Below are 70320 nucleotides of genomic sequence, written 5' to 3' on the forward strand. Positions count from 1 at the left end.
CCCCCTTGGCCTCCCAGAGTGTTGGGATTACCGGCATGAACCACCACGCCTGGCCTCAAATAAGAATTTGCCAAACCTCTCTGTCTTTCCTTATAACTGGCTGGTGACAGACGTGAGGTGATGTTAAGCCTCAGTGCCTAATTTCCCTAGGGACACAGGACTGTCTGTTCATCCTGTGGGGCTGGGTGCACTGTCCTGGTGGCCATGTAAGACAGTGCACACTGCTGATTTACTATCTGTTCCATGGATCTGATGCAGGACAGGCGAGCCCTCAAATGGAGCTTAGCCCACAAGTCTTCTTGGCTTTGCCCAGGAAAGACTTTTCAAGGACAAGCCGGAGGTGGAAGAAAACAGCTTTATTGAAGAGGTAGGGCTACCCCTTAGGCAGAGAATAGCAGCTCAGGGCAATTCTGCAGTCATGTTTATACCCACTTTTTTTTTTTTTTTTTTTTTGAGACTGAGTCTAGCTCTGTCGCCCAGGCTAGAGTGTACTGGGAAACCCCGTCTCTACTAAAAATATAAAAATTCGCTGGGCATGGTGGCAGGCGCCTGTAGTCCCAGCTACTTGGGAGGCTGAATCAGGAGAATCACTTGAACCGGGGAGGCGGAGGTTGCAGTGAGCTGAGATTGTACCACTGCACTCCAGTCTGGCCACAGAGTGAGAGCCTGTCTCAAAAGAAGAAAAAAAAAAAAAAGGTGAGTATTGCCAGGCGCAGTGGCTCACACCTATAATCCCAGCGCTTTGGGAGGCTGAGGCAGGCAGATCACCTAAGGTTAGGAGTTCGAGACCAGCCTGACCAACATGGCGAAATCCCGTCTCGTCTAAAAAAACACAAAATTACCAGGGTGTGGTGGTGCAGGCCTGTAATCCCAGCTACTTGGGAGGCTGAGGCAGGAGAATCACTTGAACCCAGGAGATGGAGGTTGCAGTGAGCCGAGATCGCGCCATTGCACTCCAGCCTGAGCAACAAGAGCAAAACTCCATCAAAAAAAAAAAAAAAAAAAAAAAGATTTAAAGGAATTCTCCCCAAACAAATTAATCCTCATATGCGCACACTAGCTATTTGCAGGGCAGGTATTTCGCTTGTCAGTTTACCTTTAATTGTACTGCACAATGCAATCAAGCCACTTCCTGGCTCTCCCGTGGTTCTAATTTGTAGTGCTCTTAAATGCCTTTCTTTGCAAGTTTGCATGCCTGCGGAGAAAGACTGGTTCATGAAACAGCATGCTATGCTGGAGTGCAGCCAGATTTTCACAGTCATAAAAATCTAACATTGATGGGCCCCTTTCGACGTGCCAAGAGCTGAGCTGAGCACCTTGGATGAGTTAACACATGTGTCCTCCAAATAATTCCACAGGCCGGGTGGGGTGGCTCACTCCTGTAATCCCAGCACTTTGGGAGGCCGACGCGGGAGGATCACCTGAGGTCAGGGGTTCAAGACCAGCCTGGCCAACATGGTGAAACGCCATCTCTACTAAAAATACAAAAATGAGCTGGGCGTGTTGGGGGTTGCCTGTAATCCCAGCTAGTCGGGAGGCTGAGGCACAACAATCACTTGAACGTGGGAGGCGGAGGTCGCAGTGAGCTGAGATTGCGCCATTGCACTCTAGCCTGGACTACAGAGTGAAAGACCATCTCAGAAAAAAAAAAAAAAAAGGAATTCCACTAAGCGGGTGTTTTTCTTTTTGGTTTGTTTTTGGTTTTGGGGGTTTTTTTTGTTTGTTTTGTTTTGAGACACAGTCTGCCTCTGTTGCCCAGGCTGGAGTGCGCGGCGCCTCGCAGGTTCAAGCAGTTCTCCTGCCTCAGCCTCCGGAGTAACTGGGATTACAGGCATGTGCCACCACACCTGGCTAATTTTTTTTGTATTTTTAGTAGAGATGGGGCTTCGCTGTGTTGGCCAGGCTCGTCCCAAACACCTGGCCTCAAGCGATCCGCCTGCCTCAACCTGTCAAAGCGCTGAGATTACAAGCGTGAGCCACTGTGCCTGGCAAGGGTGTTGTTATTATGACCATTTTACAGGCAGAAAAACTGAGGCCAAAGCACTTAAGTAACCAGTCCGGCGTCACCCATCTGGGAAGTGGTGGAGCCAATCTTTGAATTCAGGCCATCTGGCTGCATAGATCCAAACCCCATGTACCTTCATCACTGCCTCTCACAGCAACCCATCCAAAGACAGCTGAAACAGCCATGCTCCAGCCTGAATTGTGAAGCTTTTCTGATAGCACTGAACTGATGGAATCAAGCCATTTTGTTACTGTTGCTGCTGCTGCTGTTTGGCTTATTTGTTTGGGGTTTTCAGTTTTGTTTTGTTTTGTTTGTTTTTGAGACAAAGTCTCATTCTGTCGCCCAGGCCGGAGTGCAGCGGCATAATCTCAGCTCACTGCAACCTCTGCCTCTCAGGTTCAAGCGATTCTCGTGCCTCGGCCTCCCGAGTAACTGGTATTACAGGCATATGCCACCATGCCTGGCTAATTTTTGTATTTTTAGTACAGACGGGGTTTCACCACGTTGGCCAGGCTAGTCTCAAACTCCTGGCCTCAAGCAAGCCACCTGCCCCGGCCTCCCAAAGTGCTGGGGTAACAGGCGTGAGCCACCGTGTTTGGTTTGTTTGATTGGTTGGTTCATTGGGTGGTTGGTTGTTTTGCCTGAGTGAATTAATGTCTGGCTACCATGTGCCAAGCGTCTTCACATGGTCTCATGTGATCTCATTTTATCTTCCCAATAATCCCATGACATATGGACGACTATTCCTATTTTACAGAGGTTCAGACAAGACTTACATTCATAGGCTGGGCTCAGTGGCTCACACCTGTAATCACAGCACTTTGAGAGGCCAAGGCAGGAGGATCACTTGAACCCAGGGGTTCAAGACCAGGCTGGGTGACATAGCAAGATCCAGTCTCTATTTTTATTTTTATTTATTTATTTTGAGACAGAGTCTCACTCTGTTGCCCAGGCTGGAGTGCACTGGCACAATCTCGACTCACTGCAACCTCCGCTTCCCAGGCTCAAGTGATTCTCCCACCTCCATCTTCTAAGTAGCTGGAACTACAGGGATTCGTTACCATGCCTGGCTAATTTTTGCATTTTTTTGTAGAAACGGGGTTTTGCCACGTTACCTAGGCTGGTCTCAAACTTGTGAGCTCAAGCGATCCTCCCGCCTCCCAAAGTGCTATGATGACAGGCGTGAGCCGCCTAGCCCAAGCCCATCTCTATTTTTTCTTTTTTTTCTTTTTTGAGACAGAGTTTCTCTTTTGTTGCCCAGGCTGGAGTGCAATGGCACGATCTCGGCTCACCACAACCTCTGCCTCCCAGGTTCAAGCGATTCTCCTGCCTCAGCCTCTCGAGTAGCTGGGATTACAGGCACATGCCACCATGCCCGGCTAATTTTGTATTTTCAGTAGAGACAAAGTTTCTCCATGTTGGTCAGGCTGGTCTCGAACTCTCAACCACAGGTGATCCGCCCACCTCAGCCTCCCAAAGTGTTGAGATTACAGGCGTGAGCCACCGCCCCCGGCCAAATCCTAGCTATTCAGGAGGCTGAGGCAGGAGAATTGCTTGAACCCGAGAGGCGGAGGTTGCAGTGAGCCGAGATTTTGCCATTGCACTCCAGCCTGGGCAACAAGAGCGAAAATTCCATCTCAAAAAATAAAAATAAAAATAAAATATCAGAAGACTTATAGTTACCCTAAGTCATACTGGTAGTGTTTAGACTGAACGAAACCCCTTCACTGGCAATGGGTACAGATGAAGCGTTTCAGCTCATAGACTAGGGAACGTGACTTCCAGCCCCCTTTCCACCAAGAGATTTGAAGGGAACAGGCGGAGTCCACGACAGAGCAGGGGACTCTCCCAGGGGCAGCCGATGAGGGGAAAGTCACAGGAAACAGCCTCCTGCTCCTGGTCGCATTGTCTGGTGCTGTCCTGACTTGTAGGCACCATGACTTGAGGAAAACCATCTTCCCTTCCAAAACCTGCTCTGGAGATTGGTTAGATAACCGTGGCAAAGTGCTTTGAAGACAAGTGATGTAGGAAATGTTCTGTGCGGGTGGATTCCCAGGGCACTTCAGACCAGATTAAGGTCCACGAATGTGTCTGCTCAGTTGGCTGGGATGCTTTGTGTAGAAAACGAGTCTTTCCCAAAACATTGCTCCTAGAGGGGCTGCCAAAATCCACCCAGCTCTGCTCCACACCCAAGTGTGTCTTCCTTCAGCGTGGCAGTCACATGACGAAAAGGAAACTTCTACACTCAGTTCAATCGTGGACTGGTCCATGTAATGTTGACATGCACTTAGATATCAAAGTGTGTCTTTGATGAGAAACAACTACCAAATGTTTTATTGTTGTGTGCCTGTTTTTTAAAAAGTATTTTATTTGTATAAAAAAATAAATAGAGATTAGGTGTGGTGGCTCACACCTGTAATCCCAGCACTTTGGGAGGCTGAGGCGGGTTGATCATGATGTCAGGAGTTTGAGACCAGCCTGGCCAATATGGTGAAACCCCATCTCTACGAAAAATACATAAATTAGTCAGCATAGTGGTGCACACGTGTAGTCCCAGCTACTCGGGAGGCTAAGGCAGAAGAATCGCTTGAACCCAGGGGACAGAGGTTGCAGTGAGCTAAGATCACGCCACTGCACTCCAGCCTGGGAGACAGAGGGAGACTCCGTCTCAAAGAAAGAAAGAAAGAAAGAAAAAAACAAAATTAGCCGGGCGTGGTGTTATGTACCTGTAATCCCAGTTACTTGGGAGGCTGAGGCAGGAGAATCACTTGTACCCAGGAGACAGAGGTTGCAGTGAGCCAAGACAGTGCCACTTCCCTCCAGCCTGAGCAACAAAGTGAGACTCCGTCTCAAAAATAAATAAATAAATAAAATAAAAACAGAGGTCAGGTGTAGTGGCTCACGCCTATAATCCCAGCACTTTGGGAGGCCGAGGCGTGCAGATTACCCAAGTTCAGGAGTTCCAGACCAGCCTGGTCAACATGGTGAAAACCCGTCTCTACTAAAAATACAAAAATTAGCCAGCGTGAGGGTGCACACCTGTAGTCCCAGCTACTCGGGAGACTGAGGCAAGAGAATCACTTGAACCTGGGAGGCAGAGCCTGCAGTGAGCCGAGGTCACGCCACTGCACTCCAGCCTAGGCGACAGAGTGAGACTCCATCTCAAAAATAAAAAATAAAAATAAAATAAAACAGCTTTATATGAAGGAGGCAATTTTATTCAGGGGAAAAAAAAGACTCTAGGATTATCCTGGTTAAATATAAGATTAAAGCCTGACTCAAGAAGGAGTAATGCAACCAATTTGAAATGGCATTAGGAAAGCAAGTGTTACTGGATATGATGGCTCATGTCTATAACCCCAGCACTTTGGGAGGCCGAGGCAGGAGGATCACTTGAGCTCAGGAGTTCAAGAACAGTCTGACCAACATGGTGAATTCTTGTCTCTACTGAAAATACAAAAATTAGGCCGGACACAGAGGCTGACACCTGTAATCCCAGCACTTTGGGAGCCTGAGGCGGATGGATCACCTGAGGTCGGGAGTTTAAGACCAGCCTGACCAACATGAAGAAACCCTATGTCTACTAAAAATGCAAAATTAGCCAGGAGTGGTGGCGCATGCCTGTAATCCCAGCTACTCGGGAGGTTGAGGCAGGAGAATCACTGAAACCCAGGAGATGGAGGTTGCAGTGAGCTGAGATCGTGCCATTGTACTCCAGCCTGGGCAACAAGAGCGAAACTCCATCTCAAAAAAAAAAAAAAAGCATCACAAAAATATTCTACAGGCCTGTGAGTGCTATAAGTGATCATAGCTATCAGATATCAGCCATCTGTCATGTGCCGGGAATTAGACTAAATAACTTGCATGCCTCATCACATTCAATCCCCCTACAGGATTTGTTTTAGGATCCTCATTTGATTTTATTTTGTTTTATTTTATTTTGGGGACAGACTCTCACGCTATTGCCCAGGCTAGAGTACAGTGGCACGCCATCCACTCGATCTTGGCTCACTGCAACCTCTGCCTCCTGGGTTCAAGCAATTCTAGGATCCCCATTTTAGTGAGAGAAAAACTGAAGCTCTATTAATTATCTATTGCTGCATAACAAATTCTCCCAAAACATAGCAACCTAAAGGAACAATAAACAGTTATTATCTCACGCAGTTTCTAAGGGTCAGGAATTTGGGAGTAGCTTAGCTGGGCAGTTATGGCTCAGGATTGCTCATGAAGCTGTAGTCAAGATATTGGCTGGGGCTGGGAGCAGTGACTTCTGCCTGTAATCCTAGCACTTTGGGAGGTTGAGGCAGGAGGATAGCTTGAGCCCACGAGTTTGAGCCCAGCCTGGGCAACATAGTGAGACTCTGTCTCTACAACAAATTAAAAAATCTACCTGGACCGGGCGCAGTGGCTCACACCTGTAATCCCAGCACTTTGGGAGGCTGACGCGGGCGGACCACGAGGTCAGGATATCAAGACCATCCTGGCTAACACGATGAAACCCCGTCTCTACTAAAAATACAAAAAACAAGTAGCCAGGCGTGGTGGCAGGCGCCTATATTCCCAGCTACTCAGAAGGCTGAGGCAGAAGAATGGCATGAACCCGGGACGTGGAGCTTGCAGTGAGCTGAGATCGCACCACTACACTCTAGCCTGGGTGACGGAGCGAGATTCCGCCTCAAAAAACAAAAAAACAAAAAAAAAAAAACTAGCTGGGCATAGTGGTGTGTGCCTGCAATCCTAGGCACTCGGAGGCTGAGGTGGGAGGATCACTTAAGCTTGGGAGGTTGAGGCTGCAGCAAGCTGATTGCGCCACTGCACTCCAGCCTGGATGACAGAGGAAGACCCCAATCTCTCTCTTTTTTTTTTGAAACAGAGTCTCACTCTGTCGCCCAGGCTGGAGTACAGTGGCATGATCTTGGCTCACTGCAACCTCCACCTCCCGGGTTCAAGTCGTTCACCTGCCTCAGCCTCCCAGGTAGCTGGGATTTATAGGCACACACCACCATGCCCGGCTAATTTTTGTAATTTTAGTAGAGACAGGGTTTCACCATGTTGGCCAGGCTGGTCTTGAACTCCTGGCCTCAGGCAATCCACCTGCCTCGGCCTCCCAAAGTTCTGGGATTATAGGCATGAGCCACCACACCCAGCTCTCAATCTCAAAAAGAAAAAAGATATTGACCAGGGCTGCTGTCATCTGAAGGCTTGACCAGGGCTGGAGGTCTCACTTTCAAGGTGGTTCACTCACTTGGTTGGTGTGTGGATGCCAGCTGTAGGCAGGAGGCTTCAGTTTCTCACCACATGCTCTCTACAGGGTTGCTTGTGTCTTCAAGATGTGGCAGCTGGCTTGGACCAGAGAGAATAATCCAAGAGAATAGATGGTGGATGGAAGGTGTGATGCCTGTTGATAACCCATCCTCAGATGTCACACATCCCTCAGTATCTAATTGATTACACAGGTGTAACTATTCTCACACTGCTATAAAGACATACCTGAAGGCCAGGCTCAGTGGCTTACACCTGTAATCCCAGCACTTTGGGAGGCTGAGGAAGGCAGATCACCTGAGGTCAGGAGTTCCAGACCAGCCTGGCCAACATGGTGACAACCCTGTCTCTACTAAAATGCAAAAAATAGCCAGGCGTGGTGGTGGACGCCTGTAATCCCAGCTACTGGGGAGGCTGAGGCAGGAGGATGGCTTGAACCTCAGAGGCAGAGGTTGCAGTGAGCCGAGATCATGCCATTGCACTCCAGCCTGGGCGACAAGAGCGAAACCCTGTCTCAAAAAAAAAAAAAAAAAAATAGAAGAAAAGTGTTTAGACAAGGCATGGTGGCTCATATCTGTAATCCCAGCAATTTGGAGGCTGAGGTGGGCAGATAGCTTGAGGCCAGAAGTGTGAGATCAGCCTGGGCAACATGGCAAAATCTTGTCTCTACAAAAAAAAAAAAAAAAAATTAGCCAAATGTGCTGATGGCGCTCCTGTGGTCCCAGACACCTGGGAGGCTGAGGGAGGAGAATCACTTGAGTTCCAGGAGCTCAAGGTTGCAGTTAGTCGTGATTGCGCCATTGCACTCCAGCCTAGGAAACAGAGCAAGACCCTGTCTCAAATTGAAAAAAGAAAGAAGGCCGGGCGCGGTGGCTCAAGCCTGTAATCCCAGCACTTTGGGAGGCCGAGACGGGCGGATCACGAGGTCAGGAGATCGAGACCATCCTGGCTAACACGGTGAAACCCCGTCTCTACTAAAAAATACAAAAAACTAGCCGGGCGAGGTGGCGGCGCCTGTAGTCCCAGCTACTCGGGAGGCTGAGGCAGGAGAATGGCGTGAACCCGGGAGGCGGAGCTTGCAGTGAGCTGAGATCCGGCCACTGCACTCCAGCCTGGGTGACAGAGCGAGACTCCGTCTCAAAAAAAAAAAAAAAAAAAGAAAAAAGAAAGAAATCTCTTAAACTCTTGGGCTTAGTGGAAACCAGCATCCAAGATGGCTCCAGTAATTCTCACCCCCTGATATTCATGCTCTTTTGTCGTCCCCTCCTGCATGGAATAGGGTTGACCTGTCGATATGGTTTGGGTATGTGTGCCCACCAAAATCTCATAAAGCACTGTAATCCCCAGTGCTGGAGGAGTGGCCTGGTGGGAGGTGATTAGATCATGGTGGGTGGTGGGTGGTTTCTAACGGTTTAGCACCATCCCCATAGTACTGTCTCGTGATAGGATTCTCATGAGATCTGGCTGTTTAAAACTGTGTGGCACGTCCCCTTCACCCACTCTCTTCTACCTGCTTCTGCTGTGTAAGATGTGCTTGCTTCTCCTTCACCTTCCACAATGATTATAAGTTTCCTGAGGCCTTCCCCGAAGGAGGAGCCTATACAGTCTGTAGAACTGTCAGCCAATTAAACCTCTTTTCTTTTCTTTTCTTTTTTTTCAGACAGCTCTGTCGCCCAGGCTGGAGTGCAGTGGTGTGATCTCGGCCCACTGCAACCTCCACCTCCCGCGTTCAAGAAATTCTCCTACCTCAGCCTCCCGAGTAGCTGGGATTACAGATGTGCACCACCATGCCCAGCTAATTTTTGTATTTTTAGTAGAGACGGGATTTCACCATGTTGGACAGGCTGGTCTTGAACTCCTGACCTCGTGATCTGCCCACCAGCCTTGGCCTCCCAAAGTGCTAGGATTACAGGCGTGAGCCACCGTGCCCGGTCTAAACCTCTTTTCTTTATAAATTACCCAGTCTCAGGTATGGTTTGTTTTTTGCTTGTTTTGGTGTTTGTTTGTTTGTTTGTTTGTTTTTTCTTTTTTTTGAGACAGGGTCTCACTCTTGTCGCCCAGGCTGGCTGGAGTGCAATGGTGCAATCTCGGTTCACTGCAACCTCCACCTTCTGGGTTCAAGTGATTCTCCCACCTCAGCCTCCTGAGTAGCTGTGATTACAGGCATCTGCCACCACACTTGGCTAACTTTTGCATTTTTAGTAGAGACAGGGTTTCACCATGTTTGCCAGGCTGGTCTTTTTTTTTTTTTTCTTTTTTTGAGACAGAGTCTCGCTCTCACCCAGGCTGGAGTGCAGTAGCACGATCTCGGTTCACTGCAAGCTCCACCTCCTGGGTTCACGCCATTCTCCTGCCTCAGCCTCCCGAGTAGCTGGGACCACAGGCGCCCGCCACCACGCCTGGCTAATTTTTTGTATTTTTAGTAGAGACGGGGTTTCACCGTGTTAGCCAGGATGGTCTTGATCTCCTGACCTCGTGATCCGCCCACCTCAGCTTCCCAAAGTGCTGGGATTACAGGCGTGAGTCACAGCGCCCGGCAACGAGGCTGGTCTTGAACTCTTGGCCTCAAGCCATCTGCCCACCTTGGCCTCCCAAAGTGCTAGGATTACAGGTGTGAGCCACTACGCCCGGCCTCACTCACCTAATTTCAAATTGTCTTACTCCAAAATTGGTACTCTTTCCATGACACAACACTGCCTCCCAAAATCCCTTCTACAGGACACAGCCAAATGCAGGCTACAGGCTGCTGGTCCAGCCGTATCACTGTTTCACTGCTTTGCCAAAAGCTTTATCTTCAGTTGGCTAGGAAATATTTTTTATATTGAAAGAATAGCTCAGGCTTTCTAATGGGAATTGATGAAAAGTCATTTTTACATAGATTTGTCCTAAACCAAACTTGCTGGACATCATCTCTGGCTAGAGCTTTATTCCTTTTTTTAAATTAAAAAAAGAAAAGATGACAGCATTCATAGGGGACAAAATATTTCCAGGTTACAAACCATTTTGTGAAATTCCCGTCTTCAAGAGTTGAACGGAAAAGGTTCAAATCCTCGCGTTGCAGAAGGTGATTGAAGGGCATTTGATTCCCTTGAGTCACAGGAAACCCACAATTTATTCTTTAGTAATAAAAACTGCATGTGTAATCATTGAGACCATGGAGGGTCAACTCAAATTAAAGATTTTATGGCTGGGGGTTATATTAAATCTTTTCAACAATTTATAGAAGGGATTTGAAATATGTCAAACTTATTTCTTTAGGTTTTATGCAAGAGAAAGATTTTATTGCATTGAAACACAGAAGGAGGAGAAAAATGACTCTGAGTTCACCCAGTTCTCACCCCCGCTAATGATCTATTGCTCACTTTACAATCAAAGGCTGGGTATTAAGCTGTCTGAAGTCAACCTCTTCTAATTAAAATGAAAGTCATAAAGCAAAAGTATTTCAATAATTTACAATAATCATCCCAAATGTATACAGCACATATATTGAAGAAATGTAAAGCATTTCATATTTTTTATTTCTCTCACCTGGACCAAAAACTAAAGGCTCTTGGGAGGATTAAGGGAACATTCATTAACTTAAATATTTATAGAGTAAATGAGTATGTATGTGTTTCTATGTGTGTGTTATGAAGGGGAAGATGAAACTTACACGTCTTTTATCTTTTTTTTTTTTTTTTTTGAGATGGAGTCTCACTCTGTTGCCCAGGTGGGAGTGCAGTGGCACTATCACAGCTCACTGCAACCTCTGCCTCCCAGGTTCAAGCGATTCTCCTGCCTCAGCCTCCCGAGTAGCTGGGACTACAGGCGTGCACCACCACATCTGACTAATTTTGTATTTTTAGTAGAGATGAGGTTTCACCATGTTGCACCAGGCTGGTCTCGAACTCCTGACCTCAGGTGATCTGCCTGCCTCAGCCTCCCAAAGTGCTGGGATTACAGGCATGAGCCACCACGCACGCCCTTTTTTTTTTTTTTTTTTTTTTTTTGAGACAGAGTCTCGCTTTGTCACCCAGGCTGCAGTGCAGTGGCATGATCTCCACTCACTGCGACCTCCGTCCGCCCCCTGGGTTCAAGCAAATGTCCTGCCTAGCCTCCCAGGTAGCTGGGATTACAAGTGCCCACCAAAACGCCCGGCTAATTTTTGTATTTTTAGTAGAGACAGGGGTTTCACAATATTGGCCAGGCTGGTCTCCAACTCCTGACCTCAGGTGATCCACCCACCTCAGCCTCCCAAAATCACATCTGTATTACATATGTGAGCCACCGCTCCCGGCTTAATATTATTTTTTTGAGTCAGGGTCTCGTTCTGTCACTGAGGCTACAGTGCGATGGCACGATCGTGGCTCACTGCAGCCTCAAGTTTCTAGGCTCAAGCGATCCTCTCACCTCAGCCTCCCCAGTAGCTGGGACTACAGGCATTCCACCATACCTGGCTGATTTTGTGTGTGTGTGTGTGTGTGTGTGTGTATGTGTGTGTGTGTGTGTGGAGACAGGGTCTTGCTTATTGCCCAGGCTGGTTTCAAACGCCTGGTGTCAAGTGATTCTCCCACCTCAGTCTCCCAAAGTGCTGGGATTCCATGCGTAAGCCACTGCACTGGCCCAGAACCAACACTATTGAGCATCTATGGTGTACCAGGCTTAGAGTTGTGATCAGTGGACCCAAACACCAATGATACCCTTCAGTGAAGGCATGTGTTGTAAAGAAATGTAGCACACAAACTTCCACCCAGTGCAATGAAGTAAACACCGAGGTGAGGAAGCCTGGACTCTGGACCTGGCAAGAGGCAAAACCATTACTGTGCACAGAGGGGAAATGGCATCTTTATAAATAGAAAAGAGAACTGGGCTGGGTGCAGCGGCTCACACCTGTGATCCCAGCACTTTGGGAGGCCGAGGCAGGCGGATCCCATGAGGTCAGCAGTTTGACACCAGCCTGGCCAACATGGTGAAGCCCTGTTGTTACTAAAAATACAAAAATTAGCTGGACACGATGGTACGTGCCTGTAATTCCAGCTACTCGAGAGGTTGAGGCAGGATAATCACTTGAACTGAGGAGGTGGAGGTTGCAGTGAACCGAGATCTCGCCACTGCACTACAGCCTGGGTGACAGTGCAAGACTCCATCTCAAAAAAAAAAAAAGAAAAGAAAAAGAAGAAAATAGGCCGGGCGCGGTGGCTCACGCCTGTAATCCCAGCACTTTGGAAGGCCGAGGCGGGCGGATCACAAGGTCAGGAGATCGAGACCATGGTGAAACCCCGTCTCTACTAAAAATAGAAAAAATTAGCCGGGCGCAGTGGCGGGCGCCTGTAGTCCCAGCTACTCGGGAGGCTGAGGCCGGAGAATGGCGTGAACCCGGGAGGCGGAGCTTGCAGTGAGCCGAGATTGCGCCACTGCACTCCAGCCTGGGCAACAGAGCGAGACTCCCTCTCAAAAAAAAAAAAAGAGAAAAAGAAGAAAATAAAAGAAAGGAGAACTGGAGCTGCTGAAAGCCCATGGTTCCTGCCTCCTCCCTGATATCGATTTAGGATACTCATACTTTGCCTTACTGTAATAGCTCCATTTGCAAATGAAAATTAAACTGTACATGGGGCTGGGCTCAGTGGCTCAGGCCTGTAATCCCAGCACTTTCAGAGGCCGAGGCGGGCAGGTCAGACAGGACTTGAGGTCAGGGGTTCGAGACCAACCTGACCAACATCACGAAACCCCGTCTCTACTAAAAATACAAAAATTAGTGGCGCGTGGTGGCACACACCTGTAATCCCAGCTACTCAAGAAACTGAGGCAGGAGAATCGCTTGAACCTGGGAGGCAGAGGTTGCAGTGAGCCGAGATCATGCCACTGCACTCCAGCCTGGGCGACAGAGTGAGACTCCATCTAAAAAAAGAAAAAGAAAGCTTGTGCATGGGAAAACACTTGACAAGCTGCATTCCACAGGCTGGTCTCCCCATCTGGCATAGAAGCTACCAGGGCAAAGGGACTGTGCAGAACCACCTCCAGACCCAGCACCTACCCCTGTGCCTGGCACCAGTTCTCCCAAAGTCAGGGCCAGAGACCTAAGAGTGTATGTTTCATGCCAAAAATAGGAGGAGCAAAATTTTCCCCAATTTTCCCAGGTGTGAAAAGGAACAACTTCTTTTTCGTTTCCTTGAACTTTTGAATCTTTAAATTTTTTAATACATAGAAAAAGAATGTATATAGTATATGGTGATTATAAAGCAATAGCAATAAAATAACCCCCTGGGAACATGTACGGGCGCCAAAAAAGAAAGGAATGGCTCACAGAAAGATATTTCAAAAAGATGCAGAAACCAGCTCGACAACATTCCCAGTGGCCATATCAACGGCAATTTGAGCATCAAAGTGAATCCAGATTGTAAACCAGTGTATAAAACAGGAAAGCAAATCCAGGCGTCGTGGCTCACACCTGTAATCCCAGCAGTTTGGGAGGCTGAGATGGGAGGATCGCTTGAGGTCAGGAGTTCGAGACCAGTCTGGGCAACATGACAAGACCCCATCTCTACACAAAATTAAAAAAAAAAAAACAGATGTAGGGCACGTGCCTGTAGTCCCAGCTACTTGGGAGGCTGAGGTGGGAGGATCTCTTGAGGCCAGGAGGTCAAGGCTGCAGTGAGCTATGATCGCACCACTGCATTCCAGCCTGGACAACAGAACAAGACCCTGTCTCAAAAAAAAAAAAAATGGATACCTTTTAAAATGAGGACTGGCTGGGCACAGTGGCTCATGCCTATAATCCCAGCACTTTGGGAAGCCGAGGCAAGCGGATCATGAGGTCAGTAGTTTGAGACTAGCCTGGCCAAAATGGCAAAACCCCATCTCTACTAAAAATACAAAAATTAGCCAGGCATGGTAGCGTGCACCTGTAATCTCAGCTACTCGGGAGGCTGAGGCAGGAGAAACACTTGAAACCAGAAGGCGGAGGTTGCAGTGAACTGAGATCACACCACTGCACTCCAGCCTGGGCAACACAGCAAGACCCTGTCTCAAAAAAAAAAAAAAGAAAAGAAAAAAAGATATTAATTTAATCCATCAACAATGACATGCTGAAATTAAGAACTCTTCCTTACTGTTCACTCAGCAGTTATTTATTTTTATTTATTTATTTTGAGACAGAGTCTTGTTCTGTCACCCAAGCTGGAGTACAGTGATGCCATCTTGGCTCACTGCAACCTCTGCCTCCCTGGTTCAAGTGATTCTCCTGCCTCAGCCTCCTGAGTAGCTGGCATTACAGGTGCGTGCCACCACACCCGGCTAATTTTTGTATTTTTAGTAGAGACAGTTTTCACCATGTTGGCCAGGCTGGTCTCGAACTCCGGACCTCAAGCGATCCACCAGCCTCGGCCTCCCAAAGTGCTGGGATTACAGGCCTGGGCCACGGAGGTTGGCCAAGCAGTTCTTTTCAATACAAAGACTATGTAACTATGTTACCGAAGGTTAAAGATTTGATAGTGGGTTGACGAGGAATTTTTGTCTTGTCAGCCCTTTGTGGGCCAGAATATTTTGCACCGGCACTCTCAGCATAGAGACATTTAATATCATGGCCTTATCCGAAATTCTGACTTGACTCTGTATTTTCAGACTGACCTGACTGAATTTAGCAGCAATGTTTCTAGACACCTGCACTGACTAAAGGATTCCAGCCATCATCTCTTTGGTTTCACCTAGGTCAGACGAATGATAGTGAATGGTGAATCCTTTTACAGAAACCAGACTTTCACCTGAGCTTTTTTAAGCTGGGTCACAGCTATGATAAATGGGCTCCCAAATGGACAGCCACAGTGATATCATGCCACAGTGATAAAGGAGTCAAGGCCTAGTTCCAAGGCCAGCTTGGCACTTGTATGGCCTGTCTGAACTCTCGAGATTATTGGGAGAAACAATCTGGAAACGGCCATTCCGCCCCCTCCTGGAGTCTTGCTTTCCGCGTCTCTACCGAGACTGATGGAACGGGCCTGCAGTCCCAGAATTTTGGGGAGGTGAAGGTGGGAGGATCGTTTCAACCCAGGAGTTCGAAAACACCCTGGGCAACATAGCAAAACCCGGTCTTACAAATACAAAAATTTTAAAAATTAGTCGGACGTGATGGCGTGTGCCTGTAGCGCCAGCTACTCGGGAGGCTGAGGCAGAAGGATCGTTTGGGCCCAGAAGTTGGAGGTTACAGTGAGCCGAGATCGCGCCACCGCCCTCCAGCCTGAGCGACAGAGTGAAACCCTGTCTCTAAAAGAAATAGAGGGCCGGGCGCGGTGGCTCAAGCCTGTAATCCCAGCACTTTGGGAGGCCGAGACGGGCGGATCACGAGGTCAGGAGATCGAGACCATCCTGGCTAACATGGTGAAACCCCGTCTCTACTAAAAATACAAAAAAACTAGCCGGGCGAGGTGGCGGGCGCCTGTAGTCCCAGCTACTCGGGAGGCTGAGGCAGGAGAATGGCATAAACCTGGGAGACAGAGCTTGCAGTGAGCTGAGATCCGGCCACTGTACTCCAGCCTGGGTGACAGCGCGAGACTCCGTCTCAAAAAAAAAAAAAAAAAAAAAAAAAAAGTAATAGAGGCCAACCCTGCAGAACCGCGTCTGCAGCCCGGGCTTTGTGACTTCTCTCCAACCCCCACCCAGTCACAGACGCGCCCACTTTCCGCCCTGCGCGCCGGAAGTGGCCGAGTCCCGTCGGCCCCTGCGGGCCGCTCGCCGTCGCCATGGAAACGAAAGCGGCCAGGGAGCTCTCCGCCCTAACGCGCCGGCTACGGTGGGCTCCGGCCTGCTACGCCGCGGCGGACGACGATGCTGAAGGCCAAGATCCTCTTCGTGGGGCCTCGCGAGGTGAGTCCCGGCCCGGCGCGGCAGAGGGAGCGGGGAGCAGGCCTCGGGGCCTGAGCGAGCGCAGGTCCCCACCCGTCTGGTCTGTGGCTTGCTCCAGGAGGCGGGAACCCGGGCCCACCGCGCCCATCCCGGCTGGCGCCCCTGCCCTTTCCGCGAGCTCCGTGCTTTCAGACCTTGATTCCAACCACTGCCCGGAGGAGGTAGTGGAGGCGAGCCCGGTGTTAATGAGCCCCGAAGGCCCAAGGTACTGAGTGGCGTCACTGGAACCGCAGCCTACATTTCGTGACTCTTTCTCTTGCCTCCGGGATCCACCTGATGAATACGTCTGTGGGTCTGGACTTTTGTTTGAGACAGGTTCTCGCCCTGTCGTCCAGGCTGGAGGGCAGTGGTGTGATCATAGCTCACTGCAACCTCGACTTCCCTGGGCTCAAGTAGTCCTCCTGCCTCAGCCTCCTGAGTACCTGGGACTACAGGGGTGCACCACCACGCCCGACTAGTCTCGCCCTGTCACCCAGGCTGGAGTGCAGTGGCATGATCTTGGCTCACTGCAAACTCCGCCTCCCGGTTTCAAGCGATTCTCCTGCCTCAGCCTCCTGAGTAGCTGAGATTACAGGCCCACACCATCACCCCTGGCTAAGTTTTGTATTTTTTGTAGAGATGGGTTTTCACCTTGTTGGCCAGGCTGGTCTCTAACACCTGACCTCAAGTGATCCGCCCGCCTCGGCCTCCCAAAGTGCTGGGATTAAAGGGATGAGCCACCACGCCTGGCCTTAATTTGTTAATTATTTGTAGAGACAAGATCTTGCTATGTTGCTTAGCACCTAGGCTGGTCTCCAACTCGGGCTCAAAAGGCCTCCTGCCTCAGCCTCTCAAAGTTCTGGGATTACAGGTGTGAGTCACTGCTCAAGGCCTGAGCGTTTTACTATATGATCCTGGAACCACTGGCTATTAATGTGTTTGTTGGGGGTGTGGTAGTGGGGATCACATCTACATGTAAACTTCACATCATCCACAGAAATAAAGCTCAGATGAACTAAAGCTAAATGCGTTAAAAAACAAAACAAAACAAAAACAAAAACAAAAAACTGGCCAGGCACGGTGGCTCACGCCTGTAATCCCAGCACTTTGGGAGGCCAAAGCAGGTGGATCACCTGAGGTCAGGAGTTCGAGACCAGCCTGACTAACATGGTGAAACCCCATCTGTACTAAAAATACAAAAATTAGCTGGGCATGGTGGCGCATGCCTGTAATCCCAGCTACTCGGGAGTCGGAGGCAGGAGAATCACTTGAATCCAGAGGCGGGGTTGCAGTAAGCCAAGATGGCGCCATTGCACTCCAGCCTGGGCAACAAGAGCGAAACTACATCTAAAAAAATAAATAAAACTGATAGAAGTCTTAGGCCAGGCGCAGTGGCTAACACCTGCCAGCACTTTGGGAGGCTGAGGTGGGGAGATCACTTGAGCCCAGGCATGTGAGACCAGCCTGGGCAACATAGGGAAACCCCATCTCTACAAACAATACAAAAATTAGCTGGGCATGGTGGTGCACATCTGTAGTCCCAGCTACTCAGGAGGCTGAGGCGAGAGGATCACTGGAGCCCTACAGATCAAGGCTGCAGTGAGCTGTGATCATGTTGCTGCACTCCAGCCTGGGCAACAGAGCAATACCTTGTCTCAAAAAAAAAAAAAAAAAAAAAAAAGCAATGTGTATTACTCATATAATCCAGATGGACAAACTGCTCCATGTGAGATTATAAGACAGCTGGCCATGAGTCCCCAGGCTGACTTTGATCCTCTCTGTGACCTAAAAGAACTCCTTGGCCAGGCGCAGTTTCTCATCCCTGTAAACCCAGCACTCTGGGAGGCCCAGGCGGGTGGATCACCTGAGATCAGGAGTTCGAGACCAGCCCAACTAATAAATACAAAAGTTAGCCGGGTGTGGTGGTGGGCGCCTGTAATCCCAAATACTTGGGAGGCTGAGGCAGGAGAATCATTTGAACCCAGGGGTTTCAGTGAGCCCAGATCACAGCCTGGGCAACAAGAGTGAAACTCTGTCTCAAAAAAAAAAAAAGAACTTAATCCCATGCTCCCTGGGCCCCAGACCAGGCTGTGCCCACTGCACTAGAGCAGGACAGTGCGGTCATAACCACCCCAGTGATCTCAGGGTGCTGATGACCTATACTGCACCGCACCAGCTTCCAGGCCACCTCTTGGGGTGATTTTTTCGGTTTCCTTTTCTGCCTTTCAACAAAGACCTTTATTTGCACTCATTTTCACAGAGTGGAAAAACTGTTTTGGCCAACTTTCTGACAGAATCTTCTGACATCACTGAATACAGCCCAACCCAAGGAGTGAGGTGAGCCCTGACAAATCTGTGTCCACAACAGTGCCCAACTGGCTGGGCAGGGAGGCTCATGCCTCTAATCCCAGCGCTCTCGGAGGTCAAAGTGGGAGGATCGCCTAAGCCCTGGGCAATATAGGGAGACCCCATCTCAACTAAAAATAAAACATTAGGCTGGGCGCGGTGGCTCAAGCCTGTAATCCCAGCACTTTGGCAGGCCGAGACAGGCGGATCACGAGGTCAGGAGATCGAGACCATCCTGGTTAACATGGTGAAACCCTGTCTCTACTAAAAAAATACAAAAAAACTAGCCGGGCGAGATGGTGGACTCCTGTAGTCCCAGCTACTCGGGAGGCTGAGGCAGAAGAATGGCGTGAACCCGGGAGGCGGAGCTTGCAGTGAGCTGAGATCCGGCCACTGCACTCCAGCCTGGGTGACAGAGCGAGACTCCGTCTCAAAAAAAAATAAATAAATAAATAAACAAAAACATTAGCCAGGTAAGTTGGCATGTGTCTGTAGTCTCAGCTACACAGTAGGCTGAAGCAGCAGAATTGCTTGAGGCCAGGAGTTGGAGGCTGCAGTGAGCTATGATCGTACCACTGCACTCCAGCCTGGGTGACAGAGTGAGACCCTGTCTCAAAAAAAAATTTTAATAATAAAACAATTTAAAAAGACTGCCCAGCCATCACCCACCTCCTACTTTTGTTGCTCTTGGCATTCCAAAAGTGTAATGTAGCTTCATTATTGGTGCTACTGCTGCTCTTCTTCTTCGTCCTGTCTCCCAGGCTGGAGTGCAGTGGCACAATCTCGGCTCACTGCAACCTCCACCTCCCAGGTTCAAGCGATTCTCCTGCCTCAGCGTCCCCAATAGCTGGGATTACAGGTGCCCACCATCATGCCCGGCTAATTCTTTTTTTTTTTTTTTTTTTTTGAGACGGAGTCTCGCGCTGTGTCACCCAGGCTGGAGTGCAGTGGCGCGATCTCGGCTCACTGCAAGCTCCGCCTCCCAGGTTCAGGCCATTCTCCTGCCTCAGCCTCCGAGTAGCTGGGACTACAGGCGCCCGCCACCACGCCCGGCTAGTTTTTTTGTATTTTTAGTAGAGACGGGGTTTCACCATGTTAGCCAGGATGGTCTCGATCTCCTGACCTCGTGATCCGCCCGCCTCGGCCTCCCAAAGTGCTGGGATTACAGGCTTGAGCCACCGCGCCCGGCCGACCGGCTAATTCTTTTATTTTTAGCATAGCGAGGGTTTCACCATGTTGTCCAGGCTGGTCTCGAACTCCTAACCTCAAGTGATCTGCCTGCCTCGGCCTCTCAGAGTGCTGAGATTACAGGCATGAGCCACCACACCCAGCCTACTGCTCTTCTTTTTCCTTTTAGGATCCTGGAATTTGAGAACCCACACGTTACCAGCAACAACAAAGGCACAGGCTGTGAATTCGAGCTATGGGACTGTGGTGGCGATGCTAAGTATGTTTCCTTTAAAGAAAGTCACTTCATCAAATGGTTTAAAAATCAGCTGCCCAGGCCAGGGGTGGTGGCTCACACCTGTAACTCCAGCACTTTGGGAGGCCAAGGGGGGTGGATCATCTGAGGAGAAGAGTTCAAGAGCAGCCTGGCCAACATGGTGAAACTGCATCTCTACTAAAAATACGAAAAATTAGCCTGGTGTGGTGGCGGCCACATGTAATCCCAGCTACTTGGGAGGCTGAGGCAGGAGAACTGCTTGAACCTGGAGGCGGAGGTTGCAGTGAGTGGAGATCGCACCATTGTACTCCAGCCTGGGTGACAGAGCTGGACTCTGTCTCAAAAAACAAAACCAAACAAAAAAAATCAGCTGCCCATCAGGCACCATGAAGTTGGGCCTAGCATGTTTCCTGGCACATATGAGGAGCTTGATAAATTATTTGCTGACATGCATTGCTTTATACACTTCAGTGATTAGGTTATGATGCAGTTAGAAGTCATCAACCTTGGCCAGGCGCAGTGGCTGACGCCTGTAATCCCAGTACATTGGGAGGCCGAGGCAGGCAGATCACCTAAGGTCAGGAGTTCAAGACCAGCCTGCCCAACATGATGAAACCTCATCTTTTAAAAAAAAAAAATAGGGGCCAGGCACCGTGGCTTACGCCTGTAATCCACTGCTTTGGGAGGCCGAGGCAGGCAGATCACCAGAGCTCAGGAGTTTGAGACCAGCCCGGCCAACATAGCAAAACCCCGTCTCTACTAAAAATACAAAACTTAGCCCAGTATGGTGGTGTACACCAATAATCCCAGCCACATCAGGAGACTGAGGCAGGAGAATCACTTGAACCTGGGAGGTAGACGTTGCTACTGCACTCCAGCTTGGGCGACAGAGCCAGACTCTTATCTCAAAAAATAATAACAATTTTTTAAAAATGAAGAAATCATCAACCTTTAAAAAAACTAAAATTGGCCTGATGTGGTGCACACCTGTAGTCCTAGCTACTCAGGAGGCTGAGGCGGAAGGATCGCTCGGGCCCACGTTGGAGGCTGCAGTGAGCTATGATCCCACAACTGCACAATTTTAAAAGACTGCCCAGCCATCACCCACCTCCTACTTTTGTTGCTGTTGGCAACAAAAAGTAGAGCAAGACCCTGTCTCTTTAAAAAGAAAAAAAAAAAAAAAAAAAGTCATCAACCAACTGTTTCTTTTTTGTTGTCGTTGTTGTTGTTTTGAGATGGAGTCTCGCTGTGTCACCCAGGCTGGAGTGCAGTAGTGCAAACTCAGCTTGCTGCAAGCTCCGCCTCCCGGGTTCATGCCATTCTCCTGCCTCAGCCTCCCGAGTAGCTGGGACTACAAGAGCCCACCACCACGCTCGGCTAACTTTTTTGTATTTTTAGTAGGGATGGAGTTTCACCGTGTTAGCCAGGATGGTCTTGATCTCCTGACATCGTGACCCACCCGCCTCAGCCTCCCAAAGTGCTGGGCTTACAGGAGTGAGCCACCACGCCCAGGCTGTTATAGACCAACTTTTAATACTAAGATATTCTTTTTAAAGTCCACAGTTAGAAACCAGAATGACCTGACTTTCCCTCTTGTTCCTTTTCTTCCTCCCAGGTTTGAGTCCTGCTGGCCAGCCCTGATGAAGGATGCTCATGGAGTGGTGATCGTCTTCAATGCTGACATCCCAAGCCACCGGAAGGAAATGGAGATGTGGTATTCCTGCTTTGTCCAACAGCAGTCCTTACAGGACACACAGTGTATGCTAATTGCACACCACAAACCAGGCTCTGGAGATGATAAAGGAAGCCTGTCTTTGTGTAAGGAAACTGGAATTTCTCTTCCTCTTTTGTCTTGAATGTTTTGGACACCTACATATTGCCCCACGTCCTACAAACCAGCAGCTCTGTCCAGTTACTGAGCACCTTCTGTACCCTAGGCAATTGTTGCCCGCTCCATGTGAGTCCACCCTGTCTCTACTAAAAATACAAAAATTAGCCAGGCATGATGACAGGCGCCGGTAGTCCCAGCTACTCAGGGGCTAAGGCAGGAGAATTCCTTGAGCCCAGGAGGCAGAGGTTGCAGTGATCTCACCGCTGCACTCCAGCTTGGGTGACAGGATGAGACACCATCTCAAAAAATAAATAAATAAATGAAAGACCAGGCGCAGTGGCTCATGCCTATAATCCCAACACTTTGGGAGGCCGAGGTGGGCGGATCTCTTGAGGTCAGGAGTTCTAGACCAGCCTGGCCAACATGGTGAAACCCCATCTCTACTAAAAATACAAAAATTAGCTGGGGGTGGTGGTGCACGCCTGTAATCCCAGCTACTCAGGAGACTGAGGCAGGAGAATCACTTGTACCTGGGAGGTGGAGGTTGCAGTGAGCTGATGCACTCCACTCCACCCTGGACAACAAGAGTGAAACTCTGTCTCAAAAAAAAAAAACCAAACCAGAATACAGAGTGGGAAAATCCTGCTTGTCGCTATTCTTGGGTATGACTGGGGTGGCACTCTTTCTGAAAGAACTTTTCTGGAGAAAAACCTCCAATTCACATAACACACATCCCAAGGGTGACACAGTAATCCTGAAAAAGAAGTCAGAAAATACTCAGAAACAAAATGAGAATAATAGAGAACCTATAAGAACAGAAGACCTGGAAAGTGGTTTGTAAGGTTTTCATCCTGTTGCCAGGTGGCAGTATAGCAAACCCTTTCTCTGTTCTCTGGTGTCAAGGAAGACAACTTGATTTGTGAACTTCAGAAAGTTAAATTTCTTCTAGAAGTTTCACTGGGAGCTAGAAAGGGCCCCTCATTGAAACTCCTTGACTAATTAACCTTATCTTCATTTTCAAGCGCCACCCTTGAACAAGCTGAAGCTGGTGCACTCGAACCTGGAAGATGACCCTGAGGAGATCCGGATGGAATTCATAAAGTATTTAAAAAGCATCATCAACTCCATGTCTGAGAGCAGAGACAGGGAGGAGATGTCAATTATGACCTAGCCAGCCTTCACCTGGGACTGCCACCTCCCCAGTGAAATCAGCATGTTTCTTGGTGCAGATCTGAAATCACATCCAGCTCCTGATGTTTTCTTCTCCCTGTGACTGCAGAGGAAGTGTTCCTACCTGCAGGAAGGCACCTGTCACGCAGGGCATTCACTCAGACCATCTATGCTCTGTCCTGAGTTCAGTTTAGAAAATCCTATCATCGAATTCAGATTTCCTGGCCCCAGAACTTCCCAAAGACCTATAAAATGGAGGGATTTACCACCTTCACATATGTCCAGTTATATAGTTTGTGGAATTGTAACCGTTGCAGCCCAATGATACAACAGTAGTTTAATCATGTGTATTGGCTTGAATGTAATTTTCATTCCTTGATTTACCCAACAAACACCGATGGGTTGAGCACCTGCTGTGTGTGCACCACTGTCCTAGCTGCTGACTGCAGACAGCATGCATGAAAAAGACACAAATCCCCACCCTCGCGGAACTCATTCCATTTTCCTAAATATTAGGTTGGTGCAAAACTAATCGCGGTTTTTGCCATTTTTAATTTTTAATGGCAAAAGCCACAATTACTTTTGCACCAACCTAATAGTAAGGCCAATTCAGAAACTTGAGTGCAATGTCTTGGATATGCAAAAAAGAAAATCAAAATGCATTCTTCATTCTCTGTAAGAGTTCTAGGTGGGGCTCAGTGGCTCACACTTGTAATCTCAGCACTTTGGGAGGCCAAGGCAGGCGGATCACTTGAAGCCAGGAGTTCAAGACCAGCGTGGCCAACATGGCAAAACCCTATCTCTACTAAAAATATAAAAATTCACAGGGTGTGTTGGCACATGCCTGTAATACTAACTACTCGGGTGGCTGAGGCATAAGAATTGCTTGAGTCTGGGAGGCAGAGGTTGCACTGAGCTAAGATCGCACCACTATACTCCAGCCTGGGTGACAGACACCATGTCTCAAATAGATGAAATTACATTAAATGTTTAAAAAGAGGTCTAAATAAGTTTCATATGCTGCCCTCCCTCAGATAATGTGGGAACCTGGGGTACTTAACATGCCAAATGAAGGTATACTTGATTCGTTATTCATAGATTTTGTATTTGAGAATTTGCTTACTCACTAAAATATGTTTGTAACCCCCAAATCAATACTGTGGCACTTTCTCAGTTATTTGCAGACATACAGAGTGATATAAAATGTGAAGTGCCTGGCTGGGCGTGGTGGCTCACACCTGCAATCCCAGCACTTTGGGAGGCCGAGGCAGGCAGATCACAAGGTCAAGAGATAGAGACCAACCTGGCCAACATGGTGAAACCCCATCTCTACTAAAAATACAAAAATTAGCTGGGCGTGGTGGGGCGTGCCTGTAGTCCCAGCTACTCAGGAGGCGGAGGCAGGAGAATTGCTTGAACCTGGGAGGCGGCGATTGCAGTGAGCTGAGATTGCACCACTGCACTCCAGCCCGGTGACAGAGCAAGACTCCGTCTCCAAGAAGAGGAAAAAAAAAAAATTGAAGTGCCTGGCCAGTTGCAGCGGGTCACGGCTGTAATCCCAACACTTTGGGAGGCCGAGATGGGAGAACTGCTAGAAACCAGGAGTTCGAGACCAGCCTGGCCAACATGGCAAAACCCCATCTCTACTAAAAGTACAAAAATGTGCCAGGCGTGTTGGCACACACCTGTAATACCAGTACTTAGGTGGCTGAGGCATAAGAATTGCTTGAGCCTGGGAGGCAGAGGTTGTAGTCAGCCAAGATTGTGCCACTGTACTCCAGCCTGGGCAACAGAGTGAGACTGTCTCAAACAAAAAAAGAAAAAAAAAGGCTGAGTGCATTGGCTCAAACCTGTAATCCCAGCACTTTGAGAGGCAGAGGCAGGTGTATTACTTTAGGTCAGGAGTTCCAGATCAGCCTGGCCAACATGGTGAAACCCTGTCTCTACTAAAAGTACAAAAATTAGCCGAGCATGGTGGCAGGTGCCTGTAATCCCAGCTACTCAGGAGGCCGAGGCCAGAGAATTGCTTGAACCCAGGAGGTGGAGGTTGCAGTGAGCCGAGAGTGCGCCACTGCACTCCAGCCTGGGCAGCAGAGCAAGACTCTGTCTCCAAAAAACAAAGAAAAAGAAAAAAGAAAAAATATGATTGGGAAATCAAGACTGTGGCAGACTAGAAAAAGAATGTGGCAGGTTTAGTTTATTTTAAACTAAAAATAGTTTAAAAACTATTTTTAAAGTAGTTACAATAAGAAATGCATTGCTATTTTCATTATAAGCCTAAAAGATTTACCTGGTCACTGGGGATGTTTTCAAATTTTAAGTTACTCTGTTTTTAACGACCCTGTTTCGTTATCCTGTTACATAACTATCTATAAACTATACATAACAAAGTTTACCATTCTAGCCATTTGGAAGTATATGCTTCAGTAGCATTCAATACACTCACATTGTTGTACAGCCATCACCACCGTCCATCCCCAGAACCCTCTATCATCCTTAACTCAAACTGTACCCACTTAACATCTCCCCATTCCTCCTTCCCCAGCCCTTGACAACCACCATTCTGCTTTCTGTCTCTATGACTTTGCCTCCTTTAAGTTCCTTATATAAGTGGAATCCTACACTCTTTTTTGTCTTTTTGTAATACTAACTACTCGGGTGGCTGAGGCGTAAGAATTGCTTATTTCCCAGAGCTTAATGATCTCAGGGCTCACCTGCCTTGTAGCATGTATCAGAATCTCCTTCCTTTTTAAGGTGGTATAATATTCTATCCTACACATTTTATTTATCCATTCATTTGTTGATGGACATTTCGGTTTTTTCACCTTTTGGCTCTAGCGTATACACTGCTAGCAGCATGGGTGTACAGTTCACCCAGGATACTTTGGAAGGTTAAAAGCATTTAATTTCTCCAAAAGGCCGGATGCGGTGGCTCACACCTGTAATCCAAACACTTTGGGAATCTGAGACGGATGGAAATTCTGAGGTCAGGAGTTCAAGACCAGCCTGTCCAACATGGTGAAGCGCCATCTCTACTAAAAATACAAAATTTAGCTGGGAGTGATAGCGTGCCTGTAATCCCAGCTACCTGGGAGGCTAGGGCAGGAGAATCACTTGAACCCAGGAGGCGGAGGTTGCAGTAAGCTGAGATCGTGACACTGCACTCCAGCCTGGGCAACAAGAGCAGAACTCCATCTCAAAAAAACAAAGTGCCAAGCACGGTGGCTCACGCCTGTAATCCCAGCACTTTGGGAGGCCAAGGCAGGTGAATCACAAGGTCAGGAGTTCAAGACCAGCCTGGCCAACATCGTGAAACCCCGACTCTACTAAAAATACAAAAAATTAGGCGTGGCGGCGAGCACCTGTAATCCCAGCTACTCAGGAAGCTGAGGCAGGAGAATCGCTTCAACCCAGGAGACAGAAGTTTCAGTGAGCCAAGATCGCACTATTGCACTCCAGCCCCAGCAACAGTGCAAGACTCTGTCTAAAAAAAAAAAAAAATCTCTGCAAAACATTATATTTATTTAGATGACCTTGATTATGGACACTATATCCAGTTGAAAAGTGGAGTACAGACATAATTTTTTTTTTTTTTTGAGACACACTGTCACTCTGTCATCCCGGCTGGAGTGCAGTGGCATGACCACAGCTCACAGCAGCCTCAACCTCCTGGGCTCCACTGATCTTGCCACCTCAGCCTCCGAGTAGTTGGGACTAGAGATACACGCACCAGTAATGGTCCATCCCACTAATTAGTGCATGCCTAATTTTTGTATTTTTTGTAGAGATGGGGTTTTGCCATGTTGCCCCGGCTGATGTCAAACTTCTAACCTTGAGTGGTCCGCCCATCTCAGCCTCCCAAAGTGGTGGGATTACAGGCATGAGTCATTGTGCCCAGCCCATACACAACTTCTAAAAAATTTTTCTTAACACGAAATTGGTAAACATGTTCTAAAGATTTAATGTACAGAATCACTATATATGGTGAGTTTATGGTTTATTGTAAGGTTTGTTTTAATCATCTTAAGAGTTTTTGTTTTGTTTTTTTGAGACAGAGTCTCACTGCAACCTCTACCCTCCAGGTTCAAGCAATTCTCCTCCCTCAGCCTCGCCTTCCGAGCAGCTGGGATTACAGGCACCTACCACTGCGCCCAGCTAATTTTTGTATTTTTAATAGAGACAAGGTTTCACCATCTTGGCCAGGCTGGTCTTGAACTCCTGACCTTGCGATCCACCCGCCTCAGCCTCCCAAAGTGCTGGGATTACAGGCATGAGCCACCGTGCCTGGCCATGGAGTTATTTTTCATTCATAATTGCTATGTTTGTAATTTTTTAACATAGCCAACAAGAAAATACACTAAGTAGATCAAATGGTAGATATAGCTCTTTACAGTTGAGAGTGGGAGAAAAAGTTGAGGCACCTAAGGGAGAAGAATAAAAATGCTAGGGTGTCTGTCACTTTCACAGTGAGGAGGGCTGACATGTAGCAGCTGTGTGAGCAGTCTATTGGAGAGAGTGGCTTTTCTAGTAGACCACAATTCCCTGGCAATTTAGTTTGAACCATATTCACCTGTTGGATTACCAAGAGTACTATTAATGTCAACTGAACTAAATCATCTTTCCATGACTGCTGCCTAACAAGAATCCGTCTTGCAAAATTGACCACCTCAAAAAGAAATTATTTTCATTTCACCTTTAATGATTATCCAAGACCCCAGTATAACAATTAACCCAGCAGATTTTGTTCACATGAATGGCAGAGTACAACCCTTTAAATCTTTGAATTGAGAAAAAGGCTTCAGATTTTAAGTTTTGAGAGTTTTTTTTCTGCTTCATCTAGTCTACCATTGAAGCTTTTGAGTGTACTTTGTATTTCATCCAGTGATTTCTTCAGTTCCACATTTGCCACGTGCTCTGGTAAACTCTGTAACTGGTTGGTAAATACCTCAAGCATATCCAGAATTGCTACTGACGTTTCCCTACTTTCTTTTTCAGAAGTCTCTTGAATCCCCCTAATCTTGGCTAAAATCAGTTTCCACAATTCTCTATATGACATTTCTTGAATTTCTTTTGTATGGGGATCTGTTGCTGGAGAATTACTGGGTTCCTCTGGAGGCATCCCACTTCCTTGCTTTTTCACGTTTCCCGTGTCCTTCTGTTGAAATCTGCGCATCCTGTGTAAATTGCTTCTTCCAAGTTTGTGAACTCACTTTGTAGGGGAGGACTTCTTCCTGAAAATGTAGATATGGTGTTGGTTAGGTGGGGCATTTTGGCTTTGATTTGGGGTAGTATTGTAGGCGCTGTATGATTTCTTGGGTGGTTATTAGTGGAGGGTGTGGTTGCTGGGGACTAGGAGGCTAAGGTGGGCCAGTCTTTGAGCCCCAGTGGTGGGCTGAGCTTGCCTCATTCTTAAACCTAGGAGCGGTGTAGGCTGGCTGTGGCGTTAATGGGTTCAGGGGAGCAATTTGGGGTCCTCTAGGTGCCCTGCTCGAATCCTGGTAGTGGCAGCCCCAGCTAAGCTCGTAGTTGATCCCAGGCCCCAGACCAGCGGGTGTGATGTGGGTGAAGGCAGTTGGGGGGCAACCCACCAGAACCCAGGCCGTCTCTGCTGGTGTTGGAGGTGGTTGCCATGGGTTGGGCGGGCAGGTGACTCCCCAGGCCGGCAGGTGGCCTGTGGTGGTATCCCACAGGCTGGGCCCCAAACCCCACACCCCGGGGAGGAGTGGTCAGGCACCACCGGTGGCGGAAGGGGCAGAACAGCCCCCAATCCTCAGGCCCCTGGCCCGTGTGCTCAAGATCCTCAGGGGACGGAGCCGCCAGCGGACTGTCCTCAGGCCCCTGGGGTTTGGGCTCTGGCTGTGACAGACAGGGAAGGACTGGTCCCCAGGCTGCCGGCGGAAAGCTCAGGTGAGGCAGGGCGGGCGCGCAGTTGGCTAGCGTCTGGGTCCCGCGGGCAGCAGCGGGTTATTTATCCTTTGGGACTCCTGAGAGCGCCCGGCCTCCCTCTCCCTCCCTGGCCCTCAGCTGGCTGCGGCGGTTACCGCAGGCAAGGCAGGAGCTGCCCTCGGGGCTGGACTCCGGGTGGCGGAAGCTGCAGCTGCAGCTGCTCAGGGCAGGGAAGCCCATGGGCTCCACGTGGGCCCCTGCAACGCCGCTGGGGAATCTCTCCGCCGCTGCCCCCTATTCTGGAGGCCCGCGACGGTCAGGTGGCTGCGGCCAAGTCCGTGTGGGGACTACGGAACCCCGTGGTCTCTCACTCACCCTTTCCCCGCGCGCGGGAGCTACAGGCCGTCCCCGCCTATCCGATTTCTCTGCAAAGGCTGCCTGGGTGCCTCTGCTCCGCTCCTCGAGCTCCCCGTGGGTTCTCGACTGAATCCCGCGTTCTCTCAGCGGATCTGCTGCAAGTGTGAAAAGCTACCGGCTCCTTCGGTTCCCTTCGGAGGAGAGGCGCGTGCAGGCTGCATCTACCCGGCCATCTTGAGCCTGTGGTCCTGGGCGGGAACGGGTTCCAAGTGCGCGAGTTACGCAAGGGCGTTCCCTGGAGGGTCCGGGTCGGCCCCGCCCCCTCATTCCTGGGAAGGCCCCGCCCTCCCGTTCCAGACTCGACCGAAAGCTCCGTGTGCACACGGGTGTGTTAGCTAATAGAAATGGGAGCAGACTGTTTACACTTTTCCACAAAAGTGTTCATTTTTCACTTTTTTGTTGTTGTTGTTGTTGTTAAGACGGAGTGCAGAGGCGCGATCTCGGCTCACTGCAGCCCGGGTCCAGGGTCAAGCAATTCTCCTGCCTCAGCCTCCCGAATAGCTGGGATTATAGGCAAGCGTCACCACGCCCAGCTAATTTTTCTATTTTTGGTAGAGACGGGGTTTCACCATGTTGGCCAGGCTGGTCTTGAACTCCTGACCTCGTGATCTGCCAACCTCAGCCTCCCAAAGTGCTGGGATTATAGGCGTGAGCCACTGCGCCCAGCCATTTTTCACTTTTTTTTTTTTTTTTTTTTTGAGACGGAGTCTCGCTCTGTCACCCAGGCTGGAGTGCTGTGGCCTGATCTCAGCTCACTGCAAGCTCCGCCTCCCGGGTTTACGCCATTCTCCCGCCTCAGCCTCCCGAGTAGCTGGGACTACAGTCGCCCGGCACCTCGCCCGGCTAATTTTTTGTATTTTTTAGTAGAGACGGGGTTTCACTGTGTTCGCCAGGATGGTCTTGATCTCCTGACCTCGTGATCCGCCCGTCTCGGCCTCCCAAAGTGCTGGGATTACAGGCTTGAGCCACCGCGCCCGGCATTTTTCACTTTTTATACTGGGGATTTGTGTCAGTACTCGCAGAGCCACCTTTTTTTTTTTTTTTTTTTTTTTTTGAGACGGAGTCTGGCTCTTGTTAGCCAGGCTGGAGTGCAATGGTGCGATCTCGGCTCACCACAACCTCTGCCTCCCGGGTTCAAGCGATTCTCCTGCCTCAGCCTCCTGAGTAGCTGGGATTACAGGCGCGTGCCGCCACACCCTGCCAATTTTGTATTTTTAGTAGATACGAGGTTTCACCATGTTGGCCAGGCTGGTCTCGAACTCTTGACCTCAGGTGATCCGCTCACCTTGGCCTCCAAAAGTGCTGGGATTACAGACGTGAGCCACCTTGCCCGGCCTGTTTTATTCTTTTTTACAGCTAAATAATATCAACATAATCATCTATATTGGAATGTCACATATTGTTAGATATTTGAAAAATCATTTATGTTGAAATATGCATTTTTATGGATGGCCTTTTGAACAGTACTGAAAACATGATTTGGGGGTATAAATATGTTTAAATGTGCAATTTCAGAGAGATGATTTCTTTTTTTTTTTTTTTTTGAGATGGAGTTTCACTTTTGTTGCCCAGGCTGGAGTGCAATGGCACAATCTTGGCTCACTGCAACCTCCACCTCCCAGGTTCAAGTGATTCTCCTGCCTCAGCTTCCCAAGTAGCTGGGATTACAGGCGCACGCCACCATGCCCGGCTAATTTTCTATTTTTGGTAGAGACAGGGTTTCACCCTGTTGGTCAAGCTGGTCTTGAACTCCCGACCTCAGGTAATCCGCCCGCCTCGGCCTCCCAAAGTGCTGGGATTACAGGCGTGAGCCACCGCACCTGGCCCAGAGAGATGATTTCAACAATCATTCCTTTCAAAGGTAAAGATTGGGCTGAGCACAGTGGCTCACACCTGTAATCCCAGCACTTTGGGAGGCCAAGGTGGGCAGATCACCTGAGGTTGGGAGTTCAAGACCAGTTTGACCAACATGGTGAAACCCCATCTCTACTAAAAACACAAAATTAGCCGGGCATGGTCGTGCATGCCTGTAATCCCAGCTACTTGGGAGGCTGAGGCAGGAGAATCGCTGGAACCCTGGAGGTGGAGGTTGCGGTAAGCCAATATGGCAAATTGCACTCCAGCCCTGGCAACAAGAGTGAGACTCCATCTCAAAAAAAAAAGGAAATGTTGGCCGGGCGCGGTGGCTCAAGCCTGTAATCCCAGCACTTTGGGAGGCCGAGACGGGCGGATCACGAGGTCAGGAGATCGAGACCATCCTGGCGAACACGGTGAAACCCCGTCTCTACTAAAAAATACAAAAAACTAGCCGGGCGAGGCGGCGGGCGCCTGTAGTCCCAGCTACTCGGGAGGCTGAGGCAGGAGAATGGCGTAAACCCGGGGGGCGGAGCTTGCAGTGAGCTGAGATCCGGCCACTGCACTCCAGCCCGGGCGACAGAGCCAGACTCCGTCTCAAAAAAAAAAAAGGAAATGTTTTGTTTTTATATTATAAACCTAAAATTTTTAATCAGGATGTTTTCAAATTTAACAATCTTGTGACAAACTATCCATAACATAAAATTTGCCAATCTAACCTTTTTTTTTTTTTTTTTTTTTGAGAAGGAGTCTCGCTCTGTTGCCAGTCTGGAGTTCAGTGGAGTGATCTCCGCTCACTGCAACCTCCAACTCCTGGGTTCAAGCCATTCTCCTGCCTCAGCCTCCCAAGTAGCTGGGACTACAGGCGCATGACCACCATGCCCAGCTAATTTTTGTATTTTTAGTAGAGATGGGGTTTCACCATGTTGGCCAGGATGATCTCGATGTCTTGACCTTGTGATCCGCCCACCTCAGCCTCCTAAAGTTCTGGGATTATAGGCATGAGCCACCACGCCCAACCTGCCTCTTTAGCCTAGGCTGGAGTGGAGTGGTGCCATCTGGGCTCACTTCAGTCTCCACCTCCTTGGCTCAAGCCATCCTCCCACCTTAGCCTCCCGAGTAGCTGAGACTACAGGATCGCACCACCACGACCAGCCAGATTTTTACTGTAGAGACGGGGTTTCACTATATTCCCCAGACTGGTCTCCAACTTGCGAGCTGAATCCATCCACCCACCTCTGCCTTCCAAAGTACTCGGATTACAGGCGCTAGCCACCAGAACCAGCCCATTCTAACCATTTGGAAGTATACGGTTCAGTAGCAGTAAATACACTCACATTGTTATGCAACCATCACCACCATCCATCTCCAGAACTTTCTATGATCCCTAACTGAATCTCTGTAACCATTGAACAACTCCCCTTTTCTCCTTCCCCTAGCCCCTGGCAACCACCGTTCTATTCTACTTTTTGTCTCTGATTTTGCCTCCTCTAAGTCCCTTATACAAGGGGAATCATACAGTATTTGCTTTTTTGTTACTGGTTTATTCCAGGTAACCTAATATCTCAAGGTTCATCTGTGTTGCAGCATGTGTCAGAATTTCCTTCCTTTTTAAGGCAGAATACACCTGAGCACGGTGGCTCACGCCTGTAATCTCAGCACTTTGGGAGGCCAAGGCAAATGGATCACCTGAGGTCAGGAGTTCAAAACCAGCCTGGCCAACATAGCAAAACCCTGTCTCTACTAAAAATACAAAATTAGGGCCCTGCGTGGTGGCTCACGCCTGTAATCCCAGCATTTGGGAGGCCGAGGCAGGCGGATTATGAGGTCAGGAGTTCGAGACCAGCCTGACCAACATGGTGAAACCCCCGTCTCTACTAAAAATACAAAAAGTATATAGCTGGGTGTGGTGGTGCGCACCTGTAATCCCAGCTACTCAGGAGGCTGAGGCAGGAGAATTGCTTGAACCCAGGAGGTGGAGGTTGCAGTAAGCCGAAATTGCACCACTGCACTCCAGCCTGAGCAACAGAGCAAGACTCTGTCTCAAAAAAAAAAAAAAAAAAAAATACAAAATTAGCCAAGCGTGGTGGCGCATGCCTGTAATCCCAGCTACTCTGGGGAGGCTGAGGCAGGAGAATCGCTTGAACCCAGGAGGCGGAGGTTGCAGTGAGCCAAGATCACGCCATTGCACTCCACCCTGGGCAACAAGAATGAAACCCTGTCTCTAAATAAATAAATAAATAAATAAGCAAGCCGGGCATGATGGGGCACACCTGTAATCCCAGCTACTCGGGAGGCTGAGGCACAAGAATCACATGAACCTGGGAGGTAGAGGTTGCAGTGAGCCGACATCTCACCACTGCACTCCAGCCTGGGTGACAGAGAGAGACTCTGTGTGGGAAAAAAAAACTTCCTTCCTTAAGAAGATAGAATAATATTCCATCATATGGCCAGACCACATTTTGCTTATCCATTCATCTGTTGGCTATTTGGGTGTTTCCAACTTTTGGCTTAGTGAGTGCACTGCTAGCAACATGGGTATACAGCTCACCCAGGATATTTTAGAAGATTTTTAGCATTTATCTCCAAAAGTTTATATTTATTTAGATGACCTTGATATGGACAACATATTCAGCTGGAAGGTAGAATACATACACAGCTTCTAAATTTTTTTTTTTTTTTTTAAGACAAAGTCTTATTGCCCAGGCTGGAATGCAGTGAGTTGATCTCAGCTCACTGCAACCTTTGCCTCCCAGGTTCAAGCGATTCTCCTGCCTCAGTCTCCCAAGTAGCTGAGACTACGGGTGTGTGCCACCACACCTGGCTCATTTTTGTATTTTCAGTAGAGACAGGTTTTCAACATGTTGGCCAGGCTGGTCTCGAACTCCCGACATGAAGTGATCTGTCCGCCTCAGCCTCCCAAAGTCCTGGGATTACAGGTGGCAGCCACCATGCCCAGCCTAAAAAATTTCATAACATCAAATTGGTAAAAATGTTCAAAACTTAATGCTCAGAATAACCAGACATGGTGAGTTTATCATTTATTGTATAAGCATTTTTTCTGTTTGTTTTTTGAGACGGAGCCTCACTGTGTCACCCAGGCTGGAGTACAGTGGCACGATATGGGCTCACTGCATCCTCCACCTCCTGGGTTCAAGTGACTCTCCTGCCTCAGTCTCCCGAGTAGCTGCAATTACTGGCGCCCACCACCATGCCAGGCTTTTTTTTTTTTTTGTATACTTAGTAGACAAGGGGTTTCACCATTTGGGCCAGGCTGGTCTTGAACTCCTGACCTTGTGATCCACCCAGCCTTGGCCTCCCAAAGTGCTGGGATTACAGGCGTGAGCCACCGCGCCCGGCCAAAGGTATTTGTTTTAATCATCTTAGGAGTTTTCTGTCATTCAGGCTCACTACAGCCCCAACCTCCCAGGCTCAAGCGATCTTCCCACCTGTGTCTGAATAGCTAGGACTAGAGGCTGACGCCCACCATACTTGCCTAATTTTTATCCTATTTTTGATAGAGTTAGAGTCGGTCACTTTGTTGCTGAGGCTGGTCTCGAACTCCTGGCCTTAAGCAACCCTCCTGCCTCAGCCTCCCAAAGTGTTGGGATTATAGGCATCAGCTGCTGTGCCTGCAGTTTTGTTTTGTTTTTTGTTTGTCTGTTTTTGAGACAGTCTTCTCTGTCACCCAGGCTGGAGCACGATGGCATGATCTCGGCTCACTGACATCTCTGCCTCCTGTGTTCAAGCAATTATCCTGCCTCAGCCCCCTGAATAGCTGGGACTACAGGCATGTGCCACCACACACAGCTAATTTTTGTATTTTTAGTAGAGATGGGGTTTCACCATGTTGACCAGGCTGGTCTCAAACTCCTGACCTTGTGATCTGCCCACCTTGGCCTCCCAAAGTGCTGGGATTACAGGCATGAGCCACCACGCCCGCCCTACAATTTTTACATCTGTAATTTTTCAACATAGCAAATGGGAAAATACACTAAGTAGATCAAATGGTAGATATAGCTCTTTTCAGCTGTGAGTGGGAGAAAAAGTTAAGGCACCTAAGGGAGATGAATAAAAATGCTAGGGTGTCTGTCACTTTCACAGTGAGGAGGGCTGAGCAGTCTGTTGGAGAGAGTGGCTTTTCTTTTTTTTTTTTTTTTTTTGTGTGAGACAGAGTCTCGCTCTCTCACCTAGGCTGGAGTGCAGTGGCGCAATCTCAGCTGACTGCAACCTCTGCCGGCTGGGTTCAAATGGTTCTTCTGCCTCAGCCTCAGTAGCTGGGACTATAGGCATGCACCACTACACCCGGCTACTAATTTTTTTTGTATTATTAGTAGAGACGGGGTTTCAGCATGTTGGCCAGGCTGGTCTTGAACTCTTGACCTCAGGTGATCCACCCTCCTCGGCCTCCCAAAGTGCTGGGATTACAGGTATGAGCCACCGCGCCTGGTAGAGAGTCTTTTCTAAACCATGACAATTCCCTGGTAATTTAGCTTCAATTACTGTCACCTGTTAGGATTACCGTGCGCACTGTTAACGTCAACTGAATCAAATCCTCTTTCCATGACTGCTGCCTAACAAGAATCCATCTCAGCTGGCCTGGTGGCTCACGCCTGTAATCACAGCCCTTTGGGAGGCCGAGGCAGGTGGATCACCTGAGGTCAGGGGTTTGAGACCAGCCTGGCTAACACGGTGAAACCCTATCTCTACTAAAAATACAAAAATAAGGCAGGTGTGGTGGTACACGCCTATAGTCCCAGCTACTCCGGAGGCTGAGGCAGGAGAAACTCTTGAACCTGGGAGACGGAGGTTGCAGTGAGCCAAAATTGTGCCACTGCACTCCAGCCTGGGCGACAGAGCAAGACTCAATCTCATTTAAAAAATAAAATAAAATAAAATCGATCTCGCAAAATTGATCATCTCAAAAAGAAATTATTCTCATTTTACTTTAATGATTATCCAAGACCCCAGTATAAGAATTAACCCAGAATATTTTGTTCACATTAATGGTCAGAGTATAACCCTTTAAATCTTTAAGAAACATGCTTCAGATTTCAAGTTTTGAGAGTTTTTCTTCTACTTGGTCTAGTCTATCATTGAAGCTTTTGAGTTTGCTTTGTATTTCTTCCAGTGATTTCTTCAGTTTCAGAAGTATCCTTAGGTTGCTTTTAGGAATATCACTGAAGTTGATCATTTTTTCCTGTAGAACGCTAACTACTTCCATCTCTTTTCTCTGTTCTTTTCCAAATGATGCTTGCATTATGCTCATCAACTGTATAATCTCTATGTTCAATTCTCTCTCCAAAATATCTTGTGTTTCTTTTGGTTGGGGATCTGCTGCTGGAGAATTACTGGGTTCCTTTGGAGGCGGCCCATTTCCTTGCTTTTTCATGTTTTCTGTGTCCTTCCGTTGAGATCTGTGCATCCTGTGAAAGTGGCTTCTTCCAAGTTTGTGAACTCGCTTTGTAGGGGAGGACTTCTTCCTGAAAATGTAGATAGGGTGATGGTTAGGTGGGGCACTTTGGCTTTGATTTGGGGTAGTACTGTAGGCTCTGTATGATTTCTTGGGTGGCTTAGGGTGTGGTTATCAGTGGAGGCTGTGGTTGCTGGGGATTAGGAGGCTAGGTGGGCCAGTCTTTGGGCCCCAGTGGTGTCCTGATCTTACCTATTCTTTAGCCCCAGTGTATGCTGGCTCTGTTATTAGTGGGTTGTGGGGAGTGACTCGTGTGCCTCTAGGTGTCCTGCTCTAATGCTGGTAGTGGCAGCCACTGGCTGGGGGTGTGGCTAATCCCAGGCGCCGGGGCAGTGGGTAGGATGTGGGCAGCATAGCTGCAGTTGGCGGCGGGGGTGGGGAGGGGGGACGGACGGCAACCCTCCGGGACCCAGGCGGTCCCTGCTGGTGTTGGAGGTGGCTGCCCAGGTTGGGAGGGCAGGCGAGTCCCCTGGCCTGCGGTGGTATCCGCAGGCTGGGCCTCAGACCTCAAAAACCGTCGAGGACGGGGAGGAGTGTTCAGCCGCCAACGGTGGCGGAAGAGGCCGAATAGTAACCAATCCCCAGGCCCCTGGCCTCAGTGCTCAACTCCTCAGGAGGCAAAACTGCCAGCGGACTGTACCGAGGGCCCCAGGGTTCCGTGGCTAGCTAGGACGGACAGGGAAGGACTGGTCCCCAGGAAAGCTCAGGCGGGGCAGAGAAGGCAAGCGGTTGGCTCGCGTCTGGGTCCCGCGGCGGCGGTGGGGTTGTTTGTCCTTTCGGACGTATGAAAGCGTCCGGCCTCCCCGCTTCCTCCCTGGCCCTCCCTTGGCGGGGGCTGCAGCTGCAGCTGCTCAGGGCAGGGAAGCCCGTGGGCTCCACGTGGGCTCCTGCAACGCCGCTGGGGAATCTCTCGGCCGCTGCCCTCGATTCTGGAGGTCAGCGAGGGTCAGGGGGCTGTGGAACTCCGTGGGGGGACTGCGGAGCCTCGGGGTCTCTCACTCACCCTTTCCCCGCGCGCAGGAGCTACAGGCCGTCCCCGCCGATCCGATTTCTCCGAGCAGGCTGCCTAGGTGCCTTTGCTGCACTCCTCGGGCTCCCTGTGGCTTCTCGGCTGAATCCCGCGTTCTCTCAGCCGATCTGCTGCAAGTGCGAAAACCTACCGTCTCCTTCGGTTCCCGTCGGAGGAGAGGCGCGTGCCGGGTGCATCTACCAGGCCATCTTGAGTCTGTGGGAACGGGTCCTAATGGCGCCAGTTACTCAAGGGCGTTCCCTGGAGGGTCCGGGTCAGCCCCACCCCCTTCACTCTCGGGAAGGCCCCGCCCTCCCCTTCCAGACTGGTCCGCAAGCTCCGTGTGCACACCGGTGTGTTTGCACATAGAAATAGGACTATTCGGCCGGGCGCTTGAACCCGGGAGGCGGACGTTGTAGTGAGCCGAGATCGTGCCACTGCACTCCTACCTGGGCGACAAGAGCTAGACTCCATCTCAAAAAAGAAAAAATCATTTACGTTGATGTATGCGTTTTTATGGATGCTTTATTATTATTATTATCATCATCATTTTGAGATGGAGTCTAACTCTGTCTCCCAGTCTGCAGTGCATTGGCTAGATCTCAGCTCCTGCAAAGCAAAAACTCCCTCTCCAAAAAAAAGAAAGATGAATTAACATGCTAGGGTGTGCTTGGCACAGTGTGGTTCACCCCTGCAATCCCAGAACTTTCGGAGGCTGAGGCAGGCAGATCACTTTGAGTTCAGGAGTTCAAGACCAGACTAGGCAACATGGTGAAACCCCGTTTCTACAAAAAGGTACAAAAATTAGCCAGGAGGGTGGGCACGGTGGCTCAGCCCCTGTAATCCCAGCACTCTGGGAGGCCCAGGCGGGCAGATCACCTGAGGCCAGAAGTTCAAGACCAGCCTGACCAACATTGGGAAACCCCATGTCTACTAAAAATACAAAAACGAGCTGGGCGTGGTAGCGGGTGCCTGTAATCCCAGCTAATCGGGAGGCTGAGGCACGAACCTGGGAGTCAGAGGTTGCAGTGAGCCATGATCGCATCATTGCACTCCAGCCTGGGCAACAAGAGCGAAACTCCAACCAAAAAAAAAAAATTAGCCAGGGGTCATGGCTCATGCCTGTAGTCCCAGCTACTTGGGAGACTGAGACTGGATAATGGCATGAGCTTGGAAAATGGAGGCTGCAGTGAGATTGCACTACTGCACTCCAGCCTGGGATACAGAAAGCCCATGTCTGTAAATAAATAAATGCTACAGTGTTTGTCAGGTTTACAGTGAGGAGGGCTGACATGTAGCTGTGTGGGCAATCTGTTAGAGACAGGAGTGGCTTTTCTTGACCATGACAATGTCCTTCAGCTACATTCACCTGTTAAGATTACTGTGCCTACTGAATTCAGTACTGATCAGATTCAGTAACTGAATCAGATCATCTTTACACAACTGCTGCATGATAACTCATCTTGCAAAATCAACTATCTCTAAAGGAAATTATTTTTATTTTGCTCTAACGATTACCCAAGACCCCAGAATAACAATTAACCCAGCAGGTTTCGTTCACATTAATGGCCAGTGTACAACCCATTTTCTTTAAAGTGAGAAAAATGCTTCAGATTCTGTGTCCTGAGAGTTTTTCTTCTATTTGTTCTAGTCTATCATTGAAGCTTTTGACTGTACTTTGTATTTCATCCAATGATTTCTTCAGTTCCAGAAATACTCTTCTGTTGAATTTTAAAACCTCTTTCTGGCAGGTAATCATCTCATACGTCTCCCCAACTCTTTTCCTCATTTCTTTGTGTTCTCGTTCAAAAGACTCTTCCATGTTGATGACCTTCTTTACAATCAGTCGGGTCAATTCTCTGCTCAATTCTCTGTTTGAGCTTTCCTGAATTTCTTTTGGATGGGGATCTGTTGCTGGAGAATTACTGGGTTCTTCTGTAGGCATCACATTTCCTTGCTTTTTCATGCTTCCCGGGTCCTTCCATTGAGATCTGGGCATCTTGTGGAATAGTCACTTCTTCCAAGTTTGTGAATTCACTTTGTAGGGGAGGACTTCTTCCTGAAGATGTAGATATGATGTGGTTAAGTAGGGGACCTTGGCTTTGGTTTGGGGTAGAAGTGTAGGCTCTGTACATTACTTGAGTGACTTAGTGTGTGGTTATTACTGGAGGCTGTGCTTGCCTGTTCTTGAGCCCCAGAGCAGTGTATGCTGGCCCTGGCGTTAGTGGGTTCAGGGGAGCGATTCGTGGGCCTTTTCCTGGGCCTCTAGGTGCCCTGCTGGAATGCTGGTAGTGACAGTCCCTGGCTGGGCGTGTGGCTGATCTCAGGCCCTGGGGCAGCAGGAGTGATGGGCGGGAGGGGCAAGCGAGTCCCCTGGCCTGCGTGGTGGTATCGGCAGGCTGTGTCCCAGACCTCAGACCCCGGGGAGGAGTGTTCAGCTGCCAGCGGTGACGGACAAAGCCCGCAGCCACCAGTCCCCAGGCCCCTGGCCCGTGTGCTCCAGTCCTCGGGGGACGGAAATGTCAGCGGACTGTCCTCAGGCCCCCAGGGTTTGGGCTCTGGCTGTGACAGACAGGGAAGGGCTGGTCCCCAGGCTGCGGGCGGAAAGCTCAGGCGGGGCAGGGCGGGCGCGCAGTTGGCTCGCGTCTGGGTCCCGCGTCAGCGGCCGGGTTATTTGTCCTTTGGGACTCCTGAGACCGCCTGGCCTCCTCTCTCCCTCCCTGGTCCTCAGCTGGCTGCGGCGGTTACAGCAGGCAAGGCAGAAGCTGCCCTCGGTGCTGGACTTTTGGGGTGGCGGGGGCTGCAGCTAAAGCTGCTCAGGGCAGGGAAGCCCGTGGGCTCCACGTGGGCTCCTGCAACGCGACTGGGAAATCTCTCGGCCGCTGCCCCCTATTCTGGAGGCCTGCGAGGGTCGGGGGCTGTGGAAGTCCGTAGGGAGACTGCGGAGCCCCGGGGTCTCTCACTCACCCTTTCCCCGCGCGCGGGAGCTACATACAGGCCGTCCCCGCCTATCCGATTTCTCCGCGCAGGCTACCTGGGTGCCTCTGCTCCGCTCCTCGGGCTCCCAGTGGCTGAATCCCGCGTTCTCTCAGCCGACCTGCTGCAAGTGTGAAAACCTACCAGCTCCTTCGGTTCCCTTCGGAGGAGAGGCGCGTGCCGGGTACATCTACCCGGCAACCTTGAGCCAGTGGTCCTAGGTGGGAACGGGTCCCACGTGCGTGGGTTACTCAAGGGCGTTCCCTGGAGGGTCCGGATCTGCCCCGCCCCCTTCACTCCCGGGAAGGCCCCGCCCTCCCCTTCCAGACTGGACCGAAAGCTCACAGGTGTGTTAGTGTGCACACAGGTGTGTTAGCTCATAGAAATGGGAGCAGACTATTTACACTTTTCCACAAAAGTGTGCGTTTTTCACTTTTTATGCTGGGGATTTGTGTCAGTACTAGCAGAGCCGCGTTGTTCTTTTCTTTTTTTCTTTTTTTTTTTTGGGACAGAGTCTAGCCCTGTCGTCCCAGGCTGGAGTGCAGTCCTGTGATCTCGGCTCGCCACAACCTCCGCCTCCTGGGTTCAAGCGATTCTCCTGCCTCAGCCTCCCAAATGGTTGGGAATACCGGCGCATGCCACCAGGCCTGGCTAATTTTTTTGTATAATATTTTTAGTAGAGATGGGGTTTCACCATGTTGGCCAGGCTGGTCTTGAACTCCTGATCTCAAGTGAACCGCCCGCCTTGGCCTCCCAAAGTGCTGGGATTACAGGCATGAGCCACTGTGCCCAGCAGCAGAACCATTTTCTATTCCATGCTGAACAAACCAGTTTTTGCCACACATGTGTTGAGATGAAACAACTTTCTTTCTATGAGAGATGTCACAGGAGCTCATGAAACAGCCCAATCACAGGAACTCTGTAGTTCAGCATGGCTCAAGTGAGTGTGTGTATGTGAGAGGGACTGTGAATATAGGAGGGTGAATGTGTGCATATATGTTTGTATATTTGAGCATGTGGGAGAAGATAAGGGACCAGATGGTGAAGGGCACCTCAGGCTAGGCAAGGAGTTTGGTGTATCTTACAGGCATTAATGTGCCACTGACAGATTTTTTCACTGACAATGTGGCCAGATTTTTATTTTATTTTATTTTGTTATTTTATTTTATTTTAGACAGAGTTTCACTCTTGTTGCCCAGCCTGGAGTGCCATGGAGCGATCTTGGCTCACCACAACCTCTGCCTCCTGGGTTCAAGGGATTCTCCTGCCTCAGCCTCCCAAGTAGCTGGGATTACAGGCATGCACCACCATGCCCAGCTAATTTTGTATTTTTAGTAGAGACAGGTTTTCTCCACGTTGGTCAGGTTGGTCTTGAATTCCCAACCTTAGGTGGTCTGCCTGCCTCGGCCTCCCAAAGTGCTGGGATTACAGACATGAGCCACCGCCCCCAGACTTATATTATTTTATTTTTTGAGACAGAGTCTTGCTCTGTTGCCCAGGCTACCATGCAATGGTGTGATCCCAGCTCATTGCAACCTCCACCCCACGGGCTCCCAAGCAGTTATCATCCCTCAACCTCTTGAGTAGCTGGGATTACATGTGCCTGCCATGTGCACGCCTGGCTAATTTTTGTATTTTGGGGGGTTTCACCATGTTGGTCAGGCTGGTCTCGAACTCCTGACTTCAGATGATCCATGAGCCTCAGCCTCCCAAAGTGCTAGGATTACAGGCATGAGCCACCATGCCCAGCTCCCAGGTTGCCTTCTTTAGGTGTCTGTCTCAGGTCTCCCTCTCTCTCTCATACTGACACTTCTAATTGCATCTTCTAGAGCCCACTTGGATAATCCAGGATTATCTTCCCATCTAAAGATACTTAATCGGGCCAAGCACAGTGGCTCATGCCTGCAATCCCTACACTTTGGGAGTCCCAGGCAGGCAGATCACCTGAGGTCAGGAGTTCGAGACCAGCCTGGCCAACATCGCAAAAAACCTGTCTCCACTAAAAATACTAAAATTAACCTGGTGTGGTGGTGCATACCTGTAATTCCAGCTACTCGGGAGGCTGAGGCAGGAGAATGACTTGAACTCAGGAAGCGGAGGTTGCAGTGAGCTGAGATGGTACCACTGCACTCTAGCCCGGGCAACAGAACGAGACTCCATCTCAAAAAAAAAAAAACAAAAACAAAAACAAAAAAAAAAGATCCTTTTTTTTTTTTTTTTTTTTTTGAGACGGAGTCTCGCTCTAGCCTCAGCCTCCGAGTAGCTTGGATTACAGGCGCCCGCCACCTCGCCCGGCTAGTTTTTTGTATTTTTTAGTAGAGACGGGTTTCAGCGGGTTAGCCAGGATGGTCTCGATCTCCTGACATTGTGATCCCTCCGTCTCGGCCTCCCAAAGTGCTGGGATTACAGGCTTGAGCCACCGCGCCCGGCCAAAAGATCCTTAATTACATATGCAGAGACAGTTTTTTTCCAAATAAAGTAACACAGGTTCCGGGGATCAGGACCTGATATCTTTGGGGGCTATTTTTTTTTTTTTTTTTTTGAGACGGAGTCTCGCTCTGCCGCCCAGGCTGGAGTGCAGTGGCCAGATCTCGGCTCACTGCAAGCTCCGCCTCCCGGGTTTACGCCATTCTCCTGCCTCAGCCTCCCGAGTAGCGGGGACTACAGGCGCCCGCCACCTCGCCCGGCTAGTTTTTTTTTTTTTGTATTTTTTAGTAGAGACAGGGTTTCACCGTGTCAGCCAGGATGGTCTCGATCTCCTGACCTCGTGATCCGCCCGTCTCGGCCTCCCAAAGTGCTGGGATTACAGGCTTGAGCCACCGCGCCCGGCCGGGGGCTATTATTTAGCCTTCCTCAGATGCACACACTTAGGCCTTGATGGAGCAGGAAGAGCAGATTTGGGGAGAAGATAAAAAATGGCTAGTCTAGGGTTACCCTGCAAGTTAGAGGAAGGGACAGACCTGGACCCTATGCCACAGCTCTTTCCACTGTTTTACAGTAGCTGAGCCTAAGGGAGGAGACCACTCCTCATATCATCTTATGCCCAGTTTCTGCCTCCAAAGAAAGAAGAAGTAAAAACTAAAAGGGAGAAATGAAATCCACAGGCAGCCAGCCCGGAGCCACACCCTCGGCTGGTAGTTAAAGATCGACCACTGACCTAATTGGTTGTGTTATCTATAGATTACAGACATTGTATAGAAATGCACTGTGAAAATCCCTATCTTGTTTTGTGCCGATCTAATTACCGGTGCCTGCAGCCCCCAGTCAGTACCCCCTGCTTGCTCAATCAATCATGACCCTCTCACACGCACCCCCTTAGAGTTGTGAGCCCTTAAAAGGGACAGGAATTGCCCACTTGGGGGGCTCGGCTCTTGAGACAGAAGTCTTGCCCGACGTCTCCAGCCGAATAAACCCCTTCCTTCTTTAACTCGGTGTCTGAGGAGTTTTGTGTGTGGCTCATCCTGCTACAAGCCAAGGATTTCCCAAATGAACATGGCTAAGAGTGTTGCCCTCTGAGGTGGAAACTGATGAGGCCACAGCAACAACAGCCGGGCCAGTAAAGGAAGTGTTACCCATTTTAGAAGTGGAGCCACCCAGGAGATGCTGGGCAAGTATGTTGCAGACAGAACACACCTCAAAGATCTTTGGACCAGGTGACCAAGTAGAATACTGAAGCCCTGTGCATTGGAAAGAAAAGTATGATTCATTCACTTACATTGCAGCTTGAATGTCCATGTCTCAGAACTGTTCAGGTAAAGCCCCTGGACAACATTATACTCTGTGGAACACCAGAAGACCCTTCTATCTATAAGGCAGGCTACTCTGCTATAACAAAAGGCTTTATTGGTAACTAAGGACATACAGGAGTTAATAAAAAGACAGCACTCTTGGCCGGGCATGGTGGCTCATGCCTATAATCCCAGCACTTTGGGAGGCCAAGGCGGGCGGATCACGAGGTCTAGAGATTGAGACCATCCTGGCCAACATGGTGAAACCCCATCTCCACTAAAAATACAAAACTTAGCTGGGCGTGGTGGCGTGCGCCTGTAGTCCCACCTACTCAGGAGGCTGAGGCAGGATAATCACTTGAACCCGGGAGGAGGAGGTTGCAATGAGCCCAGATCATACCACTGCACTCCAGTCTGGCAACAGAGCCAGACTCCATCTCAAAAAAAAAAAAAGGAAATTACTCAAGTATGCTGGGTGTGGTGGTGGCTCACGCCTGTAATCCCAGCACTTTGGGAGGCTGAAGCAGGTAGATTGCCTGAGGTCAGGAGTTCAAGACCAGCCTGACCAACATGGTGAAACCCCTTCTCTACCACAATTACAAAAATTAGCCGGGCGTGGTGGTGAGCGCCTGTAATCTCAGCTACTCGGGAGGCTGAGGCAGGAGAATCACTTAAACCTGGGAGGTGGAGGTTGCACTGAGCCGAGATTGTGCCACTGTACTCCAGCCTGGGCGACAGAGTGAGACTCTGTCTCAAAAAAACAAAACAAAACAAAACAAAGAAAATGAAATATCAAATATGGAATTATTTTATAAACTCTAAACTGTCACATATATTAGAGATTGTTTCAGCTACCTTCTTCATCAATTTATTGAGTACTGCATTTTAAATCAGAGCTTCTTGTGTTATGCCCAGACCGTTTATTCCCGGAAGAAGACCACCAGAGTCCAGAGTCAAAGCTAAGCAGCAAGGATCTTTATTACAGGTTCGAACCTGGAGCTCTCACTTGCTCGTGAAACGAGATGGGCAGGAGAGCTCCCCCACTGAGCTCCGAACAATGTTATATAGTCTAAGGAAAGTAGGCATAGAATCATTATACAAATTAGAGGTATGATTGGCTGGAGTTTGAACAAAGCGATTTGGCAAACTATGATTGGTTCCCGCCATTTCTGATATTTCAGTACAACCCTTGAGGCGGAAGAGCAGTTTTACACAAAGGCAGTTAATTATATTGCGTCAGGTTGCACAACCAGTTTATGGCTATCTTGCTTAAACACACCTTGTGACCTGGCTATCTTACTTAAACATTCCTTGTGACCTGGCCTCAGAAAGAAAAACATGTACTTACAGAACTTACGAAACCTCTGGTACGTGCAGAGATTAGAAAGCAGAACAAAGAGTTTAGCAACATCGGGGGGGAAGGGAGGGTACGCATTTTTGTGTCTTTGTGTCCTTTCACTTGGACTGGGCACAATGGCTCATACCTGTAATTCCAGCACTTTGGGAGGCCAGGATGGGCGGATCACTTGAGGTCGGGTGATCATTTGATGTCAGGAGTTCAAGACCAGCCTGGCCAGCATGGTGAAACCCCGTCTCTACTAAAAATACAAAAATCAGCCAGGCGTAGTGGTGGGCGCCTGTAATCTTGGAGCTACTTGGAGGCTGAGGCAGGAGAATCACTTGAACCTGGGAGGCAGAGGTTGCAGTGAGCTGAGATCTCACCACTGCACTCCAGCCTGGGCGACAGAGTGTGACTCTGTCTCAATCAATCAATCAGTCCATCAATCAGAGCTTCTCAAAGTTCAGTGTGCACACAAATGACCTGACATCTCGTTAAAAATGCAGACTCCAGATGGGGCACAGTGGCTCAGGCCTGTAGTTCTAGCACTTTGAGAGGCCGAGGTGGGCGGATTCTTGAGCTCAGGGGTTCTAGACCAGACTGGGCAACACAGCAAGACTGTCTGTACTAAAAATACAAAAAATAAAAATTAAAAAAATAGCCAGCTGTAGTGGCACGCACCTGTGGTCCCAGCTACTTGGGACTCTGGATGCTGAGGTGGGAGGATCCCTTGAGCTTGGGGGGTGGAGGTTGCAGAGTGAGCCAAGATCAGGCCAGGCCACTGCACTCCAGCCTGGGTGACAGGGCAAGACCCTGTCTCAAAAATCAAAGAAAAAAAATCAATGTTTTAAAGAAAAGGAGTTATGGCAGAGTTAAAGGCCTAAATTGGCCGGGCACGATGGCTCTCGCCTGTAATCCCAGCACTTTGGGAGGCTAAGGCAGGTGGATCATGAGGTCAGGAGTTCAAGACCAGCCTGGCCGAGATGGTGAAACCCTGCCTCTACTAAAAATACAAAAATTAACTGGGCGTGGTGGCGGGCGCCTGTAATGCCAGCTACTCGGGAGGCTGAGTTAGAGAACTGCTTGAACCCAGGAGGCGGAGGTTGCAGTGAGCCAAGATCGCGCCACTGCACTCCAACCTGGGGGACAGAGAGAGACCCCGACTTCAAAAAGAAAAGGCCTAAGTCATGTGACTGCACCTGTGTCCCTGTATTTAGGGGACTTCGGAGAAGCAGTACCCATGCCTGAAACTCAAGGACATGTAGGAAATGAGAGTTGTTTTTGTGTCCCCATCCGTGTCCTTCCTCAGGCACCCCAGCCTTGAAGAAAGTGGAGCCCCAAGTGAGGATAAGTGGGGGCAAGGCTCGTTGTGCTTAGGGTGGTCAGAGGCCAGCCCTCACACACCATGTCTAAATGGGGGCAGTCCTCTGTCCTGGTCTCCAACCACCCACCCCAAGAATAGAGGCCTCACTCTAGCCTGAAAGACCCTTCTCTGACACCCGACCTTCCCTTTCCACAACTCCGGTGGAAGAACAGTGAAACCACCTTTGCAAAATTATAACCAAGGAGATTATAACAGTGAAACATCAGACCTAACCACTCCATCTTGCTTCTAACATCTAAACTCTCCTTATCCATTCCTGGGTGTAGGCAGAACTAGCCTTGGGAAGGAATTTAGTTTGTAGTTTAAACTAAATCTAATAGCCCTTCCCCAAAGCTAAACTCTTCTTGTAAAATGAAAGAAAGGCCACCAGCCATCAAGTTAGAATAAGAAGAGCTGGAATTCTAAGTATTACCAGCCATTATTCTGGAGGAAATGAGATTTGCAACTTCCCCAATCACTCTTGAAGGTGACATCACTATTGTGAACCTAAGATCAGCCTTTTGAGATGGCTTTTCAGGTTTTTGCATTTCAAACAACCGGATGGCCCCACCTGGACTTGTCAACCAGATCTGTGGCCCCCACCCAGGGTCTGACTCAGCGGAAGAGAACAGCTTCCACTCCCTGTGATTTCAACCCCCAGCCAACCAGCCAGCACTCCCGATTCACTGGCCCCCTACCCACCAAATTATCCTTTAAAACTCTGTAAAAGCTCACGCCTGTAATCCCAGCACTTTGGGAAGCTGAGGTGGGTGGATCATTTGAGGTCAGGAGTTCAAGACCAGCCTGGCCAACGTGATGAAACCCTTTCTCTACTAAAAATACAAAAATTAGCTGGGCGTGGTGGTGGGCGTCTGTAGCCCCAGCAACTAGGGAGGCTGAGATAGGAGAATCGCTTGAACCTGGGAAGCGGAAGTTGCAGTGAGCAGAGATCGCGCCACCGCACTCCAGCCTGGCCAACAGAGCGAGACTCCGTCTCAAAACAAGAAGAAGAAGAAGAAAAAAAACCACTCTGATCCCCGACTCAGGAGACTGATTTGAGTAATAATAAAACTCCAGTCTCCGGCACAGCTGGCTCTGGGTGAATTACTTTCTCTATTGCGCTTCCCCTGTCTTGATAAATTGGCTCTGTCTAGACAGCAGGCAAGGTGAACCCCTTGGGGAGTTACAATAGGAGGAAGGATGTTCCGAAGCGGGCAAGTCTGTGCAAACCTATCCCCAAAGTCCAAGGAAGCTGAGGGGCCCAAGGAAGAGTGGAACCGCCCAATGGTTTCACCTTGCCTGCTGCCTAGACAGAGCCGATTTATCAAGACAGGGGAAGTGCAATAGAGAAAGAGTAATTCATGCAGAGCCAACTGTGCTGGAGACTGGAGTTTTATTTTGACCCAAATCAGCTTCCCCGAGCATTCAGGGATCAGGGTTTTTAAGTATAATTTGGTGTATGGGGGAAGGCCATTGAGTCAAGAGTGTTGATTGGTTGGGTTGCAGATGATATCCCAGCGAGTTGAAGCTGTCCTCTGGCACTGAGTCAGTTCCTGGGTGGTGAGGCTACAAGATGGTTAAGCCAGTTTATCCGTCTGGGTGGTGCCAGCTGATCTATCAGGTGCAGGGTCTGCAAAATATCTCAAGCACTAGGCTGGGCATGGTGACTCATACCTGTAATCCCAGCACTTTGGCTGAGGTGGGTGGATCACCTGAGGAGAAACCCTCTCTCTACTAAAAATACAAAAAATTAGCTGGGCGTGGTGGTGGGCGCTTATAATCCCAGCTACTCAGGAGTCTGAGGCAGGAGAATCGCTTGAACCCGGGAGGCAGAGGTTGCAGTGAGCCGAGATCCCGCCATTGCACTCCAGCCTGGGCGACAAGAGCAAAACTCTGTCTCAAGAAAAAAAAAAAAAAAAAATCTCAAGCACTGATTTTAGGAGTGGTTTGGGAGGGTCAGAATCTTGTAGCCTCCAGCTGCATGACTCCTAAACCATAATTTCTAATCTTGTGGTCAATCTGTTAGTCATACAAAGGCAGTCTAGGGCAGGCATAGCAGCTAATTCCTGTATTTCCAGCACTTTGGGAGGCCGAGGCAGGCGGATCACCTGAGGTCCAGGAGTTCGAGACCAGCCTGGCCAACATGGCGAAACCCTTCTCTACTAAAAATATAAAAATTAGCTGAGTGTAGTGATGCGCACCTGTAATCCCAGCTACTCAGGAGGTTGAGGCAGGAGAATCGTTTGAACCCGGGAGGCAGAGGTTGCAGTGAGCTGCTAACGGGCTACTGTACTCCTGTGAGACTCCATCTCAAAAAACATAAAATAAAATCTTAGAGACCTTCCCAGAACTAGGGTTAATGATAAGTCAACATGGCAGATCAGCATCCAAGATGGAGTTGCCTTCACTTCCGCAAAGGGATTGAGGAATCTGCCCGGCCTGCCCCAGTTCCAGGAGCCGCTACTTAGCCGCTGCTCCCACCACAGTCCTGGGGGCAGCACAGGACTGCTCTTTAACCCAATCTCTGGAGCCTTTGGCCTCAGAGGCTGCAAAGCTGTGATTCCAGTCACTTTATTTTTCTACTAGTCTGGGCACCTGCTGTTTCCTCACTGGGTCTCACTGCAGGTGAATCTACTTTTTACTGCATTTGAGGTCTTGCCTGAGGGGATCTGTACTGTGAGAGCCAGTATAGCCAACCAGAGTGAGGCCACTGTGGCTGTGCTGTGCCCTGTCCTGCGGCAGCCACCTCCAACCCCACCCAAAGCCCCTCCCTTACCTGCTTCCTCTGTATTGGCTCTGCCTCAAAAGCACAGGCTCTAGGACTCAGCCCAAACATAGACCTCCAGGCCAGGTGTGGTGGCTCACACCTGTAATCCCAGCACTTTGGGAGTCTGAGTTGGGCAGATCCTTGAGGTCAGAAGTTGGAGACCAGCCTGGCTAACATGGTGAAACCCCGTCTCTACTAAAAATACAAAAATTAGCCGGGCGTGGTAGCGGGCGCCTGTAATCCCAGCTACTCAGGAGGCTGAAGCAGGAGAATCGCTTGAACCCAGGAGGCAGAGGTTGCAGTGAGCTGAGATTGTGCCATTGCATTCCAGCCTGGGCAACAGAGCAAGACTCCCTCTCAAAAAAACAAAAAAAAAACAAAACAAAAAAATGACAGAGTCACCCATGCTGTCACCCATGTCTGTCACCCATGCTGCAATGCAGTGGCACCATCATAGCTGGGTTCCAGTGATCCTCCTGCCTCAGCCTCCTGTGTAACTGCAACTACAGGCACATATCACCATGCCTGGCTAATTTTTGTTTTTTTGGTGGGGTGGGGTCTTGCTGTGATGCCTGGCTGGTCTAGAATCCCTGGCCTCAAGAGATCCTCCCACCTCGACTTCTCAAAGCTGATTACAGGTGTGAGCCACTGAGCCTGACCCGAGCTCTCCTTTTAAATTAAATTAACCCATTTTGTGACCTTTTTTTTTTTTTTTGAGATGGAGTCTCGCTCTGTCACCAGGCTGGATCACCACCGTCGCCAGTGGCGCGATCTCGGCTAACTGCCACCTCCGCCTCCCGGGTTCAAACGATTCTCCTGCCTCAGCTTCCAGAGTAGCTGAGATTACAAGCACACGCCACCACACCCAGCTAATTTTTGTACTTTTAGTAGAAACAGAGTTTCACCATATTGGGCAGGCTAGTCTCGAACTCCTGACCTTGTGATCTGCCTCCCTCGGCCTCCCAATGTGCTGGGATTACAGGCTTAAGCCACTGCGCCCGGCTTTGTGACTTTTTTTTAAGTCAACACCTTCAATGAGCACTTCATTCCAATCTACCACAACAGATACCTCAGCCAACTGTTGAAGTTATCACTGCACACCAGGTCTGCCAGAATCCCCCCAAGACCCCTGTGGGTTTTTTTTGTTTGTTTTTTGTTTTTTTGAGACAGAGTCTCGCTCTGTTGCCCAGGCTGGAGTGCAGTGGCCGGATCTCAGCTCACTGCAAGCTCCGCCTCCCGGGTTTGCGCCATTCTCCTGCCTCAGCCTCCCGAGTTGCTGGGACTACAGGCACCCGCCACCTCGCCCGGCTAGTTTTTTGTATTTTTTTAGTAGAGACGGGGTTTCACCATGTTAGCCAGGATGGTCTCGATCTCCTGACCTCGTGATCTGCCCGTCTCGGCCTCCCAAAGTGCTGGGATTACAGGCTTGAGCCACCATGCCCGGCCGACCCCTGTGTTTTCACTGCTCAGCCCCAATCTGGCCCCATAACCAATCTCAGATTCCCAGCCCTCCATTTCCCCGAGCAACTATTGCCTGGAAACAATCCTTGTACCAATCTCTGCATCCACCAGGAGCATTCTTTACTAGAAACGTAATCCAGTTCTGACCTTAAAAAGAAAATAAACGTATTTATTGGTTAGCTCTCAGAATCCACAAAAGGATGGAGAACCCAGGCTCAGAATTCCAGAGGAGCGGAACAGTCAAAATCACACCAGCAACCGGCCCGGTAAACACACAGAAGCTGCCAGCAGGGGGCAGCAGAGGCCACAACACGGAATCAACAGCGTCCCCAGGGGCTGGAACTCCGACGCCCCCGCAACTACTGCAGCCCCACTGACCCCCGGAGCTGGCAGTTGCAGCTCCTGCCAAGACCACCAGAAAGCATTGTCCACTGTGCCCCCCTCTTTGTTTCCCTAACACTTGACCCGATATCCAGGGTTTATGCTTGCTGAGCATAAACCCCGTGCACACCTGCTTGTTCTATTGCCAGGGAGGCTGCAAAAGGAGGATGCGACTATTTCTCCTTTGATCATGGAAGACTGGGGTTCCACAGGCACAGAAAGGAAGGAGGGAGAGATGGGAATGGGAATGTCCTCCAGACAGCTCTGGCAGGATGGGGTGTGGGAGAGTGAGGGTCCCGCCCCAGCTGGGGTCTACCCAGGTCCACGTCCTGGACATGTTGAGGCTTTTTCCAGAAGGCAGGGATGAAGTCTGGTTTGACAACACTCAAGTGACCCCAGAGGGTGTCATAATAGACTGGAAGGGCGACACATCCCAGGCACCTGCCACCCATCACACACACCTCCCACCCACTGGCATCCTTCCGCCCCAGGCACACACAAAGCTTCCGTCCAGAGATCAACCGTGTCAGCTCTGCATTTGTATAACCTGTATGTAGCCTCACTGATCACAATCTCTGCCCAGCCTGTCTTGTGCATACTTCTTTCTCACTGTCAGGCGAGGAGCCCGTCCTGGCACTCCCATTGGCCTGTAGATTCACCTCCCCTGGGCAGGGCCCCAGGACCCAGGATAACACCTGTACCTCCTGCCCAGAACCCTCCAAGCAGACACGATGGTAAGAATGGTGCCTGTCCTGCTGTCTCTGCTGCTGTTTCTGGGTCCTGCTGTCCCCCAGGAGACCCAAGATGGTGAGTGCGGAAAGCAAGGGATGGGTGCTGGAGAGGACTAGGAGGTGAGAAACAGGACATGTGGCTGGGAGAAAGGCTGGATGCGCTGGGATTCCCTGGCATACGGCAGGAATGGGTGCCCAAGGCTGTCAACTCACTCAGCTCACACACACCCAGGAGCATTCAGGGAGCCTCTGCGCTCGCCCGAAATAAGACCTTCAGGAATCTGAATCTAAAACCCCTAGTTTACAGTGAAAAAAAGACTCCAAAGACCAAGCGACTTGTTTGGGGTCAGACAGCCAGGACAGAGTAGGAACCACATGCCTGGAGCTGCTTCTGCTCCTGTTTCGTCCCTCCTTCCGATGGCTGGGTACACCTGCCTGATGCTGAGGGAAAGAGAGAGCAGCCCCAAGGGGAAAGTGGGAAGACAGGTGGGCTGGAGGATGGTGCTAGAAGGAAACCCGTGCCCTCACCCCACACTCAGACACCACTGCAGTGGGTCTGGAAGGCGAGTGGCCCGAAGAGAAGACAGTGGGAACTTGGTGGGAGATCAGGAGTCACTTCTAAGACAGGGGAAGGAGGCTGCTTGTGGCATGAGAATGTGCAGGATAAAGACATGGAAGCGAATGGCTTCTCAGTTATGTGGGTTTAAAATTCATGACGTTTACAAATTGTCAGAATAGGTGTTTCATGTTAGTTTTATAATAATCACATTTACGGCCGGGAGCGGTGGCTCACGTCTGTAATCCCAGCACTTTGGGAGGCCAAGGTGGGTGGGTCACGAGATCAGGAGATCGAGACCATCCCGGCTAATATGGTGAAACCCTGTCTCTACTAAAAATACAAAAAATTAGCCCAACGTGGTGGCGGGCGCCTGTAGTCCCAGCTACTTGGGAGGCTGAGGCAGAAGAAGGGCATGAACCCGGGAGGCAGAGCTTGCAGTGAGCTGAGATCGTGCCACTGCACTCCAGCCTGGGCGACAGAGTGAGACTCCATCTCAAAAAAAAAAAAAAAATCACATTTAGAATGTTAATCCCATTCTGCATCCAAATCTTAATTATTCAGGGTTCTCCAGGGAAACAAAACTAATATACATTGTATACACACGCCCATATGTATATATGAATATACACTGTATATATACACTAAATATATGTGTGTGTGTATATATATATATATATATACACACGAGTGTGTGTGTGTGTATATACAAAAGAGAGAAAGGGAGGAGTTTTATTTAGTATTTCTTGTGTCTCACACAATTCTGAGGGCTAAAAGTCCTAAATCAGCAAAGCAAGCCAGCAGGCTGGAGACCCAGGAAAAAGTTGGTATTGCTGTCCTAAGTCCAAGGGTAGTCTCTGGAGGCAGAATTCTTTCTTCTCTGGGGTACCTCAGCCTTTTCTCTTGACGCCTTCCACTGATTGGATGAGGCCCACCCACATTGTAGAGGGTAATCTATTTTATGCAAGGTCTGATTTAAAGGCTAATCACATTCAGAAACTCATGAGCAAGAATGATTTCAGTACTTAAATTAGAAATCTGCCATATGACCTCCAACATTAGTAACAATCACGTAAATTATATTCTAAATTGACTATGGAACTAATTGTGGAAATGTCCCACTCTCTCTTTTTTTTTTTTTTTTTTTTTATTGAGACGGAGTCTCGCTGTGTCACCCAGGCTGGAGTGCGGTGGCGCGATCTCGGCTCACTGCAAGCTCCGCCTCCCGGGTTCACGCCATTCTCCTGCCTCAGCCTCCGAGTAGCTGGGACTACAGGCGCCCGCCACCTCGCCCGGCTAGTTTTTTGTATTTTTAGTAGAGACGGGGTTTCACCATGTTAGCCAGGATGGTCTCGATCTCCTGACCTCGTGATCCACCCGCCTCGGCCTCCCAAAGTGCTGGGATTACAGGCTTGAGCCACCGCGCCCGGCCTAGGAAATGTCCCACTATCTCAGCTTCCATCTTGTACCAAACTGCAAGGTACAATGCCAGGAATTCTGAGAGGTATCCTAGCCTTACCCTATGCTGATTAATTCTGGGTCACTTCTTGAGTTTTCTAGTAAATTCACCTTCCTACACTTTCTAACTATATGTATTTGTCCAGTTGGACTAGAAATGTTTATTTCTCATGTCAAGTTCAATGCAGATTGGGCAAGGTTCCTCTCCTCCACAGGGTGACTCAGGGATCCAGGCTGTTTGCATCTTGGGACTCTTCTGTTTCATCCTGTGGCCTCCATAGTCATCAACGAAAGGGATAAGAGACAGTAGGGGCAAGCCAGGTGGTAGGGTCTTGGACCAGAAGAAAGACATCAGTCACTTCCACTCACATTCTTGTTTGACAAAACTCAGTCACATGGTTCCGATGTATCTATAAGGAGGCTGAGAAATGTTATCTTCTTCTGTGCCAAGCAGATTAAACTCTGTAGTGAAGGCACAGAATGGTCTCTGAAATATCATCCCCAGCATGAAAGTAGAGCCTGTTTCCTTGAGTGAGGCTCTGATGGTGTGAAACTGAGAGCAGAGGAGAGAGCTGGGGAGGAAGAGGCCAGTGGCCAGGCCTCCCCTCCTGGCCCTCTGCAGCCCCACAGTGGGACACCCTTGCATGGACCCCAGCCCTCAGAGTCTTTTCTTTTGCAGCTCATTACTCTCTGACCTATCTCTACACTGGGCTGTCCAGGCCTAGCAAAGGCACCCACAGGCTGCAGGGCACTGTCTTCCTCAATGACCGTGCATTCTTCCACTACAACAGTGAAGACGGGAAGGCTGAGCCCTGGGATCATGCAGACACATGAAAGGAGTAGAGGATTGGGAGAAGCAGAACCAACTTCAAAAGGCCAGGGAGGACATCTTCATGGAGACCCTGAATAACATCATGGAGTATTACAACAGTAGTGGTCAGTGAACAACAGACCGCGGGGGTGGAAGGTCTAACCCAAGAGGCAGCCCCCCAAGTGTGAGTCGCAAGGGGTCAGCAGGATGGAAATAATCCCAATCCCAGCAGAGGAACAGGAGGCACAGCAGAAACACAGACATGTCTGCATCCCGCCCACCCCACGGCACAGGTGCTCCCCACTTCCCCATCGATTGCCCCATCCTCATCCCAGGCCTCAGCTCACACAGGAAGTGATGGCAGAGTCACTTCCTATCCAGGCAGCTTTGACCTCATTCTATGAAGGATGTCACAGTCTGTCCTAATCTCCCTTGCAGCTCCATCGCCTAGGACAGGGTCCGGCCAGTATAGGCTCAATTGAAATTTGTGGAATGAACAGACAAAAGCACGCGGCACACACCGTAGCCCATGCTGGGGGCTCAGGAAGTGCTGGATTCAAAACCACAGGCTGTTAGAGTTCCCTGCAGCCCTAAAGTTCCTCCTGTCCATAAGATGCAGACCAAGGAAGGGCCACCTGCACTGTGGTCGGAGGAGCTGGTGGCAGAGCCCGCGCAGAGATGGTCGCTGTGCCCCCAGCCCAGTGCTCTTTCTCCTAAACCACATGGCCAGCCCCAAGGCAGCCAGCCCCAGGCCTGGTGAACTGCTGGTGTGAAATTATCATAGAGTGGGTGTCAAAAGATGGGCTTCTAAGTACAAAAATGCCCAAGATGCTACATGGGATCTGCAGGTTTCCAAAAGGAGGCAAGAAAGAGATAGGAAGACGTTTGAAGGATGAGGGATGGGAGGTCTTGGTAAGAAAAATGGCCCGGGCTGTGTGTCAGCAATAGGAGAGGAGGGGGCACAGGTGACCAGAAAAGACACTAGGAGAAGCTTTGATGGACAGGAATAGAAATGGCAAAGTGGATAATTACGAGGAAGGAGGATGAAGCGATGAACACAGGGTATTAGGAAATAAGAGTAACTGACATTTACTGACCACTTACTTTGTGCCAGGCCCATCTATGAGCATATATAATGCTCAGAATAGCCCCCTGAAACCGTGCTCTTGGCATTGCTGTTTTGGAGGTGAGGAAATAGAGGCCCAGGGAGGTGACTGGCTCCAGCTCATGCAACATGCCAGGTGGGGGCGGGGAGAGACCAGGGATGTGAGCCCAGACAGCTTGAGAGCTGTCAGTGTCTGTGCCAACAGCACCAACCGGTGCTGGGTAAACACCTGCTTTTATCATCAGAATGAAGAGGCTGTGTCCCCTATGAGGTCCATTTCTGAGAGTTTGGGTTAATGGGTAAGAAGGTTGGGACTTTAGAGATTTGGGATAAAGATATCAAACACCAGAAAGCAAGAAATAAGTTATTGGGTCGGGCGCAGTGGCTCACACCTGTAATCCCAGCACTTTGGGAAGCCAAGTCTGTTGGATCACCTGAGGTCAGGAGTTCGAGACCAGCCTGGCCAACATGTTGAAACCCCATCTTTACTAAAAATACAGAAATGAGCCGGGCATAGTGGCACACACCTGTAATCCCAGCTACTTGGGAGGTTGAGGCAGGAGAATCACTTGAACCCGGGAGGCGGAGGTTGCTCCAACCTGGGCAACAGAGCAAGACTGTCTCTCACACACACACACATACACAAATAGACCTCTAGACAGCCCAGAACCAGAGGTCAGGCCCACCCATGTAACCAGGTCAGAAGGCTTTGACTTTGAGGGGAAGAGGAGCACGTGAGAAAAAGCCCTAAGGGCAGGGACTGCCAAGGTCATAGCCGAGAGAGGCCACATATGTGTGAGCTGAAGGGACACAAAGGATGTATCTGGAGAGGTGCACAGGGAGGGCGTTCTTTGGGAAGCCTGGCGTGGTGTTGTCACCCCTGGGTATGGAAGAGTGCAGAAGCTGGCCAGGCAGCAGCTCCTCACCAGGACCTGCCTCCACCTTAGTCCCCTTCGGGCCACTTGTCTGTCACTTCTGCTCTTTTTTCATTTTTTTCTTTTCTTTTTCTTCTTCTTCTTCCTTTTTTTTTTTTTTTTTTTTTTTGAGACGCAGATCTGACTATGTTGTCCAGGCTGGTCTCAAACTCCTGGCCTCACAACATCTTCTCACTCGGCCTTCCAAAGTGCCGAGACTACAAGCATGAGCCACCATGCCTGGTCTCTTTTCTTTCTTTCCTTTTTTGGGGGGGTGGAGTTTCGCTCTTGTTGCCCAGGCTGAAGTACAATGGGGCAATCTCGGCTCACCACAACCTCTGCCTTCCGGATTCAAGTGATTCTCCTGCCTCAGCCTCCCGATAGCTGGGATTACAGGCATGCGCCACCATGCCCAGCTAATTTTGTATTTTTAGTAGAGACGGGATTTCTCCGTGTTGGTCAGGCTGGTCCTGAACTCCCGACCTCAGGTGATCCGCCTTCTCCGGCCTCCCAAAGTGCTGGGATTACAGGCGTGAGCCACCGCGCCCAGCCATTATTATTATTATTTTTTTTTTTTGAGCGGTGTCTCGCTTTGTTGCCCAGGCTGGAGTGCAATAGCACGATCTCAGCTCACTGCAACCTCCACCTCCCGGGCTCAAGCAATTCTTCTGCTTCAGCCTCCCGAGTAGCTGGGATTATAGGTGTGCGCCACCAAGCCTGACTAATTTTTGTATTCTTAGTAGAGATGGGATTTCACCATGTTGGTCAGCCTGGTCTCAAACTCCTGACCTCGTGATCTACCCGCCTCGGCCTCCCAAGGTGCTGGGATTACAGGCGTGAGCCACTACACCTGGCCTCTTTTCATTTTTTCCTTTTTAAAATTTTTTAAAATTAATCTTTTTTTTTTTTTGAGCCGGAGTCTCACTCTGTTGCCCAGGCTGGAGTGCAGTGGCGCCATCTCGGCTCACTGCAAGCTCCACCTCCAGGGTTCACACCATTCTCCTGCCTCAGCCTCTTGAGTAGCTGGGACTACAGGCGCCCACCACCACACCCAGCTAATTTTTTTTTTTTTTTTTTTGTATTTTTGGTGGAGACGGGTTTCACCGTGTTAGCCAACATAGTCTCGATCTCCTGACCTTGTGATCTGCCCACCTCGGCCTCCCAAAGTGCTGGGATTATAGGCGTGAGTCACCGTGCCCGGCCTTTCTTTTTTTTTAATTATGATACATTTTTTGTCTTATCAACAAAAGTCAGGCATGAAATAGAACATTTTGAAATACATATAAAGAAAGTGAAAAAACTTAGTCACATATTCTTGAAGGAATTACCGGTAACATTTCAGTGTCTTTCTAGTATTTTTTTCTACGTATACATATCTTTTCCCCATTAATCAGATTTTTCCCTTCCTTCCTTCCTTCCTTCCTTCCTTCCTTCCTTCCTTCCTTCCTTCCTTCCTTCCTTCCTTCCTTTCTTTCTTTCTTTCTTTCTTTCTTTCTTTCTTTCTTTCTTTCTTTCTTTCTTTCTTTCTTTCTTTCTTTCTTTCTTTCTTTCGTTTTGTTTTGTTTTTGAGACGGAGTCTTGCTCTGTTTTCCAGGCTGGAGTGCACGGCGGGATCTCAGGTCACTGCAACCTCTGCCTCCCGGGTTCGAGCAATTCTCCTGCCTCAGCCTCCCGAGTAGCTGGGATTACAGGCACCGGCCACCACACCGGCTAATTTTTGTATTTTTAGTAGAGACAGGGTTTCACCATGTTGGCCAGGCTGGTCTCGAACTCTTGACATCAAATGATCCACCTGCCTCGGACTCCCAAAGTGCTGGGATTACAGGCGTGAGCCACTGCGCCCGGCCTTAATCAGATTTTTCTTAAAAAGAAGTGGGAAATCTCCTGGGGTTCACAAGGTAGATGTGGTCCCTGGCCTATACCTTGGGGTTTTCAGGATGAGAGCCTGGAGGAAGTCCCCAGCCTTTCTATTTAGTGGCAATACCGCTTGTCACCACAAGAGGGGGATGTGTGCTCAGGAACGTCGACCCCAAAGCTGGAAACCGCAGCCCTGGCACCTGGTGCTGGCAGCTCCCACTCGGATCACCCTTAGTCACTCCTAGCTTTACTGCTCACTGCTCAGTGCGCCTTGGTTCATGAGGGAAAAAAGACAGAACTCATGTGCTCACTCTTGCACCGTTCTGCCCAAATTTGGCAAATCTTTGCACAGCTCTGCCCTCGTGTTGCATCCTCGGGCTTTGCAGGCCATTGCCCCCAGCCTCACACCCTTCACCAATATCCCATCATTGCCCAGGACCCATAAGGCCTGTCGGGCCCAGGATGCCCTTGTCCAGCTTCCGGTCTCTTTCCCTGCCGCCTGCCACCCTATACGCTTTGTTTTTGTTTTTGGACAGCAGTGGGCTTATGTCAGCTGCGATTGCGATCACTCACCTCTGCCACCCGCAGACCTTCCTGCATGCTGCTTTTTTTTTTTTTTTTTTTTTTTGAGACGGAGTCGCTCTGTTGCCCAGGCTGAAGTGCAATGGTGCAATCTCGCCTCACTGAAACCTTTGTCTCCTAGGTTGAAGCGATTCTCCGGAGTAGCTAGGACTACAGGCGCCCACCACCATGCCTGGCTAATTTTTGTATTTTTAGTAGAGACAGGGTTTCACCATGTTGGCCACGCTGGTCTCGTACTCCTGACCTCAGGTGATCCACCAGCCTCCACCTCCCAAAGTGCTGGGATTACAGGCATGAGCCACCACGCCCGGCCAGAATTTGGTGAACCTTTGGACAGCTCTCCCTTTGTGTTGTAGCCTTGGGCTTCACCGGTCATCGCCCCGAGCTTCACATCCTTCACTGGTTTCCCATCATGACCCAGGACCCAGTCTGAACTCTTTATAAGGCCTGTTGGGCCCCGGATGTCCTGGTCTCGCTTCTGGCCTTTTTCCCTGCCACCCGCCACTCCACATACTGTTACCAGACAGTCCTGGGCTCATGTCAGCTGTGATTGCGATCACTCAGCTCTGCCACCAGCAGACCCTCCTGCATGCACCTTTCCAGAAGGCACTTCCCAGCATTTATTTTCTTTCTTTTCTTTTTAAAATGGAGTCTTGCTCTGTGGCCAAGGCTGGAGTGCAGTGGTGCGATCTCAGCTCACTGCAACCTCCACCTCCCAGGTTCAAGCGATTCTCCTGCCTCAGCCTCCTGAGTAGCTGAGACTACAGGTGCCCACCACCACACCCAGCTAATTTTTCTATTTTTAGTAGAGACGGGTTTTCACCATGTTGGCCAGGATGGTCTCAATCTCTTGACCTCGTGATCTATCTGCCTCGGCCTCCCAAAGTGCTGGGATTACAGGTCTGAGCCACCGTGCCTGGCCTTCCCAGCATTTCATAAGCAGTTACCTCTTCCCAGGAGTCTCCCTCCACCCTGTGAGTCTGTGTTACATCATTCTCTGAGCTTCCATGGGGCCCAATGAGCCCCCGTCACACCACTTAGCACGCTGGAGTGTCTGCCTGCCTTCTCAGATGGAAGCCCCATGAGGGTGAGCACGTGTCAGCCTCACGCACGCATATCTCCAGCACCTCGACACCGTGCTTGGCACCCCATAGGGCTCAGTAAGGAATTTACTAATTATCACTAGGTACAGTGGCTCACACTTGTAATCTCAGCACTTTGGGAGGCCAAGGTGGGAGGATCACTTGGGGCCAGAAGTTTGAGACCAGCCTGGGCAACATAGTGAAACTCCATATCTTCAAAATATTAAAAACGTAGCCAAGTGTGGTGGCATGGCCTGTAGTCCCAGCTACTCAGGAGGCCAAGGTGTGACAGTCGCTTGAACCCAGGAGCTCAAGGGTGCAGTGAGTTATGATTGTGCCACTGCACTCCAGCCAGGCTGACAGAACAAGATCCTGTCTCTAAAAAAAACTGACTAAATGTGTGAATGAAGGAATGAATGAGTGTGTTCTTCCCTGTTCCCTGAGGAGAGTCTACAACAGCTAGTGTGCTTCCCTCCATCCCCCTTCCTCCCTGTTCACTGGGTGCCTCTCATTGTCTCCCACGCCTCTGCAGACACATCCCAAGGAACACTGCTGATGAAGGACCAGTTCTGTTCCTTGTGATAGCGGAAAGAAACGGGATTCGGGCCGGGCGTGGTGGCCTACGCCTATAATCCGAGCACTTTGGGAGGCCGAGGCGGGAGGATTGCTTGAGGCCAGCCTGGGAAACACAGTAAGACCTCCATCTCTACAGAAAACAAAGATTAGCCAGGTGTAGTGGTGCATGCCTGTAATCCCAGCTGCTTGGGAGGCTGAAGCAGGAGGATAGCTTGAGCCCAGAAAGTTGAGGCTGCAGTGAGCCATGATCACACCACTGCACTCCAGCCTGGGTGACAGAGTGAGACCCTGTGTCTAAAAAATTTAAAAAAAAAAAAAAAAGAGGCTGGACACAGTGGCTCAAGCCGGTAATCACAGCACTTTGGGAGGCCGAGGCAGGTGGATCATGAGGGTCAGAAGTTCAAGACCAGCCTGGCCAATGTGGTGAAACACCATCTCCACTAAAAATACAAAAATTAGCCAGGCTTGGTGGCAGGCACCTGTAATCCAAGCTACTTGGGAGGCTGAGGCAGGAGAATCACTTGAACCCCGGAGGCGGAGGTTGCAGTGAGCCAAGATCATGCCTCTGCACTCCAGCCTGGGTGACAGAGCAAGACTCCGTCTCAGAAAAAAATAAAAATTAAAAAAAATAAGTAAAAGAAATAGGATTTGGAGTGAGGCCAACCCAGCCTCAGTACTGGCTCTACCACTTACCAGCTATTCAGGTACCTTATTTTTTTTTTTTTTTTTTTTTTTTTTTTGAGACGGAGTCTCGCTGTGTAGCCCAGGCTGGAGTGCAGTGGCCGGATCTCAGCTCACTGCAAGCTCCGCCTCCCGGGTTCACGCCATTCTCTGGCCTCAGCCTCCCGAGTAGCTGGGACTACAGGCGCCTGCCACCTCGCCCGGCTAGTTTTTTGTATTTCTTAGTAGAGACGGGGTTTCACCGTGTTAGCCAGGATGGTCTCGATCTTCTGACCTTGTGATCCGCCCGTCTCGGCCTCCCAAAGTGCTGGGATTACAGGCTTGAGCCACCGCGCCCGGCTCAGGTACCTTATTTTCTCCATTTGCAAAGTGAGGAAAATAGGACCAAGCTTGCAGGGTTGCTGTGAGAAAGCGCATGCCAGCCTGACAGGTGGTAGGCAGTCATTAGATCAGTCTTCCTCCCTCTTTCCCAGAGCCCCCACCTAAGCTCCCTCCCCTCTGGAACCTTGGGACACACACACCCCTGTAATCTGAAGTAGCAGCCACTACTTCCCTGACCCACCTCTGTCTGTCCTCCCCAAGGTTGCCCTGTCCTCTATCCCCCAACAAAGAGTGGTGCCAGGCACAGAATAGATGCTCCAAAGATATGAAAAGAATGAAGGAATGAACAAAGCAGCCACCACAGTATCCCCTGGGGCATGTTCCCCAGTAGCCACCAGGCTCTTTTTTGTTTGTTTGTTTTGACAGATTCTCACTCTTTCACCCAGGCTGGAGTGCAGTGGTGTGATCTCAGCTCACAGCAACCTCCATCTCCGCCTCCCAGGTTCAAGTGATTCTCCTGCTTCAGCCTCCCAAGTAGCTGGGACTACAAGCACACACCACCACGCATGGCTAATTTTTGTATTTTTAGTAGAGACGAGGTTTCACCATGTCAGCCAGGCTGGTCTGGAACTCCTGGCCTCGGGTGATCTGCCTGCCTCGGCCTCCCAAAGTGCTGGATTACAGGCGTGAGCCACCGCACCTGGCCTGGGCCTGGATTCTTGTGCATGGTATTAGGGCACCCCTGTGTGTTGCCCCAAGGATCACACGTGCACAGCTGTGTCATCTGAGCAAACTCCCCCAAAGGGTGTCTGCATTCTCCACAGCCATTGCTGGTGCTAAGAGGACAAGTTCCAAAAAAGAAAAGCTTTTTAAAATGTTTTATTGATTTATGCTTTATTTTTGGTAGAGATGGAGTCTTGCTGTGTTGCCCAGGCTTGTCTTAAACTCCTGGCCTCAAGTGATTCCCCTCCCCCGCCCCACCTCAGCCTCCCAAAGTGCTGGGATTACAGGTGTGAGCCACAGTGCCCGGCCCGAAATCACTTTCTAAATTTGCCCCGTTCATCCTGTTTTCCTCTTGTAAACATTTTATGTCACGTGTACCCTGAGGCCCCCCTGACAGCCCTCCTGGGGCCCAATTTGCAGCCTCTTGTGTTATATGTGATCGGAGCACCCCCAGAGCTTCGTCATCCGTGACGAGCACTCACCCTCTCTCCAGTTGGAACCATCAGCTGATGAATAAGGGCTGATTTCTTCTCAAATGATCACCACCCCCAATTCATTACATTCCAAAGACTGAGCTCAGAATCGCTTATCTGATGCTTGGTGCGGTTGTGCTTTTTTGGAACATCGTTCATTGAGGATGCAAGTCCTCTCCCGTGTGATGATCTCGGGCGCAAGCTGTGACGTGGGTTCCACGCTCTTCTGTGCTACGTCCTCCCCTGTGATTTTCGCATCTCCGATAACTGCTCGTCTCCGTCTGAGGATTTTCCTCCGCTGGTACCATTCATTGGGAGTCTCTCTAGTATGCATTATGAGATGAATGGAAAATTTCCCTCATTCATAATATTCATAGCTTTCCTCTGCCCTGTGAATTCTTTGATATTCTCCCAGAATCCTGACCAAATGTTTTGCCATGTGTATTGGGCCAGTAGAGTTTAGGCTTAGAGTCTGCAATTTCCCCAAACTGGTAACTTTTTTTTTTTGTTTTTTTTTTAAAGAGATGGGGTCTTGCTCTGTTGCCCGGGCTGGAATGCAGTGGCATGATTATAGCTCACTGCAGCCTTGACCTCCTGGGCTCAAGTGATCCTCCCACCTCAGTTTTCTGAGTAGTTGGGGCTACAGGCACACACCACCATACGTGGCTAATTTTTTTTTTTTTTTTTTTTTTTTTTGAGACAGAGTCTTGCTTTGTCGCCCAGGCTGGAGTGCAATGGCATGAACTCGGCTCACTACAACCTTCGCCTCCTGGGTTCAAGCGATTCTCCTCCTGCCTCAGCCTCCCAAGTAGCTGGGACTACAGGTGCATACCACCATGCCCGGCTAATTATTTGTAGTTTTAGTAGAGACGGGGTTTCACCGTGTTAGCCAGGATGGTCTCGATCTCCTGACCTCGTGATCCACCCACCTTGGTCTCCCAAAGTGCTGGGATTACAGGCGTGAGCCACCTCGCCCGGCCCCATTGAGGAATTTTTAAATTCCATTTGATGGAAGAACCAGCCCGTTTTCTGTCTGTCACATGGCCATCTTGAAATAGTGCTGCCTCGAATCGCTTGAATCTGGGAGATGGAGGTTGCAGTGAGCTGAGATCGTGCCACTGCACTCCAGCCTGGGTGATAGAGCGAGACTCTGTCTCAAAAAAAGAAAAAAAAACAAAGAAAAAGAAAGAAATAGTCCTGCCTCCACAGTGCCTTCTTCAGCCTGTCAAAGCCAAAAGTTTCCCAAGATCCTAAGTCTAGTAGGCAAGAAACCCTTCCAATCCCTATTAAAGCCCTGTTCATGAGGGAACTCAAGCTTTCTACCCGCAGCCACTGGAATTTCTGCTGTGGGAACTGGGGGACATTCTTGAGCCATGGAAGTCTTGAGGCCGCTGGGACTGAAGAATCTGTCATGATGCCCTCAGTTCCATGAGTCTCGTATTCCAGTTTATTTCTGCTCCACTATATCTGAGGCCTCCTCTCCTCGCAGCAGCTATTGGGGCTGAAATGTCCAAAGTGGCTTTTGCGGTCACGTGACTGGTGCCTCACGTTCTTCCACGCGGTCTCTCTTCCTGACAGAGCAGCCTTGTCGTCTAGTACAGTTGTTGGCCTCTGAGAACCCTCTATGGATGCTCTAGGCCATGGTGCTATCACTTGTGCTACCCCCGGCCCCTCCATGGAAACCGCAGCCCAGGCAGCTGTGTCACACCATATGACCCTGCCTCTCTTCCACCCCCCAAGCCCCCAAATATACAGTTCACTGCACCAGGATCCCATATAGGCTGGCCAACGATTTTTGAAGTCATCTGGCTCAAAAATGTAGGGAAAGGCAGCCAGGCCAATCAGACGGACCCTTTTGGAAACTGGAGCGGGAAAAGCAGACGGTAGAATCAGTGAGCAACAAGATGTCCTGAGGGCAAGCAGGGCCTGGTCAGACCAGTGTGCTGGCCAAAATTACACTGGAGAAGAAACTTGGCCATTGAAGCAAAACCAAAATCAGCTATGCCATGAAGAAAATCCCCTCATTGTGGAGGGAAAATGAGCTTGGTTTTGGCAAGAGAATAAAGGAGAGAGTGAGAGCAGAGATGGGACTCCACAAAGGGCCCACAGAAACCAGCCCAGGGCTGCCTCTTGCCTGTGGCTGTCACTGCAGCCAGTTTGCTGCTCGTTCCCTTTGCTGTCAGTTGGCTTAAAAGTGGGCAGATGACTTAGCTGTGCTGGTAAAACATATGGGGATTTCCGGTGCATGCAGCCCACCATCCTGTTTGCCAGACAAGGTGGCTCACGCCTGTAATTCCAGCACTTTGGGAGGCCAAGGCGGGCGGATCATCTGAGATCGGGAGTTCAAGATCAGCCTGGCTAACATGGTGAAACCCTGTCTCTACTAAATATACAAAATTAGCTGGGCATGGTGGCACACGACTGTAATCCCAGCTACTCAGGAGGATGAGGCAGGAGAATCACCTGAACCTGGGAGGCAGAGGTTGCAGTGAGCCGGGATGGTGCCACTGCACTCCAGCCTGAGTGACAGAGTAAGATTCTGTCTCCAAAAAACAAACAAACAAACAAAAACAACAAAACTTAGCCGGGCACAGTGGCAGGCACCTGTAATCCCAGCTACTTGGGAGACTGAGGCAGGAGAATCACTTGAACTCGGGAAGCAGAGGTTGCAGTGAACCGAGATCACACCACTACACTCCAGCCTGGGCAATAGAGTAAGACTCTGTCTCAACAACAACAACAACAACAACAAAAGTATGGGGAGATGGCTGGGATCTGGACCATCTTGAGACCATGAGGCAACAAGACCAAGGGGAAAAGCCCACATACTGAGGATGGCAGAGCCTATGTCCTCTATGACAGCACTGAGCTGCCATACCTATCCTGGAACCCCCACTTCCAGTCTCATTGATCTGTAAGTCATGTGTCTTTATTTTCTAGGCAGATTTCTGCTACTTGCAGCCTAAAGCATTCCTCACCCCTTCTCAGAAACCTGTGGCTCTTGCTATAACTCCCAATGGAAAATCAACCTAAGTTTAGAGATTAGAAATCAAATTATTGCTTATATGGAGGGAATAAGAATCAGGATTGGTCCTAGCCTACAGAGGAATCTCAGCTCTGAGTCCTAACCCCAAGGCCTAGGGGACACAGACAAAGAAAGAAAGAGATATTTGTGGTGTGATCTTGGCTCACTGCAACCTCTGCTTCCTGGGTTCAATCGATTCTCCTGCCTCAGCCTCCTGAGCAGCTGGTATTACAGGCATGCACTATCATGCATCCAGCTTATTTTTGTATTTTTAGTAGAGACGGAGTTTCACCATGTTGGTCAGGCTGGTCTCGAACTCCTAACCTCGTGATCCACCTGCCTCAGCCTCCCAAAGTGCTGGGATTACAGGCGTCAGCCACTGTGCCTGCCCTCTTTCTGGCTTCTCAAAGCAGAGCTAGCAGCCAGAAATCTACAAAACCTAACTCACTTCTATTAAGAACCCAATGGGAGAGTTACTGTAGGGAGAGGCAAGAATGTATTTTGGAAGACTTAGCTGGTCCAAGGACACGAACAAGGCTGGTAGGAGAGAAGCAATCAGTTGATGAGGACTAGAGAAAGCTTTCTTCTGGTCTGACTTTCACCAAACATGGTGTGCGTGTGTGTGTGTGTGTGCGTGTGTGTGTGTGTGTGTGTTGCTTCAACACAGGACATATGCCTGATTCTTCCCTTATGAAATGCGAAGCTGAATGCAAGAGCTCTAGCCCGTCCTCTTTAAATCTCTGTTTTTGAAAATATAAAACAAAGAGAAACTGGCATCCTCCTAATGTATCTTTGAAATACATATTACTTCATTTTACCCAGACCTGGAGAAAAAGCACCCCCAGCCCCAACTCCAAATAATCTTCAGCATTTATAGAGATGTGGCCCCTGGAAGTTCATCAGATATACGGGGCCCACCCATGGTGTGTTTCGATGATATTAGAATTTGCAACTGCCATTGTTGCACCAAACCCAGCACCTCTCAATGCTGTCCTTCTGCACCCCACATATTGTATGATTTTTTGTTTTTGTTTTTGTTTTTTTTTTTTTGAGATGGAGTCTCACTCTGTTGCCCAGGCTGGAGTGCAGTGGCACGATCTCGGCTCACCACAACCTCCACCTCCCAGGTTCAAGCCACCACACCCGGCTTGTATGATGTTTTGAAGGGCAAAGTCAGTGCACCATTGATGTTTGCTTGTTGCTTTATTCACTCAACAGAGACGTAAGGAATGAAAGCTTTGACTGCGGTGAAAGAAGCAAAAAAGTGTAAACCGTACTTTAATGGGGTTAACGCTTTAATGTGAATCTTAGTAAACCCTGAATTCCTCCAGCAAGTTTCGCTGTGTATCACTGAGGATTCTCTGAAATCCAATAAGGAAAAAAACTGGAAGACATTTTCCCCTTCTTCGTCATCAAGGTTTTTCTTGGGGATGAATTGGCCTGATTAGTGCCTGAAAGTTCTCCCACGTTCTGTCCAAGCTCATTCCTTTTTTTGTGTGAATTCTCCAATGATGAGAAAGCTAAGCTTGTCCCCAAGTGATTTTCCACACTAATTATACTCCGGAGGCTTCTCTCCAGTGTGAATGATCTCACATTCCGTTTTCTCCACGCTTCCCCGAGTTTTCCGTCTTCATTACGTATGACCATTTTAAGTCCCAACCGAATTAGCTGATATTGTCTAAGAATGGAACTCTGATTGAAGGTTCTTCCTCATCCATTATACTCACAAGGCCCCTCTCTGCTACAAAATCCCAGATGTCTGATTAGCTCTGGGCACCATCTCAAAGCATTTTTACATCCATTACGTACATACGATTTTCCTCCATTGTGAATTCTCTGATGTTGAATGAGCTGTACTTTCCCGAAAGCTCTTGCATGGTTCTGCATTGAGAGAGTCTTTGTTGCATGTGAATTCGCTGATGCTGCATTGGAATGTTGACGATGCCTCCCCCATCCCCAGGGATTCTCTCCAAAATCAACGTTACAGTGTTCAATAGCATGGGAGCCCCAAGGAAAATTGCCTGTATAAACGACAAAGATGTTCTCTGTGATACAAACACTGTAATATTGAATAAATTCTAAATTCTGTTGCACAACTTGGCCATATCTTATTTGGAGTTTCTCTCACTTCTAAAACATATAAACCGGATCACAGATTTTTTCTGTATTCGTGGTACTCAGTGGGATGGGGTCCCTAAAATGGTTCTCCACAATGTCCCCATATTTGTAACGGCTCGAGGGGTTCTTCCTGACCACCACACAAACAAAATCCACTCAAGACCGTGGCATTAAAGAGTTTCACTGATGTGAAGAAGCCAGCTATGCCACGTGAGAGATGGAGATATTACTCAAACCAATCTTGCCAATGGCTTGGAGATTAGGGATTTTTCCAAGATAGTTTGGTGGGCAGGGACCAGGGTAGGGGGCCCGCTGATTCGTTGGGTGGAGGAGATGAAATCATAGGGGATTAAAGCTGTCCTCTTGGGCTGAGTCAGATTCTGGGTGGGGGCCACAGGACTGGTTGGCAGCTGGGGACATCCAGCTGTCAGAAATGCAAAAATTTGAAAAGCAATTTTTTCTTTTTCTTTGAGATGGAGTTTCGCTCTTGTTGCCCAGGCTGGAGTGCAATGGCGCGATCTCGGCTCACCACAGCGTCCCCCTCCCGGGTTCAAGCGATTCTTCTTCCTCAGCCTTCCCAAGTAGTTGGGATTACAGGCATGCGCCACCACACCCGGTTAATTTTGTATTTTTAGTAGAGACAGGGTTTCTCCATGTTGGTCAGGTTGGTCTCAAACTCCTGGTCGAGACCACCCGCCTCAGGTGGGTGATCCACCCGCCTCAGCCTCCCAAAGTGCTGGGATTACAGGCGTGAGCCACCGCACCCAGCCCTGAAAAGCTTTTTTTTGTAAGTATACATATAGATTTTCTCTATTAATCAGATTTTTATTTTATTTTATTTTATTTTATTTTTTAAATTTTGAGACAGTCTTGCTCTGTCGCCCAGGCTGGAGTACAATGGCGTGATGTCAACTCACTGCTAACTGCCTCCCGGGTTGTTCAAGCGATTCTCCTGCCTCAGCCTCCTGAGTAGCTGGGATTATAGGCACCCGCCACCATGCCTGGCTAATTTTTGTGTTTTCAGTAAAGACGGGGTTTCACCATGTTGGCCAGGCAGGTCCCGAACTCTTGACCTCAGCAGATCCGCCTGCCTCGGCCCCCTAAAGTGCTGGAATTATAGGCGTAAGCCACTGCGCCCAGCCTACACTGATTTTTCAAAATGCTGTGGTAAAAACAAGATAGATATGTTGGAGTCAGTAGTCACTTAGAGATTGAAAAATGTCTTCAAGAGGGGTTAAGTGTTGTCAGTTGTGTCTGCGTGGCCAAGAACTTAGATACAATGAAAAAGGATGAAAGGAAAATCATGTAACATAATCACACAAGGTTGTGTTCACAATGGTGTCAGGGATCTCACGAAGGTTCCTTAATATAGAAAACATTTTAACAGTAGACCTATTTTAAGCAGTCATCTTTTTTTCTCTGCAATGTATTCCTGGAACTGCTTTGTTAAAAAGTCATATTTTCTCTTAATAATTACTCATATCCTGCAGTAGCATCGAACAAATTCTAATTATAATAAATACATCATAAAAGCAAACACATGGCCAGGAGCAGTGGCTCACACCCAGCACTTTGGGAGGTCGAGGCGGGCTGATCACCTGAGGTCAGAAGTTGAAGACCAGCCTGACCAATATGGTGAAACCCCGTCTCTACTAAAAATCCCAAAATCAGCCAGGAGTGGTGCCACGTGCTTGTAATCCCAGCTACTCATGAGGCTGAGGCAGGAGAATCGCTTGAAA

The 70320-nt window shown here is 49.4% G+C and overlaps 2 protein-coding genes and 1 long non-coding RNA gene across 7 annotated transcripts; 2 read left to right on the top strand and 1 right to left on the bottom strand.

Annotated features, from left to right (window-relative positions):
• The first annotated feature begins 15963 nt into the window (after window positions 1-15963).
• IFT22 (intraflagellar transport 22) lies at window positions 15964-23387 on the top strand. 5 transcript variants are annotated; one of them, XM_025380942.1, is made up of 6 exons: window positions 15979-16105; window positions 16277-16349; window positions 18384-18460; window positions 19827-19916; window positions 21529-21731; window positions 22767-23387. In XM_025380942.1, exons 5-6 carry the CDS (start codon window positions 21554-21556, stop codon window positions 22913-22915), a joined length of 327 nt encoding a protein of 108 aa, XP_025236727.1. In that variant the 5' UTR covers window positions 15979-16105; window positions 16277-16349; window positions 18384-18460; window positions 19827-19916; window positions 21529-21553; the 3' UTR covers window positions 22916-23387. The 5 variants fall into 5 exon arrangements, with proteins under 5 accessions (XP_025236725.1, XP_025236726.1, XP_025236729.1 ...); XM_025380940.1 differs by lacking the exon at window positions 16277-16349 and having other exon boundaries at window positions 15964-16105; XM_025380941.1 differs by lacking the exons at window positions 16277-16349; window positions 19827-19916 and having other exon boundaries at window positions 15964-16105.
• A 15646-nt stretch (window positions 23388-39033) lies between these two features.
• Window positions 39034-40769, bottom strand: LOC112621507. Its single transcript, XR_003118740.1, has 2 exons — window positions 40521-40769; window positions 39034-39612 (listed from the first exon to the last, which is right to left on the bottom strand). It is a non-coding gene; the product is annotated as an uncharacterized LOC112621507 (long non-coding RNA).
• Window positions 40770-52308: 11539 nt separating this feature from the next.
• Window positions 52309-55257, top strand: LOC112621828 (zinc-alpha-2-glycoprotein-like). The gene is given in 3 exon segments (XM_025381258.1): window positions 52309-52375; window positions 54993-55124; window positions 55127-55257. Coding segments are annotated over 3 exon segments (330 nt in total).
• The last annotated feature ends 15063 nt before the right edge of the window (window positions 55258-70320 follow it).

Source organism: Theropithecus gelada, chromosome 3 (assembly GCF_003255815.1).
Source record: "Theropithecus gelada isolate Dixy chromosome 3, Tgel_1.0, whole genome shotgun sequence".
Taxonomy (NCBI): Eukaryota; Metazoa; Chordata; class Mammalia; order Primates; family Cercopithecidae; genus Theropithecus; species Theropithecus gelada.

Excerpts from the sequence above, each read along its gene's own strand:
- IFT22 (XM_025380940.1), top strand. The coding sequence starts at position 16,067 with ATGCTGAAGGCCAAGATCCTCTTCGTGGGGCCTCGCGAG. Across the intron at positions 16,106-18,383 it reads TCTTCGTGGGGCCTCGCGAG|AGTGGAAAAACTGTTTTGGC; the intron begins GTGAGTCCCGGC and ends TCATTTTCACAG. Across the intron at positions 21,732-22,766 it reads TAAAGGAAGCCTGTCTTTGT|CGCCACCCTTGAACAAGCTG; the intron begins GTAAGGAAACTG and ends TTCATTTTCAAG.